The sequence below is a fragment of the Diadema antillarum genome, unplaced genomic scaffold, assembly GCF_040938485.1.
Source record: "Diadema antillarum isolate AM-2024a unplaced genomic scaffold, OU_Dant_1.0 scf00000048, whole genome shotgun sequence".
Classification (NCBI taxonomy): domain Eukaryota; kingdom Metazoa; phylum Echinodermata; class Echinoidea; order Diadematoida; family Diadematidae; genus Diadema; species Diadema antillarum.
In genome coordinates, this window is record NW_027270937.1 from 1353566 (window position 1) to 1425654 (window position 72089).

The following is a 72089-nucleotide window of genomic DNA, read 5'->3' on the forward strand; positions in this document are numbered from 1 at the left end:
CCTGTCGCTGTACACAAGTGTTAAAGTCGACAGGGCTGTACGATGTGTGATACACATATCTACGAAACCCCATACACATATCTACTAAACCCCTCGAACACGGCCACACAACAACAAACTGTTGAAAATTTGTAGATAATTGTACATTCTTATCACAAAATTTATGAATCACTCACGTGAATGGAGATGCTTGTTTGGACTATGGATATTATGAGCATGGTATTTCAGTCCATAGAGAGCCCTCACGCAACATACACTGAGCAAAAAGTCCTATCTTAACCCGGAATGCTGTGATCATCGCTGGACCATCAAAATCAACCTTTCCCAGCTTTGAACGATGAAAATTGCGCTGCTAGAGTTTGTACGCCCGCGCAGTCGACAGCGCCCTCTTTGCCCAGTGCTGCACCGACATTTCGAATAATTTCTGCGATTTCTACGATTTCTGCGGTGTACAGGATTAAAAAGGTGTAATTTTTGGTAAGTTGTAAATTGTGTATGTCAATATTAATACAGTTGAACCTCCCTTATCCGGCCTCCCTTTATCCGGATCTCTCTATTATACGGACGCAATCTCGCCATGATTTAAAAAAAAAAATAATTACGGTAGGAAAGGGGGATTCCCAACTCCTTGAGAACTCCTACACAAACACACATGAATTACATATACTTGATACATTTCTTAATAATTATTTAAGTAAATCATCCCAAGAATTTATAAAAGAAAATGATTTCATTCTTGCAAACACGAACCTCTAATTGGGGTCTGTTACTGAGTGTGGAAACAATGAAAAGGTTGCAGTATACACATTACTACATGTGGTACTACACTGGGCTACATCAGTATAGTGAGGTGCGGCGTCGGGGGCCCGAATACCGTCACCCCGCTTAAAATTGTTTTAAGCGCACTAAACAAAAATTTATGCCCGGGACTGTGTTCAGTACGCTTGAAACTTGGCAGGGCTACCACAACCAGGCAAATTTTGGTGAAAACCGAACAGTTTTTCGCGAAAATCTGAAATTTTTATCGGAATAGGAAACTACGTGTAAAGTATCACCACTGTCCCCGCACGCATCTTTTACGTGTATGTCTATGGGAGCATCACGGTCACCCGCACACGTCTTTTACGTGCTTTGTCTATGGGAGCGCAGGTGACGAGTTGTGGGCCCCTTCCCTAGCGCGCAACTTTTTCGCATCGTTCGCGTTTGACGACGATAGCTGCAAATTTTCGATATCGATCAGTGAGCTTGTGATTCCATTGGAAATTTCAGCATTTTTCCTGTATGTGAGATGAATTTCAAAGAATTTCAGTGGCGAAATGTGATTCAAATATGCGCAAACATTAACTATGACGAGGTGCGGGTCACCCAAGTATACATGTAGCATTGAGTCTCCCATATCCGGCCAAATCCCTTATCCGGATGAGCCCCGGTCCCGACTTGTCCGGATACGAGAGGTTCAACTGTAGCTGAAAATGGTAGCTAAAGAGATAAAGTTTTCAGCTTATGTAGTCTTAGTAACAAATATGGTGCAGAAAATTCAAAATCGAGTCAGCGCCCCGGAATCCTGAGATTACGTAGTGTCCACACCGTACAGCCCTGTCGCGACTTACACTTGTATGTACAGCGACAGGGCTGTGTATAGTTGCGCTTCACAGAGCGTTGTATGGACTGAAATCGCAAAAAGGCAGTGACAGTGTATACAACTAAGTTACACGTGTGTGTCTTTACCATCCAGCCACACGAGTGTGGTTGTAGCCATGGCCCGAGTCGCTGGATACAGCCACACTTGTACTCGTGCATACTGTAGAGATATCCACACTGACCACAGTACACAGAGACGTGCTGTGGAACCTGCCGCACCATTGGCTACATGAACTCCACACAACCAGCTTGCTCGCAAAGCGATGAAAGTTTTAATTTCATACCTTCTGGTGTTATTTTCTCACAAATACTTTTTTTTTGCTCCATTCTCATTGTATTTGGGCAATACGATGGGTTTAAAATCAATAGCAAAGTCACAATTGTCGCTAAATTGGGGGACTTATCGGATTAACATTGCTAGTGTTTGTGGTAGGCCCTACATCGTGACTTGGGGTCCTAGCGATCGCTCAAGCAAGTGCCGCTCTGGAAATAGCCTAGTTTTCCTTAACTTCTAAATTGCTTAATTTTCTTAAAAGGGTTTTAAATTCATTCTTTTCATCTTATCTCATCGTTTTTTCCGTCTTGTTACAAACGTTCATCTGTTTTAATTATCAGTTTTCTGTCAAAGATCTTACTTCCATTCTGACTCTACAATCAATCAATCGTGCCCCAGCACAACCCCGCGTGCTCTGAGCGCGAGCACAAGGCTCGCAGCGCTGCTAGCTAGTGGCTGCGATCGCAAGTACTCGTTCACGTTCACATGTCTTGCTCGCTCGCATGCAGCGAGAAGGCGAAGCCTCGATACAGCTACAGCCCAACGATGCATCCTGATCAATCGTATCTAAAGTCCCAAATCAAATATAACTTTGCTATTGATTTTAAATTCATCTTATCGAATAAAGAAAATGAGAATAGAGTTTAAAAATGTTTTAAAAATAAAGTTGTTTAGATGGTGAAATAATATCAAATGAGGTACGTTATTTACTTCATCGCATTATGGTGGTACACTGCTTGTTGATGTGGCCACACATAGGACCTACGCGATTGCGATATCAAGCTTCTCCGCGTGTGTGGATATGGTACAGTACACACGAGTGTGGCTGTATCCCGCGACTCGGGGGCCATGGCTACAACCACATTCGTGTGGCTAGATGGTAAAGACACGCGCCTGTGGTTGTATGTTCACTACCTTGCAAAAAAGCGACACAAAAATTTAAAAAACGCTAGGAAATTCACATTTCACCTCAGATTTAGAAGGAGATGTCAATTTATCACAAGATTTTATCGCGTGAACTGTTCGAAATATTCAAGTTAGACATTTTACCATAAAATATGAAATTTGAGCCTCATTTGCCGATTTTTTCTATGTCGTCCGCTCGGTAAGATGCAGTGAGAGTGTACAGTGAATCGTGGGTATGAATTGTGATTCTGGTGCAAGGACAATATACGAAAGATGTCGATTATTCCATTACCAAAATTGTGTCTGGAATTAGCGATTTTACACTGCGCTACTTAAAGACAACTTTTTGGAGAGGAATGTATTTGAAGTGTATTTTCCAAAATTCGGAATGAATACTTCTCATAATTTTTCGTAATTTTTCGTAATTTTCAGGACTTTGTGAATACATTTGTAACTGGTGCTATTTTTGGCCAAAATTTCATCCTCTGAGTATGGAATATACACTGTAGGAGCCACGAAAAAAAAAAGCGTGCGGTAATACAATCCACTCTCCTATGTAGACCTTACTCTGCATGTGTTCAAAAGTTTTGATGAATTAAGCTCACAAGTCGACTGCAAGTTTTTAGTATCACGCCACAGTGATGTTCCCATCTCAATTACATGTATGTGTTTAGTTTTTCTTTGTATTTTGTCTGAATGTTTGGTGCTTTATACCCCGGTGTACCTTTTTCTGTTGTAGACAAATAATGTCACTGACACCTGGGGCAGTGGTGCACGGTCAAACAATACCCACCCAGGGCGCAGCAGCAGGTACAGCAGGGTTGCCCATGCCGGGAGTACAGAACCCCACCCCTGTGGCCGGGATGCCTGCAGTTCAGGGAGGAGGAGCAGGAGGGGCAGGAGGGGCAGGAGGAGGAGGAGGAGGAGGGGGTGGAGGAGGGATACAGCAGATGGTTGCCGTGCAGCAGGGCCCAGCAGGTGGGACAGCAGCTGGAGGAGGTGGAGGAGGAGCAGGAGGAAATGGTGCCAGCATCTCCCTGGGTCTCTTGCTGGAGCACCTAGTGCAGAAGACTTACCACGAGTTGACTGTTTTGGCTGAATTGTGAGTTGCGACTGGTAGCATTTTCTCAGAGGCTCTCTCACTGTAGTAATTGCATGCAAAACGGGCAAAGGGTAGTCATGTGAGATTGAGTTAGACGCAAGTCCCATTGCATACAGGGCTTTTTGGAAATATCCCATTTTCTTTACTTACACCTTTGAGTTACTTCACTTTGCTACCAGCATTGACAGTAAATGTCACAAGTCAGGAGGTAGAGAGATCCACTTAGTCTCTGAATAGCACAGTCAGTAGATGTCTAATTTTGCTAATTTCTTGTTAAAGGTCCGGTTTACAATGTACCTTTGGGAGAAGTGATTTAAGAAATGTTCAAGATATCACGTTTGATGCATATGTTGTAGGTCTGTTGTGTCACAAAACATCCAGCCATATAACATTTTTGCAATAAAGCCTAAAATATATAAAGGATATATCAGTGTTTTTCTCAATAAACTGTAACGGTAGGCTGTTTAGTCTGGAAACATTCTTATTATAACTATTGTTCACATTTTAGAACTATTTTAAAGCACTAATGCTGGGTTTTTGTTATAACTATTGTTCACATTTTGTGTATTTAACAACACTTAACATCGATTATGCGGATTCAAATTTTTACAGTGGTTGTTTCTATCGCTGACTCACATTTTAGAACTACTTTAAAGCACTAATGCTGGGGTTTTTTCATCTGCAAATGGTAAATTATGCCTTTAATGCAGGGAGATATGTTTGTGCAATGATTTAATTCTCAAGACTGTATAATCTAGTAAATTTCTTGCCCTTCTGACAAAAATGTTTGTGTAACTAAATCCATGTATTCTTTATCTTTCAGACTACCAAGGAGACTGGACATGGAGAAGTGAGTACTCTGTATATGATCTTGTATTTGTGACAGTAACTAGCATGAATCAATGATTGAGTCTGATACAGTCCCAGTTACAACTCACCAAATGCTGCCCTTTTTACTCCATATTTTTGTTAGTTTGGTATTGTAAAGTTTCTTTCTCATTTCCAGTGTGAAAGAGTCATTGGCATGATGCCATTTCCTGCCAATCATTTCTCTTGTTCCAGGAAAATTGAGATTGTCAAGTTTGCGCAGAGCACCAGACAGACCTTCATCAGACTTCTGGCCTTGGTAAAGTGGGCTGGGAGTGCAGCAAAAGTGGACAAATGTGCGGTATGTAAACACAAGTGTGCAGTGTTTGAACAGTACCACCCATAGTTGCTATAATAAAAGCATGTCAAGTAACTTATGGGTCCATACCATTTAACTGAAATCTTACTGGATATGGAAGTCATGTGAGAATATAGTGGCAAGCCAAGGGGAAGAGCTTCCTCGTTAAAAAGCTTACTATGATCACAAGAAACCATGGCACATCATTTTATCTGATACAATCAGGTACAAAGTACAAAAGTTCCAGAGTTGATGCAACATTAAGAGTAGACTTGTAATAATAGCTGTCAAGATTTACGAGCTTGAAACTTTTGAGAGACTAGAGAGATTTACAATGTGTACATCTGTAGACCAGCTAGTTCACTGCTTATATCTTGTAGAGAAAGGCTTGAGTTTTCATAGATGTTGAACTTGTTTTGATTTGATGTGAGATGCTGAAAGCATATTTGTGAAAATCAATATTTAGGTTCATCGAGTCTGATGTAGATATTGACTGTGGTAGAAGCCTTGCAATGTGATCTTATTTAGGATATCAATATACCTTTATGTTACTTCACATCTGATTCATTTTGCCCTGAACCAAGTCTGTGCGAATAGATTTTCACTCCATTTTGTGATCTCAAAAAGCTAGTTGTCTTTCATTGTTTGTGGTCGTTAGTTTTGTCCAGAAGAGATGGAGTCACATGATTTGTTTTTTTGTTTTTTTGTTTTTTTTTGTTTTTGCGTATGGTGTTGGCAATCTTCCGGGGATTTATAATTTATCATCCCTAGATCAGGCTCGTAGGGATCCGGTAAAAGGGTAAATATTGTTCCAGTGAATGTACTTGATATATTGTTCCAGTGAATGTACTTGATGATGTAATGCCAGTAGTGTTGTACTAGTTTGGATGTGTGTTCGTGGTTTGTTCTGTAGGCAATCTCATCCTTCCTGGACCAGCAGTCGCTCCTTTTTGTGGACACAGCGGACATGTTGGCCAGGATGGCACGAGAGAACCTCCTTCATGCACGGTAAGTTGAACTCTTACTCTTTCTGTCTCTTCGTAATCGTATGATCCATGATTTTGTGCCAAGCAGGATGGTACTGTATACATCATACATTTCACAGGTTTTTTTTTTTGAGAGTCGAGTGCTGTTTGCAAGTTTGAGAACATGTAGAAACAGTAACCTTGATCCTGACATGAATTTGACATGCAAAAGTACATGTGGTACTGTATGCAGTACACAGAACATAACAAGGTGTACGATACTACTGTACTCTAGTATCGCTCAGGCCCGTAACTAGGATTTTTATGGGGGTGGGGTGGGGGTTCGTTCGAATCCCCTGAACCCCCCCTAGTTACGGGCCTGTCGCGAATTTAACCACTCACAAAATTGTTGGGAAGTCCTGATATGCGAAAAGTTGGACTAGCCGTATATATGGCTTTTACCGTTACGCAGCGATTCCATTTATCTTCTTCATCTTTTGTCGTTGTCTACCCCAAACAGCAATCTGGATTCATTTTTTTTCCCCCTTGTATTAAAGTTCGAGAATAGCACCTGACCCAGGGAAATTTGGGGGAAATAAAAACCCTACGAAATATGAGGCATATACAGCACTGTCAAAGTGGAAATTTTGCGATGTGGAAATGTTTGTGCATTTCACGTAGCCAGAAGCTAGCCCAAAAATAAAAGCACATGAATATTTTTACATGCTATACGTTCCAGTAATCAATGTCCTGATTCCAAGGAATTAAAAACACACGCAACTCATCTTGCTCAGACAGGCGCAAAAAATTACTCATGCAAAAATATCCACTTTTACAGTAACGGACAGTGGCTGACTTGAGAATATTTTGCAAGTCAATTATGTGTAAGTGTCCACAGTATGTGTATGTCCTATACATTGAGACTCTGCTTAATAAACAAAGCATCTATTCTAACACGAATTCCCTGATCTTTGGTCTGCTGATCCGTAGGCTGCCCAACTTTTGTCTGCCTCATGCTGTGGATGTGCTGACGATGCGGCAGTACAAGCGCATGCCGGCTTGTATCAAGGAGCGCATCGTCCCGCCGGACCCGATCACCACGTCAGAGAAGGCCACCGTCCTCCACCGCCTTGACCAGATCATCCAGCATCGGCTGGTCACCAGCGAGCTCCCACCCCAGCTGGCCAACTTGACCATTGGTGAGTCTGCTCGTCAGTACGGCTGTTCCCTGGCTTACTCGAGCCATGCTAGGCTTTGTATCAAAAGTGTCCGTTAGTTAAAGGTTGGCAGTAGAAAGAGAAGAAATACCCTGAAACGCCAGCTTTGCATGTTAGCAGAGATTCAACTCTTTGACAGTCATAATTATTACCATTATAATCATAATGATATGTGCTATTGAGCTTCATTCTACAATGTAAATGTAGACAGACAAAAAAATCAAACAATCTGAGTGGAGAATCGACCGACTGTTTTGTAACTATGACCTGTTTAACCTTGATTTCACAACTGAGCTGGCAGCTGAACATCACACAACATTGATATGAAATAATGGCATATGGCACACCCCGTTGTAATATATATTCATTGGAGAAGCATACCTTTAGTTTGTTGCGTTTGTTGTTGTTGCAATTTTTCATTTCTTAAATGTCAAAATGTTGATCCCATTAGTGTATACATGTATATATGAAGGGAAAAAAAAACCTAACAAAACCTCATACATAACAAAACCACTGTGTAGAAGACATTGAAAGTGGTAGAAAAGAAAGCGAATGCAGAATTACCTTGACAAATGTTGAGTGTATACTCTCTGCTTTGTAGGATTAAAGGGTTTACTACCAAGGCTTGATGACTATCATTCAGTTGTGTTGTTTTCTACTTGATACTTTTCAACCAATATTCACTTGTGGAGTCATTGTATCAATGCGAGAAGATGTGATTTATAGTCATATTTAGTTATGATTTTGTAAACTGATACTGACAACTGAATGTGAATTCAAATGATGGAAATTCAATTATGTTTTGCGTTCACAGAGGACGGACGAGTCAAGTTCCGAGTACCACAGGAATTTGAGGTAAGATGACCTGCATTGCCAGTCATATTTCCATTAAAGGAGAGGCGCTCACCTCATGCATTGACTATTAATTGTTGCATGTTGTTACTTTTATTGTTGTTAGTTTAGCGACGATGATGTAGGGCACTGCAGTTGTTTTTCTTAAAGAGTTCAAGGTGAGGTTCTGTTCAAAAAGTCACTATTTGTGCAGGAGCGTGAGAAATTTTAGATACTACCTCATCAAATGTGATGTTACCTCATCAAATGTGAAGTTGTTCTGGTATGCACAGGCGTATTGTTTGGCAGTGGGATGTTGCATTTTGTGACTTGTCCTTTCTTTAAAGGAAGTATAGATTATGTATGACACAATAAAGTCTCTTCTCATTGGAATGTGGTAAATAAGTTGCTGACTGTAAATGTTACAACCATGATTATCAGTACAAGTGTATTAACATTTCTTACCCTGACCAGGTGACGTTAACCCTGATGGAAGATAATCGCACCATTCCATGGAGGCTTCTCAACATTGAAATCTTGGTCCAAGATCCCGAGACTGGAGGTGAGTGTGAACAAGGGGTGGATGGATTTGTAGACCCTCCTTGCAGGAGAGTGCATATGTGATGATGATGAAGAAGAAGAAGAAGAAGAAGAAGAAGAAGAAGAAGAAGAAGAAGAAGAAGAAGAAGAAGAAGAAGAAGAAGAAGAAGAAGAAGAAGAAGAAGAAGAAGAAGAAGAAGAAGAAGAAAAAGAAGAAGAAGAAAAAGAAGAAGAAAGAAGAAGAAAGAAGAAGAAAGAAGAAGAAGAAGAAGAAGAAAGAAGAAGAAGAAGAAGAAAGAAGAAGAAGAAGAAAGAAGAAGAAGAAGAAGAAGAAAGAAGGAGAAGAAGAAGAAGAAAGAAGAAGAAGAAGAAGATGCAGATACTTGTCCATGCTAGATATTGCAGGGATATAAAGTTCATTTCACAGGGTTTGCAAAATACTTGGTATTTTTTGCAATAATTTTGGACTGCAAAAAGATTTCATGTTGAAAATTTTTTGACTTCTGTCTTTCACACCTGGCATGGATTTTAAGACCCTATCTGCAAAAATGGGGTGGGGGTACCGTTGCGGAGATATCACATATTGGTGACCAATCATGCCACACACACACACACACACACACACACTCACAAAAGAGAATGGCCAAGGTCGGGTGGGGGGGAGGTGTAAATGTATCAGTGGGCTGTATGGCATTGTACGTAAATGTGTAAGATACTGTTTTGCTAAAAAAAAGAAAAATGCTTTTTTGAACTCAGTTGCATGTGTCTAACTTCAGTTCATTTCTCTGTTGTTTTCCAAATTGACAGATGGCAAGAGTCTTGTTCACCCACTTCAGGTAATGATCTTTATCTTATTCACATTTTCTACCATTTATATTTTTTTGCTGTCCTACAATAAAATACTTTATTTCTAAATCACCCTGGAGCTGCACCAGTGTAAAATACTACATGTATCTGCAGATGCACTATAATCATTATAGCGCATGTGGTTGTGAGAAAGTAAGTGAGAAGTAACTTAATTACAGCAGGAGAAATGGTGTGAATTGTTGGGATACTCTTGTTAGCATGTCTGTTGAAGGTGAATTCTGGACTAGTTAAAAGTTAGTAAACCTGAAAAGAAATATTAAATTTGCAAGCACAACCATGGACATTTGATCAAAATTGAATAAAAATTAAGGAAGTTATGAAATTATGACGTGTCACTAATTTCATGGATAGTTCCTGAGCAGTCAGTATGAGTATGCAATTAGTGAGTTGATGATGTCATTGATGATGTTAATGTTGAAGATATCAAATGTATATATTGCTTGTAGTTTCCTTTTCTCTCAGTGAATGATGCTGTTCACACGTAAGGAAGAGAAAGCAAGGTCGTTACACATAATTTTTTTTTCCAGGGAATTTAAAGTAGCTTTGCAAAGCAGGGGGCTACTGAAGGCAAGTGGCTGCTGTTGATATGGTTGATTGTATGAGATATGAGAGAATGAGGGGTTGGGGCGTAAGGATAGTGCTCATTTTTTTCCACTTCTTACTCTTATTGTGCAGGTGAACTACATCCACCAGCTTGTTCAGTCCAGGCTCTTCGGAGACAACAAACCTCTTGTGGACATGTACAATGTGCTCCGTATCCTTTTCAAGATTGATCATGCTTTTGTCGTTGTTATTTACTTACCAACATCCGTTTCGACATTTTAAACACATCTGCTACAGTGTAGGACATTCTGTGGTAGCCTCGGTCATATTGACACCTCTGCAGTATTATCAGGGATGTGCAGGTTCAGAGTTTGATCTGATGTCAGATTTTCATACTCTGCCCAAAAACCCACTTTCCAGACATTTTGGTAATTCAAATGCATTGAAATGCTCACAGTTTAGTGCACTTCAGACTCTCCTTCGTAAGTTTCAGATTAATTAAGGTGTTTTTGTTTTTTTCCTGCAAGTCTTGTCACACACCTGTGCTACGATGGCTGTGTCATATAATGCCATTGTATAAGAGCGTGCATGATTCTTAGTTGCAGTACTCAAAAGGGAATACTTCTGTATGGAGATGTGATGTAGAATGGAGGTGTAGTCTTAGTACAAGTTACATTCTGATATTAATTTTAGTAGAATCCATTTGAATTCAAGATATACATCATGTTAAAGCTTAAATTATGCTCTTTTAGAATCAGCTCTTAACTAAAAATTCATATCTGAAGACTTTTTTATTGGTTCTGTGATGCAGTGTCACATATTGTAATCAAATCTTTTACCTTAACTAAACACTCTCAGATACATTTTGTCAGTCTTTGCAGCTGGAAGTGTTGTATTCACAGGTGAGAAAAGGAAAGAACTTTCGAAGAGCAGACAAAACTGATGTGAGCTGCATGTGCTATCTTGTCTGTTTACAATATTGTAACATCTATTTTGACTTAAGAGCCAACATATGATGGAGAAGTGTTGGATCTAAGCATGGACCATCCATGGATCCAAGCATGTTGCATGGAAATTGATGCAGCCATTGTTTAGATGGAACATATTTTATGTTTCTACATTTTAAGAGAGAAAAAAATAATGTCCTGTTTAACAAAAAACTTTTTAATTTTCATGAGGTCACTCAAAGCAGTACTCTTGAAAGTCTCTGCATTATAGATTTCAAAAGGTTTTCAGTATTTTTATGCCTTCGCCACGTAGTGGTGCCGGAGGCATTATGTTTTCGGGTTGTCCGTCCGTCCGTCCGTCCGTCGTAGCGTCCGTCCGTCCTTCCCTCCGTCCGTCCGTCCGTCTTTCCGTCCGTCCGTAATGAATTTTGTGGACAAGGTAACTATCAAAACCTGTTGAGGTATCCCAATGAAACTTGGCATGTATGTGTATTAGGGGGTGAAGTTGTGCCTATCAACTTTTGGGTACACGTGCTGAAGGTCAAAGGTCAAAAGGTCAAGGTCAAATACATAAAATTTCACTATTTCCACCATATCTATGCAATGCCTGAAGATATTTTCTTGAAACTTAGTGTATACATGTATTACCCAATTTAGATTCTCTTGTGAAAGTTTGGGTCATGAGGTCAAAGGTCAAAGGTCAAAAGGTCGAGTAAAAGTATTAAAACATTTTTTTTTTCTATGTAAATTGGAAAATTGTTCAAGGTATCTTCATGGAACATATAGTATATACATGTACTGACTGGCAGTGATTATCTAGAGAATGTAGGGTTCATGGGGTCAAAGGTCAAGTGCAACACTTCAAAATTTTACTATTTCCCTCATGTTCATGCAATGCCAGCAGGATTATTATTTTTTTTTTACACTTGGTGTGTGCATGTGTAACCTAATAGAAATTCTCTGGAGAGTTTCTTTTTCTTTTTCTTTTTCTTTTTTGCCTCAAAGGTCAAAAGGTCAAAGATCAAGTGAAAGTGCTGAACTAACTTTTTCCTCCATATCTCGGAAGTGGCTCAATTTATCGTGAAACTTACTGCATATTTATGCATGTTCTACCTGAAAGTGATTATCTTATGAATTTTAGGGTCAAAGGCCAGATGAACATGGTAACAATTTACTATTCAGTACAGAAATTGCACTTTTTCTCCATACCGGTACCATGAAAATTACTCAATGCATAAATGTACGAATGGGTCAAAGTGAAGTTAAAGTCCTTAAATCCCCAAATGCATGCTCTCCTTTTCATCCAATTAAACCAAGGTCAAGGAAGGTCAACATTCAACACATTTGTGACAAACCTGTCATTTCAATATTTTGCCAGTTTTGTGAAAATGTAATCACACATTGTCCACATGTACTATCTAGACCTATTAGGAGAATCATGCATTATGGCGGAGGCATACCAGTCGCCATAGCGACATTTCTAGTTCATTATTGGCTCTGAAACTGTCTTTGCATAACTTTTTTTTTTTTTATTTTAAAGATTGCATCACTAGATCCATATAAATCTAATCTGCAAACTGTATTTACTTAAGTCTAACTGTGCACATCATCATGGAAATCACTTTCTATTGGTGTTGTTGACAAAAGTTTTCTTGTGATTTGTCACAGGTCCAGCGTCTGATCACGGAGAGATGGGGGGAGCATGTGATGATTGACAAATACACGGCTGGAGAAAGACTCGTCATCTCATATTGGAGGTAAAACTTTCAAGAGTTGGGTGATAGGGGGCAGATGCTTAAAAAGGATGTAAGTAGCAGTGGTAGTGGTCGTGGTAGCGGTAGTGAAAGTGGTAGTGGTCGTGGTAGCGGTAGTGAAAGTGGTATTGGTAGCAGTAGTGGTGGTTGTAGTAGTGGTAGTGGAAGTGGTAATTGTAGCTGTAGTGGTAATTGTAGCTCTAGTGTTAGAGGTAGCGGTAGTGGTGGTAGTAGTGGTAGCAGTAGTGGTGGTGTTAGTGGTAGTGGTGATGATGTTGGTAGTGATGCTTGTTTTGGTGTGGGTAGTAGTGTTGTTGGTTGCGGCAATAGTGGTAGTGTTGGTGGTAGTGATGGTGGCATTAGTGGTGTTGGTGATAGTGCTGATGAATGTGATAGTGGTGTTGGCGAAATATCCCAGAGGAAGATACAATTGTACCCTCTAATGTTGCTTCTGTCTGATATGTCAAAGACTCCACAAAAAAGTCTCATAGGGCAACTCCCTGGTGGGTCTGAAAATATCTGTTTTGAGTCAGCCTTTTCAAATGACAAGGTAACATTTTTTCCTGAAGGAACTATCCTGCCATGTAAAACTGAAGTTGAGAAGCATGAAATGAGGATTTAACTAAAGGTTCATGCTAGAAGTGTGGGTTACTGTCATGATGGGTATAATGATGGCATCCTGTAGAAGTAAAGTTTTTTGCCATTGGTCTATTCAAGCTCTGGCCAATTAATTGTGCATTTTTAGCAGAAGACATTGATAAAGGTGATGACAATAACGATAGATTATGTTAGATGTATCAACAGATTTACTCTGCTTTATGAATTTACCCTCTTCATTGACTTCTTTACCCCATGGGAACAAAAAAAAATCTTTTAAAACCATCACATTCTGTTCTTGATTATAATCATTTGCTAGTGGCTTTGTAACCTGCCTATCCTTCCTTCAAACTCTCCTCCCCCTCCAAGATCCCAGAGTTTACATACGTCCAAGCAGCCAGAGTTTTACAAACTCTCGGTGACGATAGATGACGATGATGTGGCCAAGCCGCTCCAGGTCTTGCACGACCCCCCTCTGGAAATGGTGGACGCCAAGCAAGTCAACCAGGCCATCAGGGTAAGATGAGACTTTCACGTTCTGGCCTATCCATTTGTCTGCTTACACAGTCTTCCCAGCCCACAAGTACCTCATCCATTGTCACCATGTGTATTAAAAAAAAAAGAAAGACAGGAAAAAAAAAAAAAAGAGTTCAGTTGCATTATGCCCTGATTGATTAGGAACTTAGTCCCACCTATGCATATCTGTGTCTGCAGTTCGGGGAATTTTTGAGTAGCTTCAAGAGGCGAAATATTCAGCCAAGTATTTGGGTAATTGCACTCATGTGAATGCCCTCAAAGGCTGCAAATATGATTTCATTTGGGTGACCTCAAACTGTTTTAGGTGTTTAATCAACTGCTGTGTTGGTTTTTGCAAGCAGATGGCAAAAACTCCTTTAGCCCCAAATGTGCTGTTCATTATATGACAAGCTGTTCTGCTTGCTTTTTTTCAGCCAGGTACATTAAAGTGGTAAAATTATCAAATTGTATGAACAAGGTACATTCAGCTGTGAATCTATCAAACTGAATGCTCCCAAATATCACCGTATATTCTTTCCTTCCTTCCTTCTGTTCACAGTGTGATCATCTGGCTGTGGAAAGGCTCCTTGTTGAGACTGTCTTGGTTCGTTCAAGAATGAAACTCATGGTGAGTGTCCTGGCAAGGGTGCTAAAGACTCGAGCAATATTCCTGATGAAAGACTGGTCACTAATGGCCGTCTAAGGGACTTTTTTTTTTTACCTCCAGTACTTGTGGTAAAAGAGATGCAAGTACAAGATATTTAGTGACAAGTGTTGCCAAATTAGGATAGATATGGATGTAATGTAGTGTAGACTGTTTAAGAATTTGAATGGGAATCATTTGATTTAACAGTATGTGGAATATGTAGAGAAGTTTCAAGTGTCTCAGCTGCTAGTATTAAAAGAGTAAACTCTGCCCTGCAGTCAAGTTGACTTTAATGAGAAGAATGAGGTCAAACAAACAGAATGGTGAAGTTTTGATGGAACTCAGACTAAAGATTAATACAAAGAAATAGTGATGTTGATCCCAATCCATTTGCATATCAGACAAGGGGGAAACATAACTCTTCCTTGGTTTGTATAATTATGCTCTCATGAAAATATGATTAAATCATTTGTTTTGTCGATAATGCAGTAATTACCATAGAATTCCCTTTCCCTTTACGTCATCATTTGCCAAATCCTGTTAGCTTTGGAACTATTTGATGTGAGGGATGAAAGGTCTTTATTGAATTTATGTCAGAAAAAGATATGTGTAGGGATTTGTGTGTAATTAAATGAAAAACTCTGAGGGTGTGACATCATCATGATTTTGTTCATCACGATTTTGTTCTGTTTTTCAAAGCTCATTCATTAATGGAGTGGATTTTCACTTGAATAGTTTGGAGTTAAAGGATATGAAACACCAAACTCATTTCATTTTCTGTTTGTCTGTTTTGTGCAGGAGCTTCAAGGACAACTCGAAAAAGATCTGCCTGGGTACAAATGTAAGTGTGTGCTTTCAGAAAGAAAAATAGTGTGCCTCGGAAAATTTTGATCCCCTGTGCAAGCTTAAAATCCATTTGCTTAGGTGGTAGTTTGGGCAGAAACACAGAACAGTTCTGTCTGAAGTGTGCAAATGTATGAAATGTTCCAAGGCACAGGGATTGAGTATGCTAGATAAATATGCAAAGTTCCTAGAGCACCTTGCAAATTGTCTATTCATTTTGGGGGACATGCAAGTGCATTGCTGCTCAGGTAAAGGCATTGTAATGAGTCAAACATTAGGCAACTTTAATCAATGCCCTGTGACTTTAAAGGGACTGTACAGTACTGGTTGAGGTGGGGATTCATGTTTTGAACATTCCTAAGTGAGACAATGAGAAACCTCTCATGAAATATGAAAGAGCATGTAATTTTAAGAAGGGTTCAATGTTTATTTGATGAAAATTGGTTTTCAAATGCCTGAGATATCCAAAAAAGTGATAATAATAAAAGGCAACAGGCCACGCCTTTTATTAGGATCTCTTTCTTTCACCTTGCTTTTGGATATTTCAGCCATTTCAAAACCGATTTTCATCAAATAAACTTTTTGATACCCTTTAGAATTGCATGCTCTTTGACATCTCATAGAGTGGTTTCTGAATATCTCGCAAAACGTTAAAAGCTAAATCCTCACCTCAACCAGAACTGTACACACCCTTTAAGAATTGATTTCCAGTTTGAGAAAGTGTTCAGTACAGTCTATACAACAAGAAATCTACCGTAATCAGTCCACCGAAGCAAGGATGAATGTTATGCTTAGTGATATGACAAACTAAAGCTAAAAGCTTCTTAGTTTGATTGTGTAAGATAAATTTGCGAAACTCCATATGTATGTTAAATCTTCTTTTTTTTTCTCTGTTGTTTAATTCAGGCCAAGTGTCTGGAACTCCTCCACTGCTCAAGATTCCCATAGTCAAGCCATGCAGTGATGATGAACAGCTGATTGTCTCTGTCGACATGCAGACGGGATTCTACAACCCAAGCACAGCTCACTGTGGTAAGAGTCTTGCCCTAGCTGGCTACTATAACAGTACTTGTCTTATGTAGTTTCGCACTTCAATAGGCATCGTCATACACTGTATATTGCATCCATGTCAAATTTTAGGGTCAATATTTTTGATGGAAGAAAAACGTGGGGGCATGGCGGCATAGTGGATAAGACTCTTGACTATCAATCAGCAGTTCCAGGTTCGAATCCTGTCAAGTGCTTACCTTCTTCGACAAGATTTTTTTTACCCACCATGTCCCTCTCGACCCAAATGTATAAATAGGTACCTAGCAACGCTAGGTTGTAATAATAATGGCAGGGCCCTCTTGTAGAGCAGTGGCAAGATTCAAGAGGCTACCCTGAATAAGAAGAACGTATTATCATTATTATTCTTTTGTCTTCAGAGGAAAGTTATGCATGAAAGGGGTTTGTGATCATTGTAGAAAAATAGCAATTACTGCAGTTTTTCAAAGCGACAGCTGAAACACATCAGATCAGTTTAAACTCTCTTGATGATGCTGTAGTGACTCAAGACTGCAAATATTGTACCTTCAAATGATTGTGAATCCCTTTGTGAAATGAGCCCAGAGTAAGTTACTCTTAGATGCTATTGATGAATACTTTTCATTCCTTGAACACAGTATATATGATTTATTTTGAAAGTTACAAGTGGCTTGTGTGAAATGACAAATACTTTGTTCTCAAAGGGATTTGACTTCTGTGGAAAATAGATCCAACTTTGATACCAACAAAATGATACAACTACCAAAACTGTACAGTTTTGAACCACAGATGGTTTCTCAATTGAAGGAGAGGAACTTTCCGGCCAGTGGCGATACTTGTTAGCATTGACGTGAGGTATTTTTTGCAACTGTTGTCAAGCAAATCGTGATGTTGAATCTCTCATCTTTGTCAACAGAACCCTCTCTCATGGAAGAGATAGAGCAGAGCCTGAATCAGGACCAGAGCAAGTTGGAGCCACTCGTCACTAAGCTCAGGTGTGGAGGGGATGGGGTCCTTTTCAATGCAAATCGTCGGTTGAGAATGAGAAGGGCATTAAAGGTGCATAGTCCCCGTAGTGTAGAGGGCGCTGTTGATGATATTGCTGATCATCGTTACCATTGATATGAAGATTACCGAAGTTGAGCTGTCATCAAGAGTAAAGTGCGTAGGTGTTACTAAGTAACGTTGCCTTCGTTGTCTTCTCTGCACATCGCGCAATCTGTAGTAATGCCAGGGTGCGTGCATATGTGCTGCTTATTATGACATCACAAAAGAAGTTTGCTAAAGCTGTCATCCCCCTCAGCCGAATCATGAGCCGAACTGTGATCTGACCACTGACTACGGTGAATCAGACTTCTTCGGACTCGGGGAAGTGGGCCACAGCGTAAGCGCTAAAGAGGAGCCGATAGCGTAGGACTCTATAGGAAACTTTCGCCGTTTGCCCGCGTACGCATTTGACTAAAACACCGGGACCATGTGCCTTTAATTTGTCTCGAACACTATGGCTCTAGTGGCAACTTGATACCCTTAACATTCTCAGCTGACGAAATAGTTATTAATGGGTCTATATATGCACTCAGACTTTCCTTGCACTCAGTGCTTTATAAATATGTTCACTTTATGATAACATTACCATTGGTACTGTTTGTACCAACTTTTGTATGTGACTCTTCACCAGTCCTTTGTCCAAGTCCCCCTCCCCCCTGTTTTTTTTTTTTTTTTCTAGTGCTGAAGCATAGCTTAGTTTCTGTGAAATTCAAGTCTAGGTCTAGGTAAGAAGTAGGATTTAAAAAAAAAAAAATCTTTTGAAGATGTTATTCATGTCACAGTTTTACTGAGTTGGAAGGAAAGCAAGAAATGTACAATCAAGACTCTAAATTATTGAAAAATACTTTGCCACACTCTATGGTTTTTGTATTATTTTGTTGCTAGTCTTGATTGCTAAACGTGGCTCAGTGTCAAGCTTTGAAATGAGTCGCAGTGAATTAACATGCGCCCATCACTGCCACCACCGTGTAGGATCATGCTGTTCCTTGGCCACTGCCGCTATTCGATCAGCACGCTCCCAGTGACGTTCATGAAAGAGCTCCCTCTGTTGCCCATGTCGCCGGACCACCCGATAAAGCGACTGCAGCCCAACTGTGTGTACCTGCGACTGACGCAGCACCCTCAGTACTACATGGTGAGTGTAACATGACCAAGTGATGACATGGGAATGTGAATGGACTTCTTTTTTAATTTTCCCTGAATTATGTGATTACAGTGATTACAGTGGGCATCTCACTGGCTTGGAGACTAGCTAGGGACATTGTGACTCGAGTCTCGCTGGACATGGAGTGGTAGCTGAGATATCTCTGTGACGTCTTCTGGAATCTAGCCTGGACCCCGTTTCATAAAACTTGTAGTCAATAACAAGTTACGATACTTGTTACAAGCTAATGAAATCCTTGCATCTGATTGGCTGAGAGCAAATTTGTCATAGAAATGTGGCAGTTGTTACTGATAACAAGTTTTATGAATTGGGACCCTGGTCTCCGGGGAGTAGTGAGAGAATCCAACATGTACATTTTTTTTTTTTTTTTTGACTCATTCCAAACTCCAGCTGGTTATGTCTCTGTGATGTCTCCTTAGTCATGACTAAGTCGTGGAGACTAATTTTGTCTGCAAACTTGTGTACACTTTTGGCACTCCTGTGCATGCTAATAAGAAAACAAAGAGTGCAAACATGACTCGTGTCTGTGCTTCTGATTGGCTACATTCTTGAACTCATTTTTACAAAGGTGGTTAGCTTTGCTATGGGCAAGGTACAAGGGGGTTTCCAGTGTCGCTACCATCTCCTTCACTGCACCCCTGTGCCCTTCAGCGAGGGCCAGTCCACGCCCCAGGGGGGCTCCACCCCTTCCAGCCAGAAGGAGAGCCCCGAGACGGCTGAGCGGTACCTCAGTCCCGACACCTTCATCGACCTGGACCACTCGGCCATCCTGCGGGGACCGGACACGAGGATTGAAAGTAGGTCCTCTCCGTGCTTGACATACATACCCTTCTCAATACCAACACTCTAGATGAATGAAGCTCTGTAATCGATTCTTGCATAGGTACCAATTGATGCTGAGTGACCGAAAAGGTTGTGCAACATTCTGCAATCTGTTGTAGTTGTTGAAGGTAGTGGTGTAGGTCAATGTGCGATGTGGCTATGCAGGGATATTGAATAATGATTAGATACACACTTTTTGTTTTACTCGATATTGGTGTACATGTGTATTTTAAAGAGGCGCTGCAGTCTTTCATTTTGTACCTTCATAAAGAGCCATTTCACCTGCCAAAGGTCAATATTTGCCTTTCATTATTTCAGGATAGGGTACCTTTTCCTTTTAAGGCTATTAACATGTTGTCAATATGCTGTGCCCCAAGATACAGTGTAACTTCTTTCATATGTTTTGAAATATTATCTCATATTTGTGTGTGTGTGTGTGTGTGTGTGTGTGTGTGTGTGTATGTGTGGCTGTTAATGCTCCAGTGTAACAAGGAAGCTAATCATATTTTTGCTCGAAGCTGCTTGTTGTCAGCAAAACAGAGGTCATTTATTATTTTTACGTATGTTTTAACTTGTTTTCATCCCCAGACCTTGATGTAGATGATGAAAAGAAGCGGAAGGTATGTATGGCTATGGTAATTTAATGGAAAATATGAACTGCACAGATTGCAGGGGACAAAATTGAAATTGGCAGAAAGTTGATGCTATGTATTAAGTCAAAGAGCATCAGAGTGTTCATGCAGGCAACAAATTGACCTAAAAGTCAGTCCATGGAGCGGTGTTCCTGCCTGATGCTTGTCATCCAATGTCCACTTCTGTTTGTCCATCAAAACTTCCAAAATTATTTTTTTTTGTTCTTGCAGTTATGTGATTGTAGAGTTTTTTTGGTTTGTATAATGTTTTGCAGCTTGAAATTGGTTAAAGATTTGCACCCAGTGTATGCTGGAAATTTAGAATTGAAAAATGTTCATAATCCTTTTTGCTTGACACCTTATTTGCATTCCACCTTTGTAGTGTTATTTGCCATTATACAAAACACTGTGGGTTTTTTTTTTTAATGTCTTGAGTAATGCTGAGTTTGTAACTATTACATGATATCTTGGTCTGAGTTGGTTTTGTGCAGTGGTTCTGGCTGCAAAATTTTTATGTGTGTGGTCAGTAATATTCAGTATTGAATTTCCAGAATATATAGGACTGCAACTTGTACTATTTGCCTTTTTTTAATCACATGTAATTATGCTGCTATTTGGAACAGGGCATTATCAGTTATAATCGTACCCCCTACAGAAGAGATAATTTGACATTTCTACAGATGTGAAAGATATATTTAAACTTTAGAGGGGGTAAAATTCCCCCAGATGTTACACCAAGTAGTTATTATTAAAGCACTTTGAAGAGAAGTTATGCTTCAGGTTTTATGGCTTGAAAACAGGTTAATGGAGATCATCGATTCATTGATGATCATTGCGGGAGGGCCCCCTCTACATTGCTGGATGTGTCACATAATTTGGCTGCGTCATACCAACAACAGCACAGTTGCCCTGGTCATTGATTGTTAGTCGATCTTATCCAAAATCATGTGATGTGCTACAAACGATCTCATGAAAGTGTGTGGGTGCATGCAAGCGTAATGGTTGCTTCTTTTCTTTCATTGGACAGCTGCATTCGTCATTCCCGGGAATAAAGAAAAAGAAGAAGCCGTCGACCCACTGCGAGTTCTTCAACTACACCCTATCTCACGTGGTTTCTCTCTGCAACATTCGAATACCTTTTGTCAAACTCTGCGAAGAGGTCAGTCAGTCCCTGTGTTTTGCACATGTCACGGTATTGATTGAGTCATTAAAACATCGCTGTAGCAGCCCATGTTATATTTCATTTTATCTTCGGCATGTGTGGGATCAAATGAAATGTTTTCTCATTTCACATAATACCGGCTGGATTTCATAAACCTCTACGCTGATAGAACTGAATGCACCAGACTTGCAATTTTCACACTTGACAGTTTAGGCTTGAATTTGAAAAAAAAAAAAAAGAATTGGCTCACACACAAAAGAAATATAAATGGATAAGTACTTGTTATATCACATCACAGTGAAGCTGAGATCATGTAATACAATTTTGTTTCTTTTTTTTTCTAAGAGTATTTATGCAAGGGAATGATGACAAAGAAAGTAATAGCTTTTGCACACAGATTTTACTACTATGCATTGCTCATAGTTCATGTCCGCAAAGTTGATGGGCCAGTCTAGGGCTTCAGTGTTTGATGAAAACACTGACTTACTTTTCAAACTGATTATTTCGTGTGAACTCTATGTCTTAAAGGTCCTGTTTACCTTTGGGAGCAGTGATTTGAAAAATGTTCAAGATATAACTTTTGATGCATATGTGTAGGTCAGTTGTATCACAAAACATCCTACCATATAGAATTTTTGCGATAAAGCCTAAACTATAAAGAGATATCACTATTTTTCTCATTAAAGCATAACTGTAGATGGTCTAGTCTGGAAACATTTTTATTATAACTATTGTTCATATTTTGTATATTTGACAGTACTTGACATCGATTATACTGGTTCAAATTTTTACATTGGTTGTTTCTATCCCTCACTCACATTTTAGAACTATTTTGAAGCACTAATGCTGGGTTTTTGTTTCATCTGCAAATGGTAAATTATGCCTTTAAGAAGTGCTGTGGCCGTATGTATGTACACTTATATGTCCAAGTCTGCCGGCTCCCGTACGTCCCTCAATCTGCCGGTCGGTCTCTTCTGTCTTGCAGCTGTCGCAGAACGGCCTAGCCCACCAGGGGGTGCAGGTGGAGGGGGAGGGGGTGGGGCTGGTGGTCAGGCTCTGCTCCCTGCCCCCCTGCAACAAGGTCTCGGCGGAGACCAGCCAGGCGCTACAGATGGCCCTGCTGGACTGCTCCATCCGTCTCCACCGCAACCAGCATGGCATGTGGCAGGTGCAGGTTAGTGTCAGTCCCCATTGGTGAGGGGCAAGTGTGGCAGGAAACCTAGTGCCAGCTCTGGCTGGCTGGTAAAGATCAGCATTCACTTGCAATTTGTCAAATGGATATTGAGTAAAATTCAGGTGGAGATGCAGTGATGAAAGTTACTGTGAAAATAAAAAGAAGAAGAAAAAATTGTGATCCTGCATCACAAAATCAGCAAAAAGTCGCCAGACATGGATTTTTAGTTAAGGTGGATTCTCAAAGAGCAGACTTTAATCTTTAAACTGATGTATAACTCAATTCAAATATACACTAAACCTATGTGAAAGAAGGCACACACTCGGGGAAAAGTGTGTACTGAGAAAAGAGGCTCCAAAGTATGGGGTGTATTCAAGCACTTAATCTTACCAAACTGTGCTAGCTGTGCAATGAATGGGACAAAAAACAGGATGTAAACCACCTTAGCAACAACAATGAAGGGATTATCAAACTAAGCTGAAACTGAGTATGCTCTATTAACTCATTCTGTCCTTGACTAATATCCACTTTCAAAGCAGTAGCACCATCCTTTAAAAGGTTCATAGAATTGAAAGTGAAGAGTGTGTAAAGGATTTTTAAGGAATGAAAAGGGGCCTCTAAAACATGCGTAGTTACAATATGTACACTATTCTACAAATAAGTGTTCTAGAAACACTGCTAAAAACACAACTTCCCAAATGTTTTATGATCCCTAACTTGAAGAAAGTATGAAAAACTGCAGATTGACTTGTTACCTCCGCCAAGGGAGGAGGTTATGATTTCGTTACCATTGGTTTCTTTGTTAGTTAGTTTGTCCATGTGCAAAATAACTCATAAGGTAGTTAACGGATTTGGATGAAACCTGCATTAAAGGTTTAGAATGATACAAGTAACAGATGATTAAATTTTGGTAGTGATCCGAGAATTTTGGGGGAATTTATGAAGGATTTTTGATATTTTGGCAGGTAGGGTCAATGAACTTGGGAGTTCAGGCTGCGCATACATGTATTTGAGGTTTGCATGCGCACACTAAAGTCTGTGCTCTAGTTTCTGCTAGGGCGAGGTGCGCCGTGCAGCTGAGGGTTTATGACGTAACAAAGGCTTCTATATTGGGAAATCGGGCGACTTTCAGCACGCAATGCTACAATGTATAAGTACGTATGGGTGGAAATCACTGATATCCCTATGGAAGAACAAGATCAGTGGTGGAAATGAGCTGCATGCCTGGCGGAGGTCTGCGCTCTCAGAGTGCTTCTCTAGTTTGATCTGTTTCACCAACTTTGAATCCTCATGTAAGATCAGGGCGTGAGACTTTTGTTGGTTTGTGATGCACGGTCACAATTGTACATACATTTATTGTTATGCTTAGGTTGCGTACAATCATGCAACAATGTTTAGTGGATAGTAGTTTCAGTTTCCTTGATTGCATTGAATATGATATGCATGCTGCCATTTATGTTGAATGAGCTGAATGTACTTCAGAAAGACAAAGCAATTATTAGATTACAGTTCTTCATGGACTGCACATATGATGCGTGGAACACTTGTGGAATCATGCGATTTAAAGAGCACTTCTTTGAGCTATTCAGCAATGATAAGTGATGGTGCTTTTCTACCCAATGTTAACCCATTGAAGACGAATCCTGGGTATACTTGGGCAAGGGTCTATGGGAAATGCGTGCTGTAGCAAAATTAACCCGTCATTAACGGGTCAAATGTCACGTTTGTCATGCATCACTATGTTACATGTGGGGTCGGGCAGCAGGGCAGAACCATTATAGATCTATATCTGATGGTACTTGTGATCCCAGAATACAGGTTTAGCCATTTCCAAGAGTTGTAGGCTGTGTGTTCTTGAAATAAAGTAGTGTCAACAAATTTGGCTGATATTTCTGATTCAAGGCGACTGGTTGACACTTCATTGGTTAGACTAGATCAGTTGGTAACATGAATGCTCTTTTCTCTCTCCTAATATTCCCCTCAGCTTGTGTTTGCAAACTGTCCTGTACACAGCTGTGCTGCAAAGGAACAAGGTGAGACTTACATGTAGTTATTGGAAAAATCAACTGATGTGCAATGTCTGAAAGGGTGCTAGTTTTACTTGTAATCCATGGTAAATGCGTTATATATTATGTGTGTTTTATCTTTGGGAATATAAAAAAGAAGTATGTTTTAGTGCACTGTTTATTGATATTTTTTCCTTATTTAAAGAAAAGAAGAATGTATTGATAACAATGAATTCCCATTGGACTTGCATGCATGTACAATTGTGTAGAGAGTGATGTATCATTTTAAAGTGATGTTTACCTCACATTTGGTATGTGATATGGTGAAATGACTGACAGAATCCTGAATATTGCATCAGAATTTAATAATAAGCATAGGGAACCCTTTCATTCATGACTGTGCAGCTTTTTTGGAGTGATTATGAGTGATGTAAGCAGGAATTGAGACATGCCCACTTGCCATTCTCCCTTGGTGACAGTGCTTTCTCTCAGACAAAGTAAATATGATAGTAAGCTTGTCGAGCTTGGAGACGCACACACATCTCTGAAAAGAGTGTTGTGCCTTTATGAAAAGATGATTATGAGAGTAACCCTCAGGACATAAGGACGAGATTTACAAAATGTTGATAGTATCTCTGCAGTGAAGATAGGTGTTCCCTCGTCCCTATGTTACTCCTGTCTCTGTGTTTACTAGTACTTCATCATTTTAAAGGTGCATAGTCCCAGTAGTGTAGAGGGCGCTGTTGATGATACTGCCGCTCACCGTTAGCATTGATACGAAGATTACCGAAGTTGAGCTGTCATCAAGAGTAAAGTGCGTAGGTGTTGCTAAGTAACGTTGCCTTCGTTGTCTTCTCTTCGCATCGCGCAGTCTGTAGTAATGCCAGGGTGCGTGCATATGTGCTTGTTATTATGACGTCACAAAAGAAGTTTGCTAAAGCTGTCATCCCCCTCATGATCAGCCGAATCATGAGCCGAACTGTGATCCGACCACTGACTACAGTGAATTGGACTTCTTCGGACCCGGGGGGAAGTGGGCCACAGCGTAAGCGCTAAAGAGGAGCCGATAGCGTAGGTCTCTATAGGAAAATTGCGCCGTGCGCCCGTGTACGCATTTGTTTGTTTGTTTGTTTGTTTGGGTTTATTTCTGCATTTTCTTTCTCCGAATACAATTGCAAATGAAAACAAAATGATACAGATACATACAAATCAATACAAAAAAAAATCATTTGCGTAACAACATTCAGTCTGAAGTGGCATAATTATGAATCAAAATAACATATTAAGGCTTACTGTATCTAATAACAAAGGAGAAATCAATACAGGGGACCGTCATCATAAGCAGAGCTTGACGTGGATGAGGCCCTATCTGAATATGTGATACCAATGTAATACAACACCAATTATATATGTACTCATAAAACTCTTAATCTTAATACACAAAACACATTTTGCTACAGAAAAAAAAAACAGAAAAGAAAAATAGTGACTTGGCGCTTTAGAACAAGAAAAAAAAAAACAGCACGCAGCACCATTGACTGCTGCATGGTATAGTAGACAATAAAAGTGTAGGTGTGTGCGAGTGACAGTGCGTCGTGTGTGCAGGTGACAGTGCAAGAGAGAATAAAGGCTGTAGCATGCCTATTTTGGGGGTAAGGTATACGCTTTAATGAATGTATGCAATATCATTATCAAAGAAAGGAAAGGAACGGGAGGGAATGAAAAAAACACTTTGCATGGATCAGGGCTTACTGAGACTTCAGAAAAAAGAAGAAGAAAAAGTAAATTGATCAAAAACTACTAACTGGAAACATATTTCAATAATAAATACTTTTTTAAATGAGCTTTAAAGGAAAACAGTGAAGTACACTGCTTTAATTGATCAGGTAGGTTATTCCAGACATCGGGACCGTAATGTCTAATTGATTTCTGAGCTAAAACAGTTTTGGGGTTTACAAACACCGGGACCATGACTAAAACACCGGGACCATGCACCTTTAAAGGACAAGTTCACCTTCATAGACATGTGGGTTGAGTGAATGCAGCAATATTAGTAGAACACATCAGTGAGAGTTTGAGGAAAATCCAACAATCCGTTCAAAAGTTATGAATTTTTAAAGTTTCTGCTCAGTCATGGCTGGATAAGAAGACTACTATAGCTTGTGATGTCACATGAGTACAACGGTATAAAGAAAGTATAAAGAAAATTCACCTTATTTTCACTTTTCTCGCATAACAAAAGAACACTCAACTTCTCTCTTTCAGAAGGCAAGGGGAATAATATTATCCTTAACATACATCAGTAACAAGTCCAAGAAATGTGCACTTTATTCAAAAAGTAAAATTTTGTGAAATTCTCTTTTTATTTTCATTATATCGTTGTACGCATGTGACATCACACACTATAGTAGTCTTCTCATCCAGCAGTAATTGCGCAGATACTTAAAAAATTCATAACTTTTGAAGGGATTGTCGGATTTTCCTCAAACTTTCACTGATGTGTTCTACTAATATTGTTTCATTCACTCAATCCACATGTACATGAAGGTGAACTTGTCCTTTAATAAGGATTGCCGTGGATCTATTTCTGTGTGATTATGGTTCCCCTCTGCAGGCTCCACCCGGCTGGTGTACCTCTTCTACAAGGTGCTGGGTGCCCACTCTGTAGTGAAGCTGTTCCTCAGGGACTGGGACTCCATCGGTCGTCTCTACCAGCTAACCCTTGACCTTCCCATCTGGCTCCCTTACCTGACCCTCTCCCCTGCATCGCGCTCGGGTCTCATCATGGGTGAGCAGCCCCTTTGGGGGTCCATTTAACTGTCAAACCCTTTTTAAAGGGATGGTATAGTTTTGGTTGTGATGGTGGGAGAATTAAAATGTTCCAGTGTTAACTTTTTGTGAAAAAATGAGAAACCTCTGATATGAAATATGAAAGAGCATACAATTCTAAGAGCAATTCAAAGTTTATTTCATGGTGATTATTGTTTTGGTTTTTTTTTATGGTTGAGATATCCAAAAACAAAGAAATTGTAATAAAAGGTGGGACCTACTTTTAAATAGGACCACTTTGTTTTACTTTGTTTTTGGATACCTTGGCAATTTCAAAACCGATTTTCATCAAATAAACTTTGAATTCTTCTTTGAATCGTATGCTCTTTACTATTTCGAAGTGGTTTCTAATTATCTTGCAAAAAGTTAACATTTGAATTCCCCATCTCAACCAAAACTATACTATCCCTTTAAGGGAAAAGAAAAACTAGCCCCACCCCAATAACAGAATGGTTCTGTTATCTATTGTTTGACTTTTAATTTTTGTCAATTAGTTGGTTAGTTAGTGTGATGGATATTAAAAGAGATAGGTAGATAGATAAGTAGGTGGATGGATGGATGAATAGATGGATAGATGTAGATGACATTGATTGATAGAAAAATAGATACATTTACAATTGTAGATGATAGAGATAGATTGAAGTATATGTTGTGCATTCTACATTCATGGACAGTAACAATTCATCAAAGTGATTGAACAAGGAGTTGCATGTAAGAAAATCAGACCATAAAATAATTTGTCACCCTTTTTTTTTTCAGTCATCTGTAGCATAGTAATTGATGCATGTACAAGTACAACATTATCGCAGTGCTGACATTTTATGCACTTGAGGGACCAGCTTCACAGTCTGGGCCTCAGAGTCTGACCCTCAAACTTCGTAGCCCAAATTTTTAATTGCCACAAGGGCTTGCTAGATAATCAGTTGATAAATCTGTTGTAAGTCATTGTTATAGATAATTTATGAATAAGAAAGAAGATATTTGATTGGTATAGTAATGCCTTGTAAACCTTGGAAATGATAGTCTTGATAGGCCGATAGTCTTGATAGGCCGATTTCTTCTGTGCCTGCACTTGGATACAAACTTGGTGTTCTGTCATTGGATGCTGGATTACTAGTATTATGTCAGTCTATGGGGAAACACAGTGTTGTACATGTAAATACAGTGCTCATTGGATGCACACTGATGTTTGGGGGCTTTCATATCAGGCCTACGTAGAGTTGCACAGTGCTGTGTACCAACTACAGTGAGCTTATCCTACCCCACGCTGTGCCTACATCAGCCTCTGTAACAATACACCGTGGGACACAAAGGGTTATGCAAGGTGAAAATATATCTTTGTATTGTGTAGGCACTGTATTTTTACAAGTGTTATACTGTAAGGGTCAATACTAATATCTGCCCTCCCCTTGCAGATCCTCCCTTCACCACACTAGTGGACGTCCAGTCGTTCACCTACCAGAGGATCACCATAGCCTATGGCAAAGACCGGTCCAGCACAGTATGTATACACTCTTGTTTCCTCACAGAATGTAGTGGATAGTAGAATGGCACAGCACTGAATACCTTTCTCACCAACTGTCGCTATTGGGGGGGGGGGGGGGGGGGGATTTAAGTACAATGCATTGAGGATGTTTTTTTATTGTATGCACACACATGAACACAAGCACACCCAGACATGACTCCCATGGACTTATCTGAACTTTCTGACAACTTTCTGGTCTTAGCAATAGTGAAGGAAAGGATTAGCGGTCCAATCCATTGTTGGGAGTCAGACATTGTTTTGTGTGTGTATGGTACTCTCACAAAGCATAGTTCTTCTAATGCAATTCCATTCTATACTCAAATTAACTACAGTATAAGGTCGCATATGCACATGCATTGAAAAAAAAAAAAGTATATGGGTCATAACAACACGTACATATTAGCAGAGATGATCTCATCACCTCGTAAGTATGACAGTGTGACCTGCCCACATGTTTTTACTAATCTGCATGTGCGGTTGCAGTGGATATCCATGTTTTTGTGAAAACGTGGGTTGCTTTTGAGTTCCACAACTTTTTTACTTCAAGTCCGAGTTAAATGAAACTTTAATCGTGTGTATGTGTGCTCACTCAATTTGTGAAGGTGGACTTTGAAGTAAAGTGACTTTGCTCTTCAAGTAAGGTTTATCTCTAGTTACCAAAGAGCTAATGGATGGAAAAAGAAAGTAGATTCATTTTATTATTGTTACAAGGTGTCATTGTGACATACCCTGGTTCTCACTGACATTAAGGCTGAATGTTGGAAAGTTATGTTTTGTAACATTTCAGGTTTGAGAATGTGCAATATACCCCTGTTAGCACCAAGTGAAAACATTACCTTGGACAAGAAGAGGGAACCACACATGATTGCCTTCATTATTAAGATACCAAACACAGGACAATAATCTTGATGCAACACCTGTCCGTGTCCCTTTGCGTCTTCTTTCCCAGGTAACGGTGACGTGGGACCCAGAGGCCGCAAAGTTCAGCCTGGTCTTCGGCGCCGTCGGTTCCACCTCCACCGCCAACTGTCACACCATGGTGCAGTCCTACCTTGAAGATGAACTCAACGAGGAGCAAAGCCTTCCCAAACTCATCAAGGTCAGTTGACCTTAGATCCTCTTTTTAAAAACTTAAAAAAAAAAAAAAATCAAGTTTGAATCGGTGAGACAAGATGAGAGCTCTCAAAATGAGGTGTTGCTATAAGATGCTGGTGTAATACTTCTCTGTGCTCTATTCTCTCATCTACTAGTTGTATATTTGATTCTTTCTTTATTTTTCTTATAAATTTTGTTACATATTTCCCCTTTGGTCTGCACCATCATGTGATGTGTCTGTGTTTAACTCATTTTTTTTTTTCACTTAATCTTCTTCTTTAAAAAAAAAAAAAATAAATAAAATCTATGTTATTCCTGTTACTCAATCTATAAACCTTATCCATCATTTTGTTGTCTGTCTGTCTGTGTGTGCCCTTTTGAATCTACCCAGAATCTGTGTGACAGCCAGGGGCCCCTCCACGCCATCTGCAAGCTGCCGCTCATCCCCTCCCTGGGTCTCCTGGCCCCCACCAACCAGGTGGCCGGCCCTATCCACAAGTTTGCCCTTCTGCCCCAGTCCAGCACCCACTACCATGTCATCTTCCACAACACCTACTGTCTGGACGTTCTCTGCAAGAGCAAGAACACAGTGGCCGTCCGTGGTGAGTCGTTGTCCCCCGGAGAGAGGGGTAATTTCTTTTGTGTCTGGTTTTCGATCTCTTCTCCATGTCACATTTCGGCCCTGTCCTATCAAAGAGCAGCTAATGATCGTAACTTCAGTGTATACAAGGCAACTTGAGTATGGTTTGCCTAGCATCATTACCTCCGCCAAGGGAGGAGGTTATTATGTTTTCTTTGGCGTTTGTTTGTTTGTCCGTGTGCAAAATAACTCAGAAAGTTGTGAATGGATTTGGATGAAACTTACAGGAAAGGTTGAGAATGACACAAGTAACAGATGATTAAATTTTGGTAGTGATCTGGCAATTTTTGTTGATTTTATGAAGATTTGTGATATTTCGGCAGGTTGGGTCAATGAACTTGGGAGTTCAAGCTGCGTATTTTTGAGGTTTTCATACACGAAGAAGTGCGTGCTGTAGTTTCTGCTAAGGCTTCTAATTGGGAAATCGGACGATTTTTCAGCATGCATAGTATGGGTGGAAATACTGATCTCTATTTGTGACTGTGCATCACAAAACGAACAAAAAGTCGCACACACTGATTTTGTGTGAGGACTGAAAATAGGTGAAATGTATCAACCGAGCCGATCTTGACTTTTTCATATTTTCTGAAAGAGCAAGCCTTCTTCTACATTATGCTAAAATTTAGGATCATAAAACGGGCAAGAAAGTGTGTTTTTCAGCAGTTTATCTCGAACAGTTTTTTGGCAGAATAGTGTGATTAAGTGTGTCTTTAGGGTCCCCTTTTCATTCCTTAAATACCTTGTACACTCTCTTCACTTTCAACTCCTATAACTTTTGAAAGGATGAGGCTACTGCTTTGAAAGTTGGCATTAATTAAGGACAGAATGTGTTAATAAGGCGTGCTTAATTTCAGTGTAGTCTGGTAATCCCTTATCAGACTACACTGATTGTTATTATTCCAGTGGTTTACATCCTGTTTCTTGTCCCATTCATCACACAGCCAGCACGGCTTGGTAAAGATTAAGCGCTTGAATGGACACTGTACTTCAGAGCCTCTTTTCTCAGTTCACACTTTTCCTGAGTGTGTGCTTTCTTTCCAATATTTAGATAGGTTAGGAGAGTCCATTTGGTTTGAGTTATACACCATTTTAAAGCTTAAAGCCTGCTCTTTCACAATATGCTCTTAACTATGATTTCATGTCTGGCGACTTTTTGTTTGTTTTGTGATGCAGGGTCACATACATTGTATGGAAGAACGAGGTCATTGGTAGAAATTAGCTGCTTGGCGAAGGTCTGCGCTCTCAGAGTGCTTCTCTAGTTTATATTGAATTGTCTATGATTTTGTCTGACCATGCATCACTATTGATTCAACAGGCCCTCTTACACAGTTACAATCGTAATTAGTAGTAAAGAAAACATAAAAGAAAAGAAAAAAGGATTGTGTAAATATGTAATTGTCTTATTAGTTGTAGTGAGGTGAATATAAGATTTCACTCAAATTGTAGTGGTGTTGGATATCCCACATTATTGTCAAGCAGGTTTTTGTTGTTGCAATGTTCATGTCATTTATTACCCAGAGTGCTTTTATTTCATTTCATGATTGTTATTATTATTATTTTTTTTTTTCACACAGATGGGTCATTCAGCTTGTTTGATGTGCGGAAGATTGTGGACAGTCTTTACCCTGTGCAGAATTTGAAGGTGAATACTAAGAATTTTGATTTTCTAAATTCATGTCAGCATCATATTTGTTATAATTATTTTTCTGTTGTGTTTTTTTGTCCGCATTTGATTTGTCTCTTTATGTCTATTTTGTTTTCTTTGTTGTCTTTAGTGATATGAATGATGTTTAATGGAACCTCAAGTACACTAGATAATTATACATACTTAAACCCATGATATCAGTTTCTGGAACTATTGCACTAATAGGAGCTTACAGCATTGATTCTGTGACAACATTCATAGTCTGATTTTCAGTGTTAATTTTTGATCAGTGATAGTGTAATTGTCTGACAGTCATCTCGATTCTAACCTCCGCTGTTTCTCCCAAGGCTTTTCTGGAGCTGTTCATCGATGAGACAGTGTCCTATCATCATCAGCACCGCAATAGCCGCACCCTGCACGCCAATGAGGATGACGGCAACCCCCTCTCCCCCATCAACATGGACCCAGGCCCCACCCCACCTGACCCCTACCTTCCCAGTCAGGTGCCGTCGGCTTACCCACCTGGGGCCTCGCCGATGTCCCGGGCGGGGCTGGGTCAGGGTGGCACGGGAGGCTTTGCCTACCCCATGACTCCGCCCACAGCGCCCGGTGGACCGGGCAGCAGCAACCCGGCCACACCCGCCTCACCACACACGTCTGTTCTTTCCTCACAGGTAGGTTGCATCTTTGCCATGTGTGTTACTGTAAATGAAAGTGTATCAGGATTATAGTAAGAGATTGTTGTGGTCAAATGGAGAAGTGGAAAATTAGGGGATGTATCATTCTGATGAGGTGATAGTATTAAGCTACATTTGATGAATCTCCTCTAAGGTATTTTGACAGGTATTTGGCTGTGATATAGCTTCTGCATGCTCAAATCAAAGATTGTTAATACTGAAACTTGCTTCTCCGCATACATTGATTCTTGATACTTAAGCTTTAATGCTACATGTAATATGTGCAATAAAATGTGGTGGAAATATATGCCAAAGTGTGAGAAAGGGAAAGCTTGTGCCTTTGTTTGCAACTTTGTGTTACAACTTTTGTTTTCCTTGTGTGTGTGTGTGTGTGTTCATTTGTTCACTACTACATGTGCAGTACACAATGTCTCCTGGTGCGTACCCACTTGCCTCGCCTCCGTCCATCCCCGGACCTTCCCCATCGGCTGTCATGAAGGGGACCCCCTCACCAGGTATGCTGGCCTATTTCACTACTTGCCCTTTACGGATGTAATTTACCAGACCTCTTCTGGAAAGATATTGGCATTGTGTTTGTAAAAGTCAACATAAGTCTGTCGTCACCTAACGGTACCCCTGCACAAAAGTATTTTGCATTCTGTAAGACATTTGATGATATTATTTAAGCAAATGAGTGATTTTTTTTTTTTATTATCCTTTAATAGAAGATAATCATATCACAGCACTCCCTTTGAGAGACATAAGTTTAAGTTACAGAGCTGTTAGTGTGCACACAATATTTGTGATTTTAAAAAAAATGCTGTCACCTTGTTCAGTTTAGCTGCAGTATCTTTCAGTCTGTTTGTATGTCTGGACTATTTACATTGTATCTACAGTAAAGCATGATAAATTTAATCTTTGCTCTTATCAAAACTTAGTTAATGGGTTAAATATGATGGACCAGTTGAAGCAAAGATGATAGAAACTCTGAAAGTGGTCAGAAGGAACATCAAACATTGATTGTACAATCATTCTTTTTTATGGAAGACCTCTCAAGAAAAGGAAGCATGTTTTAGGAACGAAGGCAATTCGTTTTGCAGAGATGATGTACCATAGTTACAGAGGCTTTCTGTTTGAATGCTGCTCTCTCTATGAATGAGATTGCCGTATGCTCAATCTGTATTACTGTGAATACCAAGATAAAATTCATCGAGGGTACAATTGGCAAAAAGAAAACGTCAGGAAGCATGTTTGTTGATTAAACTTAATACACAATTATAACATGACAGGAGGCAAGACTTCAGATGATGTCTGCAGATTGTCAGTCAAGGATCACTGTCTCCACTTGCTCTACTATGCCTTTTTCCCCTCACTTTTCTGCCCATCCCCCTCCCTCTCAGGTCTGGCGGAAGGAGGTTCGCCCTTCACCGCCTCCATGGGTCTTGCCATGCCCTCGCCGGGCTCCCGCCAGTGGCCCGGCAGTCCCTCCATGCCGGGCCCCTCCCCCGTGCAGCGCTTTGGGATGGCCCAGTCGCCTGGCAGCATGGGTGCCACCACCCTCTCTCCGGGGAGTAGCGGCATGACGGGCCAGCAGGGACAAGTTGGTAAGATGATCAAGTTTGGCAGATCATCATGTGCAGGAGATGTATATGTGGTAGTTTTTCTGTGTGTCGTACCTTAATCGCCAGCTACTTTTTAATGATGATGTATTACAGATGAAGGTAAATTTGTGGTCGTTTCAAGAAATTCATTTGGTGTAAAGAAAAATTGCATATAATGAATTGTGATAAGTGATGATGCTCTTAATAGTAACTATGACGATAAAGATGTTAATTATGTTATCAAATATGTAAATAACGATGATGATGATAATCGTAATGGTCTTATATTCAATAAGACTGGCCTCTTCAGTGCTAGCACTGCAATTCTAAATGGACCCGCCATCATTGCTGCTTCTGCAGCTTAATATCTAATCGTCACACAACGGTCAAGAGGTGACTTACATTATGTGCTAGTCTCACCTCACTCCACCGTAATTGTGTTATCCTTTCTACTTCTTTTCTTTTCTTTCCTTCTGTGTGGTAGTGCCACGCCCAGCCCGCATCATGCCCCATCGCAACCTGGCCACCTGCCTCCCCACCATCCTCTCCCACGATGCCCTCAACCGGATGTTCACCCCGGCCGCCATCCCGGGCACGCCCACCTCGGTGAGCACCTACCTCTGCGCTCCCATCGAGCGGTTCCTGGGCTCCACGTACCTCCAGCGCCACCTCAAGCGCGTGCTGACATCTGAACAGGTGATGACCATTTGCCTGCACAAGGAGCCAATGCAGAGCTAAAAATCAAAAGCTCTGCTTTGCTTTGCCCAACCATTACCATATGTGCCATATACTTTGCTAATGGGAACTTGTGAAAGAATTTTGCGAGGGGTTGAACTCACAAGTAAGAAGCACATTGACATAGTGAGAAAGAAGTATTGTATTTTTTCAGGAGAAAAGGCACAAACTTCCAACCTTGGAAACCATATCCAGTGTATCTTTGTCTTGGGAGGCTAAATCTTTGTGAGTTACTAATTTTGTGAATACACACCATCAAGTATATTGCATGTACAGTATTCAGTTAATATTCATCTGTGGGTAACAATTATCATTGTAGTGGGGACATTGGCCATTGTTTTTTCCTGTACATATCCTGTGTTTCTTTCCCAGCCAATATTCAGATATGCCATCCATAGCTGGCTCTTTCATTACTATTAGCAGCAACATAGGTCATACATTGACTCATAAATGTCAGCTCACACAAAGAATTTCGTAGGACATAACAAAAGGAACAACAGAGAAAACTCCAGATTTTTTTATGCCGCCACGGACCTAATTTTTAGGCCGAGGTTTTCTTTTTGTACAGACCAACATAGTTTGGTTACCAGTCTTTAGTAAAGTGATAAGTTGTGTCTTCTGTGATCAGTAAATCTTTATACAGAACATGGGGTCCATTTCATGAAGTCATCACATAAAAATCCTTACATAAAATCTCAGAGTAGTCGAAGTCAATCATATGTAGCTATACAGAGAAATAAAACCCACTTCATGAAGTCTCTCATAAGTGTGTCTTATGAGCAAAAAGTCTGTCATAAGACTTTCTTGAAACATGCTTACATTTATGGTTTTCAGGTGTGTTTAGATCACCTTGACTGAATACTTCTTGTGGTATACATGACATTGTTTACCCCCTTTCTTTATTTTTTTCCCTTTTTTCAGAATCAAACCATACCCCCTTCAGATCAAGGATTCCGGTCTAAAGTAAGTACCAGCTTTCTAAGTTGCTATACCCTCCTATTACTCTCCGTCAGTTTTTCATCTGGATGCTAAAGAAAGAGTCTCACGCCAAGAATAGAAAAATCATCAAGGAATGAACAAACAAACAAACAAACAAACAAAACCAATCCCTTGCTTTCATGTTGCTGTGTGCATATAAAATGATGCAGTTTTGTCTGTTTTTGTGTTGTTAGCTTCTGTTATGGCTCTGTTAGACATCAGACCATTATTCAAGTCATATACATCTTTGATCTTTGTATTAGTAACGAGCTTTTACTGAAGGGTGATATATTATGACATTGTGAACAAAATCAAGATTGCAGTTACATGTATGATTTGAATGATATAACATGCTCTTGTCCTGAGAAAACAAATGGAATGATTGACCTTTCATGATGGGGATTTCTTAAAGGACTGTTGAAGACTATTTTCTGTGCCAAATAAAGCTTCTTATAATCAGTGAAATGTCTCAAAGATTTCAACAGTCATACTCCCATTGCTATTTAGTGATTGCAAAACTCAGAGCTTTCTTCTCCTTGCACTTATTTGTAGAAGAAATAAAAATATCTTGATTGGTACCATCTCTCTGTGTCCCAGTGTCATAATGAATGCAATCTTGGCAACTTCAGCCCACTACCAACATAGAGGAACATGCACAAGTCTGTGGGGAGATTTTAGAATCTCGATCAGAAAGCTTGAAGTAAAACAACATGTGACATTCTTCGCAAAGAAGTTCTCTACTCTCTTTATTTGCATGCCCTTTTCTCAAGTCCTTACATGTAGCTTATCTGATTCAGAATAGATTGAGCAGAGAAGAAAGTTTAGGGACAAGGTATTATTCTGCCTAGTCTTTCACACAAGGTTGTGTACATGTGGGGATTGTAACATATCTTACACCCGCCTGTTCTCTTTCGGATTTTTTGTACAGCTGGCGATGCTTCCGCAGAGCGACCAGGGGGTGCAGTTCAAGAACAGCTCCCTTGAATTTCGTGTCTGGCTCAACCCAGCGCACATGCAACAGTTGCATCTACAGGTCAAACAGAGCCAAGGTAAAATAAAAAAAGGCATATCACCCTACACAAGATCGCTTGTGTGGGACTACCATCTTTGGCCAGTGTATCATGTGGCTGGAATGTTGTAACAGTTCACATGTACAAACAAGTAGACACAATAGGAAACACAGTCTTTATTATGTATACACCTAGAATAACAAAATATTGGTAACATATTGTGTTTGCATGAAGAAACATCTATTTTGCCTTAAGCACAGATGAGAGATGATTAAAATTATATCCTGTCTACTACAGGGGGTCTTTAATGACAGTTTCCTTGACAGAGTATGGCTGATTATTTGTATTAACCCGTGCTAGTTTCCTCGAGTAATTAGATTTTTGTTTTATTTGATACAAATCAGAAGTATTAAAAAAACCATTCATACATCACTGTAAGTTTGCCTTATGAAAGCATCTTAAAGGGATCGTATAGTTTTGGTTGAGACCTAATTTTAGGTTTCTAACATTTTTTGGTGAGATAATGAGAAACCTCTTATGAAATATGAAAGAGCATGTAAATCCATGAGGAATTCAACGTTTATTTGATAAACATTGGTTTTGAAATGGCTGAGATATCCAAAATAGAGCGATTCTAATAAAGTGTGGGACCCACACTTTTTTACGATCGCTTTGTTTTTGGATGTTTCAGTCATTCCAAACCTGATTTTCATCAAATAAACTTTGCATTCCTCTTTGAATGGTATGCTCTGTACTATTTCATAAGTGTTTTCTCGATATCTCGCAAAAAGTTAAAAGCCCAATTCTCATCTCCACCAGTACTGTACTATCCCTTTAATAGTTCATGATGATTAGCTACTAGGACACTCTTATCCAAACAGTATGAAATATATGTATATTTTTAAAGCAAATATGTCACTGTAATATCATCGGCCGAGAATGAGAAGGGTATTAAGTTGCCATTAAACCTGTAGTGTTCGAGGCAATTTAACGTCCTTCTCATTCTCAGCCGACGATATATGCATGCCCTTGAACATTACCCTATTGCCCTATAATGAAGTTCAATTATATGGAAATCCATTCATGAGCTTGAACAAGGGAATTTTTTAATGAAATTGTTTATTCACTTTGTTTGTATTACAGATGCTAAGGAGAGATGGAATCCAGAGGAGCTGCAGGTCATTGAGCGTTACTTTGAGAACAAGGTGAGAGCTTTTAACGTGATCTCGTCCTTTTTAGCTGATAAGTTGACTTCATTGCATGGGTCTGGCCCTATTGGCTGCCAGAAGTGGGTGCAGGAATCATTCCAGTTAAAGGCAACCAAAGCCCAAATATACATGTGGATTAAGTGAAAACAGCAATATTAGTAGAACACATCAGTGAAAGTTTGGAGAAATTCAGGCAATCCATTCAAAAGTTATGATTTTTTTTTTTTTTAAAGTTTTAGTGCCATTACTGCTTGATGAGAAAGACTACTTCACTTTATGATGTCAACGTTTTGATAATTGTTGATTACATGTTTGAATAGAGAAATATGTGATAGATTTTGTTTTCATTAATTTTGTACACGCATAGAGACTTGACTATCTTATGGTATTATGCGTTCTAGGAACTGACTATTATTATTATTATTATTATTATTATTATTATTATTATTATTATTATTATTATTATTGTTATTGTGGACAGCAATATAAAGAAATCATGAAGAAAATGCAACATATTTTCACTTTTCTAGCATGATGAAAGAGCACTTGACTTGCCTCTTTCACAAAGCAGGAGGAATAATATTGCCCTTCACATATGTCCATAACAAGCTGATGGAATATACACTTTTCATGAAAAATTAGATTTTGTGGAATTCTCCTTTATTTTCTGTACATTGTTGTCCAAAATGACGTCATGAAGTGTAGCAGTCTCTTTATCCAGCAATGATGGCACTGAAATTTTAAAAATTCATAACTCTGGAATCGATTGTTCGATTTTCCTCAAACTTTCAATAATGTGTTCTATTAATATTGTTGCTTTCACTTAATCCACATTGATATTTTGGCTTTGGTTTCCTTGAACCCTCTCAATGCCATTGACAGCCTTCGTCTGTCTCGAGTGGCAGTGGGCAGTTTGGGGCGACGGTCCTGTCAGGGGTAAACACGGCTATTTAAGGGATAAAAACTTGACCATGAAGAGAATCATCTTGACTTTCTGCTTGTTATTGTTGATGTTGGGTTTCTTCTTTTTTTTATTTGAGGAAAAGGGGGTTTACTCCTTCCATATGACTGGTGCCTGCCACTCCTTCCATATGTCCTACCTCTGTCATGCTGAACTGGTTGCAGCATAGAAATAATGGAGAAGTTATGAGGGCTTTTATCCTCATCTTCTTTTCATTATAAATCATTTATACATGAAGTGATGGGAAGGAATGTAAGAAGATAAGAGGGTCCAGAAGACATCATGAATTACACAATTTTTCCTTACTCTTCTTCCATTGCCCTCCATTCCCCATGTCTTTACTATCACATTTGCTTGACTGGTGCCTGCCACCCCTTACCCCTAAACCCTTCTCACACAGGTGGTGTGTCCGCCGTTCAAGCCCAAGGCCCTCACCTCCTTTGTGCGCATGCTGAGCGCCACGGCCGGTGTCTTCAAGGACCTCATCCAGCTGATGCACCTGGAGACCCAGCCAGACCCGTCCCTCAGGTGGTCCCTCCAGCTCTGCCTAACGGTGCCCCAGGGGTTCCAGACCTTCGCCGCTGCTGGCATCCCCGCCGTCGTCATCAAGTCTAAGATGCTACTCTTTGTAAGCTCCCTCTCACCTCCCACTCCGCACCCTTCCCCTCCCCCATCCCCCCATCCCCCCCCCCCCCCCCCCCCCATACCAACCATGCATAAAAAATAGTGAACCTTCTCTTTGGTGGTTCCATATGTCAAAAATTTTAACGAGTTGTAGCAGCACTGGATGGGAGAAGAACCTCTCAGTTTTCATGAGCAGTTTGTGTAGATAGTTAGTAGTCTCAGAATTCGTAGTGATGTCTCTGAGATTGTTTTGCATTCCCTCTGGCCATGTAATACTGAACTTCATTCGCTTTTTAATATTTGGCATTCGTTCAAGAACAGTTGGTGCATATTCCAATCACACTGAAATGAAAATTTTGTGAAGTGATGTAGTTCATGGTATCATAGTGAAGTCAATTATTTTTTTGTGTCTACATTCACAAGATTTAAAATGTGTAATGTGAAGAGTCATCCATTGAAAGTAACTGCAGCCAGTATCTCCTGAGAATTGTATCAGCATCTGCCATTACGAAGAATAAGCTCATCTTTCTTGCTCCAAAATATGGACAATATATGTCAGGCATCAGTAGATGGCGGTGTCATAACAGTTTGATTGAACCATTAGAAAACCCCACCCCCTCAAAAAAAAAAAATGAATAAATAGAAAAATAAAAACAATAAAGAAATAAATGAATTAATAGAAGTTGGAAATCTGTTTGTAATTTGTTGAGATATAAAGATACATGTTAATAAGATGCCCATGACCCTCATCCCACCACACACCCAGGTCCAGCTGAGCCGGCAGGCGGAGGTCGCTGGGCTGGTCGGCCAGGAGCACCAGTCCGTCATCGTACCCATCCTGTATGACATCCAGGCCAACTCCACCCAGCACATCTCCGACATTCGGGCCAACATGCCCACCAGCCAGAACGACACGATCATCGCTGGCATGCTGCGCCGATGGGCAGAGTTCCCCAATAACAGTGAGTTTTATGCTTTGTGTATTTGTTTGTTTGTAGTTTTTTTTTTGTGTGTGTATGTGTGCCGTTGTTTTTTGTTGAATGGAATGTAGACTTTCATGTGTATTCACAAGTGAATATAACAGTTTGTTGTCTTTGACACTTTTATAAAAAGTGAATCAGAAATTGTCAGACTTGCCTGATGCAGCTGTATGAAGATTTGATTTGATTTGATTTGATTTGATGTTCAAATGTATTTAAAAAACAAAAAGATGTTCAAATGGATAAAAAACAATTTAAGCATTCATTTTTTTTTTTTTTTTGTTGGTCATTATGCTATCGGTAGATATAGGCAGAATGACAGGCCATGTCTTGGCATGTTATAATTATGTAGTGCAAGTAAAGTGTGAAAGCTTAAGATCACAATTCGTAATGATTACTTCCTTTCTAATTTCATGCTTCTATGCAAAAGACATGCATTTACCCACCACAAATGTGTTCACACACACAAAATGTACCACCTACCAATTAATGCATCTATAAGCAACAAGTTATGTATTTGCACACAGGCAACACGCTATTAAATGTGCATTATTGTGAGATTATGTTTGTGTGCATGATATTGACTGCATGAGAAATGAGACTGAAATTTGATAGCGGTACTTTCGAAATTTCACTGTCTCCCCCCTTTAGATGAGTGCACCCTCTTCCCCTCGATTCGAGAGTTGATGTCCAACCTCATCCTGCCAGTTTGATGATCGGAGGCTGAAGTGACAGCCGGCCAGCCGAAGTGACCGGAGAAAGTCTTGTTTCCTCAGCCTTTCCACGCAGAAGAACTAGTAGAATAGACATAGAATTCTTGTCAGAAGATGAAATTTCCCTCTCCCGTCCTATAATTTTGCCTTTCTGCAGAGGAAAATTTGTAGTACATAAAGTCAAATCTGCAAAGGGGGACCACTCAAGGGAAATGAAGGAGGTGGCCTTTGTAGGCAGATGACCACAGTGGACAGGTTGGAGGCCAAAGTGATTGTTGCATTAATATCTACATCACATATCTCACATGCTATCTACCCTGCACTCATTGATATGAAGGCCTCATGTTGCTAGGCCTCATTGTTGTTATCGCGAGAAAATTAATGGATGTAAGCAAAGTGCATTGTTTTACAATGTAGGTTTCACTCTCGGTCAACAATGTGGTTGTCCCTTAATAAATGGTCTTTCTATGAGGTGTAAAAACTCTGATGCGAGTACGGGGCCCAGCCTGTAGTCTGTGAGCTCTGCACGCAATGATTTGTGGCCCACGAAGGATGTAAAACAAGTAACCGCAATACACAAATGGTTGTGAAGACAGGTGTAAGTGGACTGTAGGTATGGATTTATAATCCTTTTTAAAACAAGTGCGCATTGCTTCTGCCCTTGCTGCACAGAGCTCCTTGTATTCACACATAGAGCATCCGTTGTTATTCCTTACATGCATCACAAATATGACTTGTGCACGGTAAAATGTTTGCATTTTTCATCAAGGTTGCTAGGAATATCGCATGTGGTGGTCTCAGAATGCCATTGTGAATGCATAGAGTGAATCAGTGAACATAGCATAATCACAATAGAACAGTAAATATTCTGCTCTTTTTTTGCAGCCCCCCCCCCCAATTCAGACTCAAAATAATGTTTACCTGATAGTAGCTGTAGGAAAGGTTGTCAGTGCTCCTGTCTGCATTCATTTCAAGCTGCTTTCCAGTGGAAAGTAGGGTCTGAACAAGGAGTCTTTGCTCTATATATTTTGAATCGTCATAATAGATTGCCCAAGCATAATGACTTGATACTGGTGATATGGAGTGACCTAAGTTTTGATTCATCCAGGAAATGAGTTAGTTACACATATTTTATTAAGTTTTGTCAAGGGCTCTTCAGAACATGAAGACAGAAAGTAGAACATTCTCAAGGGGCTTTGTAACACAGTCTAAACATTGTGGTGTATGTCCTTTGCGTACCAGGGGATGAATTGCACAGACATGAATATTCGAGGAAAGAAAAATCCTTCACAAATGTGCGTGCCAACATTTGACATCTCGTGTCATGCGGTCAGGCAGGAGTCCAAGATATTCTCATGATCAGACATACGGGTATTTAGCGGCAGCTGGAGTGAAAAAAAAAACCGATGATGATCAGTGCAGGATTGGCGTACTTATGAGATGACATTGTCTCCTTTTTCTTTCATAATTGGCTTTGAAATTCCATGAAATTATCAGATATGGTACATCTTAACATTTCTGATTGCCACAAGAAATGTTTAATTGAAAAATTTTGGTAAAGAATGGTAGAGCGAGGATTCTGGTCGCCAACCCTGTGTGCCGTCTGTATCACCTCATAGATTCATACACTGCTTGCTCAATTGCTTGCATGCATGCACTGCGTTCACACCGATTCACTCTCCAGCTACAGCTCTGCACGCGCATGTACTGCACAGGGGAGCTGTTTGTTTTCATTCCAGCTGTACCGGAAGCGCCGTATACCTGACCATGAGATTTCTTGCCTCTTAGGGCATCGCTTCAGAGGATGAGGTGTATCCATCCTTAAAAAGAACCCGGATGATTTGAAAGACTTTCAGGAGTTTGGGAAGCCCTCCCTCATGGGAGAGGAGATATGGGAAACAGCCTTTCATGGCCAAACATTGCGCTAGTGAAAGTACATGCGTAAAAAGAGTACAAGAACTTTGTAAACACTCAGAAATAACATTGATCCTTTGAAGTGAAAATGATTAGATTGTACTTGATTGGCATACCAAGTTTTGCAATAAGTTTAGCATTCCTCTGTAGTGTAAACATGTGCACAATAGGATGCGAGTCAGTGCACTTCAATGGACTCCTAAGCTTAGAAATTTTTCTCTCAAAGAAACATTATTCTAGTTTGGAGTATGTCATTGATTATAAGAGTAGGTTGGCACCATCCAATTTAGGTGAATTGCATCCATTTTAAAGCTGCGAATTTACTCTGCAAATCTGACCAAGACTACGTAGGAAATTTGACGTGGTAACTGGTTGATGGTGTTGAAGTGCTGAGTGGCATAAATTCAAACCAAGCATTCCACTACATGCAAATTTGCTTTAGGATGATACCTATGGGGTTAAGATTTTATTTCTCACATTTCCATGACCCACTATTGATGTACTTTTTATGTTGGAATGTTTATTCATGTGATTTAACAGATTCCCAGAAATAGATTTTCTGTGCTCAAACAACCACTTGTGTCGGGCTCTCCAAATCTGTAAAATAAAAGCTTTTCTACGAAATAGATTCCCTGAGCTCAGACAACCACTTGTGTCATGACTATCCAAATCTCTGAAATAAAGCTTTCCTTTGAAGTAGATTCCCAGTGCTAAAACAGCCACTTGTGTTGTGGCTCTCCAGATCTCTGAAATGGAGCTTTTCTACGATTTGATATCTTGTTTGAAGGAAGGAATTGGAAATGTGCATGTATCAATCCAGTGGTTTTAATCAACTCAAGGAACAAAGGGCGTGTCATGAAATAAAGCTGGAATTGGTATCATGATACCGCGGTGATTAAGACGGAAATTTGGATGATGAGTTTTTAAAGTGCTAAACGCAGAACTGTTCTTTTTGCTTTGACATTTAAAATACACCGTACAGTCAGCAAAGACTTGAATCGCTCAAAACAAGGAAGCAAGGAAATTCATACTTGTAGCTGATGTCAATAGATTCAATTGTGAGAATTGAACTGGGATTGAATTTGTTAGATAAAGCAATTGCCAATTTTTTTTTGAGAACTGAGTTGCAAGCTGTCCCAAGCTGATTGATATGACTGTATTGTCAGCTGCTAGCTATGAACTTGGAAGACTAATGATTGCATGTATTACGGGCATACATGCAGCGAGTAGAATTAAGAATCCGTACATAAGTTGCGATTACTTACGGCAACTCAATCCTGTAGATATTGTGTGCCTCAGGCAGTGGGGAGTAACCACATGCATGATAAACTTTTGTGAAAGGGAACGGATCAATCGTGTAGACTAGAAAATTGATGAATTTATATGTCTCGTTGTGATGGAAAGATAGTAAGATATGTAATGCACTTTATTTGAAGAAAAAAAGAAGAAGAAAGTCATGGAGTTGGACAAATGGTGTCTGTTATTTAAAGTTATAAGATTTGACTGTATGATTCATTTCTACCACTGGAATGTGGTAATTGATCTTGAATAAAAATACAGGTATATGTGCAGAAAGCTTGGCTAGTTACAGAATCATTCCCTTGTAGTGGAGCGGCATAGCTTGAATTAGAGGAATTAGAGAAATTAGAGGAATTGTGCATTTTGTGATAAAAGCACCAAATTTCGCACATATGTTGACAACTACATTTGAAATAAATTCAGATATTGGGCCATCGTAAATAGCGCCCTCAACGGCCATGGCAGCCATTTTTCAAAATGGCCGCCATAAATGCCATTTTTTGTAAAAATTTACAAATTTCAGAAGGGAAAATCAATAAGATTTTGCAAACGAGTGGGAAATAACATTCAAAATAAATTTAGTTATTGGGCTACGGAAAATTACGCCCTCAACGGCCATGGCACCCATTTTTCAAAATGGCCGCCATAAATGCCATTTTTCGCAAAAAAATTGAAAATTTCAGAAAGGAAAATCAGTAAGATTTTACAAATGTGTGGAAAATAACATTCAAAATAAATTCAGAAATTGGCCCATCGTAAATAGCGCCCTCGACGGCTAAAACAGCCATTTCTTTTCAAAATGGCCGACATAAATGCCATTTTGCTTGAAAATTTACAAACTTCAGAAGGGAAAATCAATAAGATTTTGCCAACGTGTCGGATATGGCATTCAAAATAAATTCAGATATTGAGTCATGGCAAATTGCGCCCTCAACGGCCATGGCAGCCATTTTGAAAAAATGGTCGCCATAAATGCAATATTTCGCAAAAAAAATACAGATTTCAGAAGGGAAAATCAACAAGATTGTGCAAACGAGTGGGAAATAAAATTCAAAATAAATCTAGATGTTGGGCCATCGCAAATTGCACCCTCAACGCCAATGGTGGCCATGTTTAAAATTGGTTGCCATAAATACCACCTTTTTTCTCTGAATTTACTTATTCCAGATGGAAAAGTCAAAAAGCTCTTGCACTCAATTTAAAAATTTTGTTTGAAATATATCTTGCGCTTATGTATTACATTGTAAATAGCGCCCTCAATGGCCATTGCAGCCATTTTTCAAAGTGGCCACCATGGATTCCACTATTTTTTATTATCTGATATCACAAAAGGAAAAGTCAATAAGATTTTGCACACAATTTGAAAATTATGTTTGAAATAAATATTTGTATTAGATTCTTATAATACTGCCCTCAACGGCCATGGCCGCCATATTCCAAAATGGCTGCCACTGTCATAATCATTTTGTTTTAAAAGAAAAATCAACAAATGTTTACATAAATTGAACAATCATGTTTAAAATCAAACAATATATCTAGATTGCATTAACTCTAGAAATTGTTCCTTCGCAAATTTTCAAGAAGAAAAAAATGCTTATAACGGTAATTGCAGCCATTTTCCAAAATGGCTGTCATAGATGTCATTTTTCTTTTATGAAGATGTCCTAATGCCGGAAGAAGACAATAAACATTTTTTTTTTTTTTGCGCAAGTTGACAATTACATACAAAGAAGTTTAGACATTGAGCCATCATAAGCTGTGTTCTCAATGGCTATTTCAGCTATTTGTCAAATTGGCTACAATACACTCTTCTTTATTTTTGTCTTGAAAATTTGCTTAACTTCAGAAGGAGAAGACAGTAGAATACTCACAGAGACATTATATAACCTGAAATATGGTGTTAGAGAAATCATTTGAGGAACAACTAAAATAAACAAGGCAAATGCTTAGCGATTATATCTCACCAATGATGAATGCATATTTTATGTGGCCAACATGAAAAATTTCCAAAAAAAAGAGAGTAATATGAATATCCAAGGATAATGGCGCCATGTATTAACTTTGACAGTAACACCATATCATTGAATATATGGGACTATATGACGTGTATCTATTCTAAAATGTAACTTCCTAGATATTCTTAAGACAGGTACGAAAAAATGGCCTTTCATTTTAGGAAAAAAGTTAATGTACTTCCTAAGCTTCAATAAAAATACATACCTTTGATATCCATACTGTTAGCCGTCACACGCGAAATACTGCAATTAGAACTAAACTGAAAAGAACCAACCCATCAATGAAACCTTTTTTATGCCTCCGCCACGAAGTGGTGCCGGAGGCATTATGTTTTCGGGTTGTCCGTCCGTCCGTCCGTCTGTCCTTCCATCCGTCCGTCCGTCCGTCCTTCCGTCCATCCGTCCTTCCGTCCGTCCGTCCGTCCGTCTTTCCGTCCGTCCGTAATGAATTTTGTGGACAAGGTAACTATCAAAAGCTGTTGAGGTATCCTAATGAAACTTGGCATGTATGTGTATTAGGGGGTGAAGTTGTGCCTATCAACTTTTGGGTGCACGTGCTCAAGGTCAAAGGTCAAAAGGTCAAGGTCAAATACATAAAATTTCACTATTTCCACCATATCTATGCAATGCCTGAAGATATTTTCTTGAAACTTAGTGTATACATGTATTACCCAATTTAGATTCTCTGGTGAAAGTTTGGGTCATGAGGTCAGAGGTCAAAGGTCAAAAGGTCGAGTAAAAGTATTAAAACTTCTTTTTTTTTTCTCTGTAAATTGGAAAATTGTTCAAGGTATCTTCATGGAACATAGTATATATACATGTACTGACTGGCAGTGATTATCTAGAGAATGTAGGGTTCATGGGGTCAAAGGTCAGGGGTCAAAGGTCAAGTGCAACACTTCAAAATTTTACTATTTCCCTCATGTTCATGCAATGCCAGCAGGATTAGTATTTTTTTTTTTTACACTTGGTGTATGCATGTGTAACCTAATACAAATTCTCTGGAGAGTTTTTTTTTTCTTTTTCTTTTTTTATTGCCTCAAAGGTCAACAGGTCAAAGATCAAGTGAAAGTGCTGAACTAACTCTTTCCTCCATATCTCGAAAGTGGCTCAATTTATTGTGAAACTTACTGCATATCTATGCATGTTCTACCTGAAAGTGATTATCTTATGAATTTTAGGGTCTAAGGCCAGATGAACATGGTAACAATTTACTATTCAGTACAGAAATTGCACTTTTTCTCCATACCGGTACCATGAAAATTACTCAATGCATAAATGTATGAATGGGTCAAAGTCAAGTTAAAGTCCTTAAATCCCCAAATACATGCTCTCCTATTCATCCAATTAAACCAAGTTCAAGGAAAGTGAACATTCAACACATTTCTGACAAACTTGTCATTTCAATATTTTGCCAGTTTTGTATAAATGTAATCACACATTGTCCACATGTACTATCTAGACCTATTAGGAGAATCATGCATTATGGCGGAGGCATACCAGTCGCCATAGCGACATTTCTAGTTTTTTTTTTTAAATTCAAATTTCTTTGAACACCAGATTGCATTAGATATAATGGCTGTTTAGCAGTACTCTATTGCTTTTTCCTTCTAGAATAAGCAAAGAAAAAAAAAGGAATGTGTGGACGCAATTTTGACAAAGAGCTGCCATAGCCGTTGGGGACGATGTTTAAATAGTGGCTAAATATCTTCATTTCAAATTCAAATTCAAATTCAAACTTGAATTTATTTGAATTTCTTTTGTCAATTTGCACAAGAAATTGTATTGTCTTCCTCTGGCATTATCATATTTTCAAGAAATAAATAGCATTCATAGTGACCATTTTGGAAAATGGCTGCCATGGTCGTTGATGGTGTCATTTGTAATAACTTCATATATTATTTTCTTTTGAATATGATTTTCAACATGTACAAATTTCATTGATTTTCTTTCTGAAATTAGAAAATCTTTCAAAAAAAGAAAAGAAAAATGCTGAGAAGCAGACATCCATGGCGGTCAGCATGGCCCTTGAGGGCGCCTGCTAAGAAGACCTTATATTTAAATTCATTTTTGAGCATAATTTTCAACTTGTTTGCAAAGTATTATTGACTTTTCCTTCTGACATCAGCATTTTTTTTTTTTTTTTTGCCAAAAACAGGGGGGGGGGGGGCATTCATGACAGCTGTTTTGAAACTTGGCTGCTATGGCTGTTCAGGGTGCACTTTTGGATGGCCCTATTATCAAATTCAGTTTGAATGTAATTTTTAATTTTCCACCTTTGTGGAAATTCTGATTGACGTCAGCAATACTTTACGAAAAAAGACATTCATGGTGGCCATTTTAAAAAATGGCTGGAATGGCCATTGAGGGGGTAATTTGCAATGGCCCAATAAGTTTACTTTTGAATGTGATTTCCCACCTGTTTACAAAATCTCATTGGCTTTCCCTTCTGATTTTAGTAAATCTTTTCGAAAATATAGCATTTATGGCGGCGGCCCCCCTTTTTTTTTGCCTGTCTGATGATTAAACCCCAGAAGTGGTGAATGAATTGTTTTGCGCCCCTTTATGGAATACCTCGATCCGCCCCTATACTCGTACTTATGGTGATCGTATCAGAGCAAATTACCCCGAGGACAATTACCCCCGGCTCAATACTGGGTAGTGATAAGGTTAGAGTAAAGATTAGGGTTAGGGTTAGGTTTAAGGGGTAGAGTTAGGATTAGGTTCAGGATCAGGCTTATAGGGTTAGGGGCACGGGAAGTGTCAAGGGTAATTGCCAAGGGGGTTATTGCCCTAGACATGTGGTGATATAATGAACAAAGGAGGAGGTGGCATCTGAATTGATGATGCATGGTAGTTGATTTGCTCAAGTTTTACTTCCGTATTGACTCATGTCATACAGAAATTATAGAATGCAAAGCAACGTTATGAAACCAAAGAAATCTCCTTAAATCATCACTTTAGACTTCGAACTATAGGTGTAAAGAAAAGCGGAAACCCATAAAAAGATGTGAAACATTCAACTCTGCCCTCTCCACTCTACGTTACCCAGAAAAAGAAAAAAAAAAGAGAGGAAATTCTGGAGAAATCGAGACATACTGGTTTATGGACTGCCTAGAGATGTACACACGCACTGGTGACAAAGAAAAAGAAAGTGTGTATTACTTGACTAGAATAATATGTTCTAGGGCAGTCAGGATTATAAGGGGACTTTTACGATCTTCAGAATGCAAATAACATCAAGAAATTAGGAAGTTCTTTGAAACAGGGTGTCAATAATGACAAATATTATCCCAACAGAATAAACTGACATTCATGCATATTTCGACTTTCTTTTTCGATTCCAGCTCTAGGAAGCGCCTTTCACCCACATTTGGTGTTTGTGTGTGTTGTGGTACATTTTTTTTTAAATGTGTATAAGTGTATGTGTCAGTGTGTGTGTGTGTGTGTGTGTGTGTGTGTGTGCGTGTGTGTGTGTGTGTGTGTGTGTGTGTGTGCGTGTGTGTGGTTTGTGTCCAATTTCGTCCATTTATAGATTAATTTAAATACATTTACTACATGTGTATATTATACCTGCATTAAACAATGTCATATTCCACAGGCATATAACATGATTTCACAATCTCACAATAGTGGAGCGGCACAGCCGAACAATTGTGCATTTTGTGATAAAAGCACCAAATTTCGTACACAGGTTGACGATCACCTTTAGATTAAATTTAGATATTGGGCCATCGTAAATAGCGCCCTCAACGTCCATGGCAGCCATTTTTCAAAATGGCTGCCATTTTTCAAAATGTCTCCTTATATTCTAGGCTTTATTGCAAAATTTTTATATGGTCGGAGGTTTTGTGATACAACTGGCCTCCACATTATGCATCAATGTGATATCTTGAACATTTTTTTTTATCACTGCTCCCAATGGTAAACAGTACCACTAAGTCCATCCCAGTCCATCTTGTCTGCTGTCCTGTCTACCACTCTCCCGTCTTTCATCTCCACACACACGCACACACACACACACACACACTGACACACATACACTTATACACATAAAAAAAAAAATGTACCACAACACACACAAACACCAAATGTGGGTGAAAGGCGCTTCCTAGAGCTGGAATCGAAAAAGAAAGTCGAAATATGCATGAATGTCAGTTTATTCTGTTGGGATAATATTTGTCATTATTGACACCCTGTTTCAAAGAACTTCCTAATTTCTTGATGTTATTTGCATTCTGAAGATCGTAAAAGTCCCCTTATAATCCTGACTGCCCTAGAACATATTATTCTAGTCAAGTAATACACACTTTCTTTTTCTTTGTCACCAGTGCGTGTGTACATCTCTAGGCAGTCCATAAACCAGTATGTCTCGATTTCTCCAGAATTTCCTCTCTTTTTTTCTTTTCTTTTTCTGGGTAACGTAGAGTGGAGAGGGCAGAGTTGAATGTTTCACATGTTTTTATGGGTTTCCGCTTTTCTTTACACCTATAGTTCGAAGTCTAAAGTGATGATTTAAGGAGATTTCTTTGGTTTCATAACGTTGCTTTGCATTCTATAATTTCTGTATGACATGAGTCAATACGGAAGTAAAACTTGAGCAAATCAACTACCATGCATCAATTCAGATGCCACCTCCTCCTTTGTTCATTATATCACCACATGTCTAGGGCAATAACCCCCTTGGCAATTACCCTTGACACTTCCCGTGCCCCTAACCCTATAAGCCTGATCCTGAACCTAATCCTAACTCTACCCCTTAAACCTAACCCTAACCCTAATCTTTACTCTAACCTTATCACTACCCAGTATTAAGCCAGGGGTAATTGTCCTCGGGGTAATTTGCTCTGATACGATCACCATAAGTACGAGTATAGGGGCGGATCGAGGTATTCCATAAAGGGGCGCAAAACAATTCATTCACCACTTCTGGGGTTTAATCATCAGACAGGCAAAAAAAAAAGGGGGGGCGGGGGGGGGGGGGTGGGGCTTCAACAGGTATTTTCGCGTGCCACTTCCGGCTTTCATCAGCTGAAAAGTGAAACACAGTCGGCTGACAAGGATGGTTTCTCCAAAGGAAAAGAACAGGCCCCCTTTCAATTTTTTAATCTTTATTTTTATTTTTTCTTGCTTTTGTTTTTTAGGAAAAGAAAAGTAAAGGGGGCTTGCACCCAGTGCGCCCCTCCTGGATCCGCCACTGCGGGTATGAAGATACAGTATATTAACCTTCATATTGATCATATTATCTGAATGGTTTGTCCAGTCATGCTATGTCTCTCCAGCAAGTCATGTTACCATCCATGATTCTTTTAAGTCTGGCTGGAAAACAGCGCCAGTTAGCCAACATTACTACTTGGGTCTTGAGCTAACTTGACCATCAACCCTGTCATTTCATCACAATATTATTACTGCTAATCCATTAATATCCTAACAACGTAGCTAAATCGCCACTGGATCATCAAAGCTGAGGTTATAACTGGACAATGACCATTGATCATGACCTTATACTTGTTACTACATTACACTTTGATGTTAATGCCAATAAATGTTGATTCATGTTCACTTACATTAGATTGCTTTTGGATATTTCTACCTGAAGTAATGGCTGGAAATGAAAAAAGAAAGAAGAGAAGTGCAAAGACATTGAAACTTTACCTTTGACCTCAAACTGTGACCTTCAAAGCAAAAAAGAAAAGAAAACAAGAAAACAAAAAACAAAAAAAGCAAAAACAAAAACAAAAAACCAAAACAAACAGGGATATTTCTTCCCTTTCAAATTCACTTAAACTTGGCGTTCCTATTTGATCGAGGTAATAGCCGGAAAGGACAATTTAGGGCAAAAGTACAGTGGCCTTTGACCTTGACTTTTCACCACTTTCATTTAATGTACTAGTAAATAATTGTTTAACTGAAGTTACTTACCCTTCATTCCAAATCGTATTGGTAGTGGGCATTTCGGGTCAGCTGAAAGTGCCACTTTGGGGTTGTAAAAGTTCAATGACCTTTGCCCAAGAGATTTTGCTTCGAATATAGTTTAATCTGACAATTTATCTGACATGTTGAAAACCCCCGATATGGATAGGCTTGCTTGAACAACGCCAATCTTTGCTCTTTTCAAAAATGCCAACAAGTCGGACATAGTGTGGAGTTTCTCTTCAGAATATCATTTTGTTTTCAAAAGTTTAATGTCTGAAAGAATCATAGATATGAAAATAAATACTTCTTTCAAGAGGATGTGATATGTCAGCAGATGAATTCTTTTATTTCTGATTCTCCCCAACTCCAACTAAAATCAACATAATACGAAATTCAAAATATTATGCACTGTGGCCCAGTGGATAAGACTCCTGAATTTCAATCGGAGGTACCTAGTTCGAAACCCGTAAAGGGCCACGTCCTTAAGCAAGATTTTTTTTTTGCCCCCTAAGTCCGTTTCGACAGAAGCGTTTAAAATGGATACACTCCAACGAAAGGGAAATGATAATGGCAGGGTCCGCTTTTAGACCAGTTGTAGCATTGAAGAAGCTACCTTGGCTGAAGAAGACTGGACTAACAATGCTCCACGGATACACTTTGCAGAACACGTTATCACAAACTGTACCGTAACATAACACGTCTAAGTAATCAATTTAAAAGCTAAGTTATGAATAGGCAAGGCGAGGAATGATTAAGAGGGGAATGATATGGTGATGAAAAAAAAAATCCTCATTTCCTGGTATATGTCTTCTATAGAAAACTGATTTCTGAACCAAGTATTAGGTGACGAGATATCATTGCACACGCCTGCGCCATCAACTCGAAAGAGTACACGTATTTCCTGTTATTGAGAGCTTAGATTAATGGAAACGTGAAAAACAACAACAACAAAGGAACATTCGCAGAGGTCTGAAAACAATTTCATAGCACATTTTGTCCTTTCACCATTCTGAACAGTGTCCGGAAAATTGCTCCTGCTTGGTTGTCATTTTAGTGCCATGCTTCCCTCGAGACAAGATGGCGGATGTAGCTGGGTACCTTGACAGTAATGAGACGTTGGTTAAATCCAATTCCCGACTCGCTCCTGTAGATATTTGTTTAGCAGTAGGGTATAGCGCTGTGTTCGTTGTTGGCGTTACAGGGAACGTCGTGCTGTTGCTGGCGAGCGCACTGTCTAGAAAACTCCAGACGAGAACCTCCTGCCTCATCGTCAATCTTAGCGTCAGTGATCTGTTGGTTTCCGCTGTTCAGCCTTTTCAGATCGTCCCGATATTGGACAGACCACTACCGGAGGTACTGTGCCAACTGACAGCCGCACTTGCTATCATATCCATTGGGAGTAGTGTCATTACCATAATGCTGATTGCTGTAAATCGCTGTGTGCTCATCATCAAACCTAAGCACACATACAACCGCGTCTTCTCTTCGAGATATCTGGTCGTCATGGTGACAATACCTTGGCTGTATCCCCTCGTAGTTTTTGTGGTTCCTCATCTTACTGGTCATGGTCGTCTGGGATACAGCGCCCTCACACGACTCTGCATCTGTGACTTCACTCACAAGAATGCAAATACTTTTGTCTACCTTGTGGTAGGCACGTCGTCAATTGCCTTCGGTGTGACGTTCTTCAGCTACTGGCTGATCTATAGGCACATGAAAAAGAGCGCCTTGAAGTCCAGGTCGTGCTCAATGCCGACCGAGAAAAGCTGTCGCAGGCACACCGAGCTTGTAATCACCAAGAATCTCCTGTGCGTGGTATGCTGCTTCGTCCTGTGCGTAACTCCCTTCATGTGTGTCTTTCTGGCTATCCCATTCCTGGAAGGACCCTCTCTGCACCGAGTTCTCAGCGTGATGCCCTACCTGTCTCTCCCACTCGTACTCGACAGTTGCTTTAACGCATTCATCTACGGCTGGAAGCATCCTCACTTCAGGATCGTCATAGCCTGCGTGCTCCGACGGCGCTGGCGCGATATCCCGGAGCCCTCCCGACTGCTGGCACGGATCCTCGCCTGCAACACTATTGATAGGCAGTGTGCGCCCCAAGATATCCGTGTTGCAAAGGGCTGTGAGGTACAGAGCGAAAATATGACCACTGAGACCAACAATGAAATTATGTGACTTTATCGTGTGTCTGCCGTACATCATTTAGATACTGTCAATAAAATTTGTACCGTTTTACCATCGTAAACTCACAAACTAATATCACCAGAAAAAATAGGCATAATGTCCGGGCCGTAAGTTAGCCATCGTGACTACATAAATTAAAATTAGTGCTTCCTTGTATGATCACCCTAACGTATCTTCGGGTGAAACTGGACAGACAGCAAATCGCCTTCACACAACACATTGTAGCACTGCGCGGCAAAGCATACATCAAGGAACAATCTCCTGCGTCGTCTTGATGGTTCTTCCTGGGGAGGTTATACCAGAACCCTTCGAGCAGGGGCCCTGGCCCTCTTTTACAGTGCCGCAGAATATATGCTGCTCCAGCATGGAGGAGGAGGAGCCACGTAAGCAAACTGGATGCTACCCTAAACGACACCATGAGAGTAATCACTGGATGTCTATGTCGAACCTCAGGGAAGTATTTGCCTGTCCTGTTGGGTATTGCTCCACCAGCTCTTCGTCGGGAACATTTATAAAATGTCCGAGCTAGTTAAGAAGTCACTACAGGACACATTTATCCTTCTGCATGCCCGCATAACAACAGCCCAAAACTTCGGCCGCCAACGCTTAGGCTCTCGTCGGCCTTTTGTCAACATGCAGTATATTATTGCTCGCAAACTCCGACTTGAATCTAATGGAGTCGTGGAAGCATGACTGGCAAGAGATGGCAAAGCCTGCGCAGCTCACAGTCCATCCCAGCACAGACACTCCACCAGAGTCAATCTCTCCCGCAAAGAGTGGGTACGGTAACCCTAAATAGCCTCCGGACTGGAGTCGGCAGTTTTGGCGCCAACATGCACCAATGGGGCCTTCGTCCGTCAGCAGCGTGCATGTGTAGTGCTCCAGAGCAAACTGCAGACCCCATTTTGCGAGACTGCACCAGGCTTGGACCTCCTGGGAAACCTTCCATCGACTTGACCAACCCAAGTCATGACACCGTTGGATGGTTACTGCAGCTTCGAGACGTAGTGTAGCAGCCGTAGTAGCAGCAAACCTCATACAAAAGAAGAAGAAGATTAGAATGACAGATCTATGGCATTAATGTCCAGAGTATGTTGCGAAAACTGCAACTTTCGTCGGCGCCGTTTCAGAGGCGATGCAATCTTGTCCAAGCTGACATCAATGCTTCAAGGTTTTGAATGTTCCGAGTGTGCTATACTCTATCACAATTACAGTCTTTGATGTAGATGTGTGACGTAGGGCCTATGCTCAACAAAATGAATTGTTAAGGAATTGTTAGTCTGGTGAAAAGGAAACAATATTACATCGTACCATATTTCTCAAAATCGGCTATTATATTCTTTGGACGTCATGGACGTAAATCCCGGATGGGGGATGGGGGATGCATCCTCCCACCTCCCCCTTGGAGGAGGAGGAGGGGGATGATCTGTACAAACACCCCCCCCCCCCGGAAATTTGAAAAAAAAATGGAAGAAGAATAAATGTTATTGTATTAATTTCGGCATAATGCATGACGTTCGCACGCTCGCCTAGTGAGAACTAAACAGAACTTAACAATATTCTATCTTGTAGGATTTGTATACATACTTTCTCAAGCGCTCGCTCACTTCGCTCTCTCGCAAATAGTAATATCGGCTTAAAGTATGGTTCAGATGTTGATGCCATAAAACATCATACATGTGGTATGAAGCGCGCCCTCGGGACCATCTACAAATTACGTACGAAAAAATAAAATTCCTCCAGAATTTACCCCCCCCCCCATGTCCCCACTCCTCACGCAATGACATACACCTCCCCTCCCTTCCAAAGGGATGACTCAGCCACGAAACATCTATGTTGTATAGGTATGCAGATGGGCAAACACAGGGATGATCAAGGGCGTCGATCCTGCGGGCAAAAGGGTAGTTGCCCCCCTCCCCCCACCAATGAAAATGTTGGGGCAAACATTAATCGCCCCCATCTCAATAATTCCCAAGCTGAGGGAATATAATATCGTACTTTTTTTGTACAAAATTATCCAAATATTCATCCAGAAGTATGCACCAGATCGTTTAATTGCAATTTTGAAAATTCAAACATTCCCCGCTCGGTCCCCTTTCATACACCCATAGACTTTGTACACTTTTGAGATTGACAAATTTCCGAATATTTCATCAAAAGTGTGTACCAGATCTTAAACTTAAAAAAAAAATGCCAAAGTTCCCTCATATGAAAGGTGATATCCCCTCCCAATAAAGCCTTCCAAAAATTGAAAATTCTCCAAATAATACACTAAAAATGTGTACGATGTGTCTCATGTCAATTCTAAGAATGCATAAGCTCCCTCGTGTTTGATGGGGATACAGATACTATGAATTGTTTAACCTTTGAGGATCGGCAATTTTTCAAGTATAACACCAAAAGTGTGCACTATGACAATCAAAGAAATACAAAAACTCCCTCGTGTGGAAGGAACTAGGATAGTATATCCCCCTTCCCACATCCTTCCCGGCCCGCACGTTACCCTGAATTTAGTCTTCATTTTTGTGCTATTTGATTATAGACGCAAAAATCGAATAATATCCACTAACAGTGTACACCTGCCATCATAATTATCTCAGAATTTTAGATCTGAAAATGCGAAATCTCCCTCGTGTGAGAGGGGTCCTTTCGCTTCTCATAAAGAAATAAAAGATAACATTATATAAAACAAATCTGTGCTCAACCGTTTAGCATGAAGATTGTCATACATCTACATATTGAATAGATTCCCCGAGTGCGCGCGCTGTGCTCAAAGAACCACTACTGGTGTGGCTCTCTAAATCTCTGAAATAAAGCATCAGGGGCGGATCCAGGAATTCCGTAAAGGGGAGAAGCCTTTACAAAATTAAAGGGGCGCACGCCGCTCCCCCCATTTTCTTTTTATTTCTTTTGTTTTAAGGATCCGCCAATTGGCGACTGGATCCGTCATTCGCGGAGCATGACTATAATTTAATATCACATGTTTGACAGAAAGTCACGTGGCCGTTTGCTGTGAAGAAAGTGGAAACATGCATGCTTTAAACGAGTGGTTTAAGTCAGCTCCTTACAGAAAAACTGAAGTGCCATGAAATGAAGCTACAATGTGAATCACCATACAATGTGTTGGTCACGGGGAAACTTGGATGACGAGTTTCATAGTCTAAACTGGATACTTTCTCTTTGCTTTGGCATTTAAAACACAGTGGATAAACACTTGAATCGTTCGAAACAAGGAAGCAAGAAATGTGTGAAGAGGATTGATATTCTATCAATTGATTCAATTGTGACAAATGAATTACGACTGAATTTGTTGGATAAGGCAATCACCAACTTCTAATTAGAACAGAGTTGAAAACTGTCCCAAGCTGGTTGACGCGACTGTATCGTCAGTTGCTAGCTATGAACTTGCGAGACTAACGATTACATGTGATACGGGCATGCAACGAGTAGAATTAAGAATCCGTACATAAGTTGCGATTACTTATGGCAACTCAATCCTGTAGATATTGTGTGCCTCAGGCAGTTGGGAATAACCACATGCATAACAAACTTTTGTGAAAAGAATGCATTTATCATGTAGGCTAGAAAATGGATATGATATGCCACATAAGCGTCGTAATGGAAAGATAGTAAAATATTAAATGCCCTTAATCTTTAGAAAGGAAAAAAAAATAGAAGCAAAGTAATGAAGTTCAGCAAATGTTGTCTGTTGTAAAGTTAAAAGTTATGAATAGTTGATCCATTTCTACCTCTTGAAATGTGGTAATTGATCTTGAATAAAATTACAGAAACATGTGGAGAGAACTTGATTGGTTGAATACAGTGTAGAATCATTTCTTTGTGAGAATGTGAAATCGTTTAAATACACATGTGTGAAATAACAGTCGTACAATGTCGTACACGTATCGTGAATATTTGAATTGATATTAGATTAAACCAAAGTGGACACATACCACATGCACACACACACACACACAAACATAAGAATATACACAACGTACACAAACACAAAATGCAGTGGATGATAGTCGAGATATGATTGAATGTCAATTTGTTTAATATAAATATAACACAACATGACTAATGCATGTCATAAAGTTGGGAAAAAGATGAATGAGTGGAAAGGAAAGGGTAACAATCAATCATGAGGAAAGATAAAAATCGTCTTCTATACATGGTTAATCAAAGCTACATTGTATATACCTTCTACAGAAACAGATCTCTTGAACTCAAGTAAGCATACGTCTGAAACAATATCATTGCTTAACGGGTTAGCGCCTGCTCCATTGATACTGGAAATGACATTTCATGTCATGAATATCTTAAATGGAAACTAGGAAAAGAATAGCACTTCTTAAAAGGGAACTCTCACAAGTCGCACATAAATCGCACTGAACGTTTTGTTCTTTATAGGCATATGTCATGAACAAAGTGCATTGAAAAATGCTCCAGTGTGGTTGAAATTTCAAGGGCTGCTTAACCCAACGAAACAAGATGGCAGATACAGCTGGCTACCAAGACAGGGATGAGGCTTTGGCCAAAAACACTTCCAGTCTCACCTCTGGAGATATATGTCTGGCCGTAGGATTCAGCGCTGTGGTCTTTGTTGGGGTTTCGGGAAATGTTGTGCTGTTGCTGGCGAGCGCACTGTCGAGGAAACTCCAAACGAAAACCTCCTACCTCATCGTCAATCTTAGTGTCAGTGATCTGTTGGTTTGCGCTGTTCAGCCGTTTCAGATCGTCTCGATGTTGGCCAGAAACAGCCGGGCAATACCCGAAGTGCTCTGCCAACTGACAGCTTCACTGGATATCATATCTACTGGCAGTAGCGTCGCTACCATAATGCTGATTGCTTTAAATCGCTGTGTGCTCATCATCAAACCACGGCACACATACAACCGCATCTTCTCGTCGAGAAATCTGGTCGTCATGGTGACAATGTCATGGTTGTATCCCACTGTAGTTTTAGTCCTTCCTTTGCTTATTGGACATGGTCGCCTTGGATACAACGTCCATACACAACTCTGCATCTGTGACTTCACTCACAAGAATGCAAATACTTTCGTATACCTCGTGATTTGCTCGTCGTCAGTTGCCTTCGGCGTGACGTTCTTCAGCTACTGGCTGATCTATAGGTACGTGAAAAGGAGCGCCCTCAAGTCCAGGTCACGCTCAATGCCGACCGAGAAAAGCTGTCGTCGGCATACCGAGCTGGTAATCACCAAGAATCTCCTGTGCGTGATATGCTGCTTCGTCCTGTGCGTAACTCCCTTTATGGGTGTTATGATATCGACGTTATTCTTTCAAGGACCCAGTCTTTACCGTGTCAGCAGCCTGATAGCATACGCCAGTCTCCCCTTCATAATCAACAGCTGCCTAACTCCGTTCATCTACGCTTGGAAGCATCCTCACTTCAGGGTGGTCATGACCTGTGTGCTGCGACGGCGCTGGCGCGATATTCCGATGCCCTCCCCACTGGTGGCACGGATCCTCGACTACAACACTGGTGATAGGCAGACACCGCAAGGTATCAGTGTTGAAAAGACCTGCGAGTCACAGAGCGAAGATCTTACCATAGACACGAATATCTGACGTCTTTGTGTCTGATTCTCGTCCTTTTCAATTATTCATTACTTATTATTACTTGTTATTATTTTTTATTACTTTTTGTACCGTTGTATCATTATGAGCTCATGAACTCATAATCATCATGTAAAATACGTCAGCTATTTTGATACAAAGATTAGGCCTAGTATAGGAATAAAAAAAATACTATATTAATATCTAGAGTGTACGGGCAAAACTGCATATAGGAATATGGCGTTATACACCTGTCGCTTTGGTTGTGTTTGAGGCGGTACAGTGTTGTCCAAGACTGCAACGGTGTAAATTCTCACTGCTTTTGAACTTACTTGGATCGTGCTACATGTATAGTTATCACGATGATACACAGTCTGTGAGATGTCTGCGTTACGTTATGTTCCATAAAAATGAAGTGCTGAGGAATTTCCAATCTTTGTGAAAGTAAAATTGCTTCATGCCAATAATGTGAAACTTGACTATTTGTCACGCTAATGAGATCATACGTTTGATTGCTCAGAATAAGTTTAACTTTCTGGTAGAAGTGAAGTTTATAATTTATAATTATGTACGGGTGTGTGTGTTTGTTTCTGATGTTAATCACGAATACGAGAAGTTAAGTCACATTATAACTTTTTGAATCTGTGACCTTGCTGAAGGCAAGCAGTACGAAACATCAGTAGTTGCTAGTCAAATCTATGGTGTATTACAAATGTTTATTTAGTCAATATTAGTGCCCTTTTCCTGGCCACAAGTAGGCCCAGACTGCACAGAAATGCATGTCGAGTGTTGTAATTTGCACGTGTGTCACGAATGTGTTCCGAAATATCGCCATACACATTTTGCGTTTCTTTGTCAAGACGGGCTATGAAAATCGGAGAATAGAGATGTTCTCGATATACCCGTGTAAACGTATATCAATGAAAGAAGTTGTGCTGCGCGTCATGTACGCTGCCCCGAAGACGACACAAGAGGGCAATACGAATATGAAATTGTCAATTTCGTGCGAAGTTGGTCCGAACTTGGTCAAAATCCTATCAACAGCCGAAGCAAGTACAGAAGGTCACAGACCTCCAGCACCACACATGAAGGCGATACATGAAGATGTGAATCTTTATATTCTATGATTAAATTTTACTCGAAGGACACACGAAGGAAACGCAGTAGCTACAAGGAAGATTTTGACACGGCTCATGAAGTTGCTGCTTGAGACTACGAATCTCCACCGGCGGTCGTAGGACGGCTTAAGATGTCCTCGCGAATGATCCAATGCTTTCTCGTCTAAGAATCTGACGTATAATAAGAAATCTGATCTGGCAACTGTTGGTGTTAAGGTGCAAAGTTACATAATGCAAACCAAGCATTCCATCCCTACTGCAAAGAAAACAGTGTCCCACAGCGTGAGAAACACAGTGTGAAATCTCTCCACACTGTTAAATTCGAGCGTTTTAACAGTGTGAACACAATGTGAGTCATCAATACACAGTGTGAAACAAAGCATTACTATTTGAACGCTGTGAAAAAACCATACCACAGTGCGAAATCATCTTCACACTGTTAGATTCGAGCGTTTTCATAAAGTCGACTATGTGAACACACCGTGGGACACTGTCTTCTTTCCAGTAGAAATTGCACGCACATTTGCTTTAGAATCTTTCGGATGACACTTGAAGGACTAAATTCTTTTTACAGGATCACTTGTACAATTTTGTGTTGGAATGTGTGTGTGTATATGCGTGATTTAACAGATCAAAAGAAATAGATTCCTCCTACTCAAACAGCCACTTGTGTCGTGGCTCCCCAAATCTGTAGATTAAAGCTTATCTATGAGTTACTGTCATATTTGAAAGAATTAATGTCCCTGCCGTTTGCTGTGGAGGAAGTGAAAATGTACATGTTTTTACACTACAATGTAATTATTTTAATCAACTCTTCAAGGAAATATAGATGTGCCATGAAATGTAGCCACAATTGGAATCACCACGCTGGGCAAGGGGCACACTTGGATGATAAGTTTTCTTTGACATTTAAAACACAGTGAGGAAACACTTGAATTGTTCGATAAGAGGAAGCAAAGAAATTCATACTTGTAGCTCATTCTTACTGAATAGATTCAAATTCCAAAAATGTACTATAGGACTGAGATATTGTATTAGATAAGGCAATCACTAACTTGTGATGAGAATAGAGTTGAAAACTGTCCCAAGGTGGTTGATATGAATGCATCGTCAGCTGCTATCTTTGAACTTGCAGGACCTATGACTACCATGTGTTAGGGGCATACATTAAGAATTGGTACATATGAGTTGCGATCACTTACGGCAACTCAATCCTGTAGACATTGTGTGCCTCAGACAGTGGGGAGTAACCACATGCATGATAAACTTTCTTGAAAAAGAATGAATCTTGTGTAGAGAAAAGAATTGATAAAATTATATACCACGTAAGCATCATGACGATAATATAGTAAAGTATAAATGCACTGTGTCCTTAGGGGAAAAAGAGGCAAAGTCATGGATTTATGAATACACAAATGCTGTCTGTCAGTTACAGTTGCATGATTTAACTTTAAGATTCATTTCTATCACTAAAAATGCGGCAATTGAACTTGAATAAAAGTACACGTACATGTGCAGAAAGCTTGGCTGGTTACAGAATCATTCCCTTGTGAGAATGTGAAATCACTTAAATATGCCTGTGGGATAATGACACGGTATAATGTTGTATAATGTACTCATCTTTGAATAAACCAAAGTAGACACAAACCACACGCTTCACACACGCACACACACACACACACACATGTACAGAAACAAAAAAAAAACACAAACTTTGGATAAAAGGCGATTCTTCTCAGAGCTGGGATCAAAAAAAAAAAGGAGGAAAGCTGAAATATGAATGAATGCCAATTTGTCCTGTTGGGATAAGAAATACCACAACCTGTTTCAACGAACTCTCTAATTTCTCAACATTGCTTGTATTCTAAAGATCATGACAGTCCCAATATAATCCTTACTGCCCTATTATTCTGGCTAACTGAGACACATTATTTACCACCAGTGCTTGTGTACATCTCCAGGCGGTACATCTAGTTTCCCTCGATGTCTTCAGAATTATCTCTTTTTTTTCTGGGTAGCATGGAGTGGAGCAGTTTATTTACCACTTCCGGGTTTAATCAGCTGACAAGCAATAAAAAAAGGGGGGCTCAACTGGTATTCGTCAGTCTCACTCGCAGCACTCAAAACGCAGGATCGATTTAGTCTTTTGTCAATCATTTTCGTTAAATTTTCATTCGTATTCGTCTCATATCTCTATCCGGTGTGATTTCCCAGTCAGTCATGTATTTTTTTTCTGTAACCGTTCACATTTTACATTCAAGAGTTAACATACACACAAGTGTCCCCCCCCACACACACACAGAACCACAGATACAGACACACACACAAGCAATCCGAGTACACACTGATTCAAACAGACGTACCGTCTCGCAAACGAAAACACTGACAAACGATTCTAGGCAAACATGATTTGAGACAAAATTTTAAGTGTAGAATTGTAGCTTGTTTAATGTCAAAGAATGGATAACATAATTACGTTTGCTTACGAGAGAAAGTAAAAATATGTCGGCTTAAAGTTGGTTCACCCTCAAAATAAAGAATCGACAACATCTGGCTAATTTGAATGAAAAATTCATGAAATCAAGTGAACAAAAACGAATTTGATCTTCACATTCTGCTATCCGTCAGCGGGAGGGATGAATATGAATTACAATTGACGATTCTGAATGCTATGTCGTCGAAAATTTTTGACGAAAAACGAATTACAATGACAATTGACGAAATTGAAGTTAGGATTTGCATTCCACGTGCTTCTCGGGACGGAATTGAATAATAAATCTTTGAAATTGAATGACAAAAGTGCGAAAATGGATAGGAAAACCTATATTGTGCACTGTGGCATAAAGGAAAAGACTCCTCGCTTTCAATCGGAGTGAACTAATTTGCATCCCGTTAATGTCCAGCGTTCTTGGGCAGGATGTTTTTAAACCCTCATTGTCCCTTTTGAAAAAAAAAAACTGTATTTAAAATGGAGGTTACCCTCCAACGCTAAGGTACTTATTATGGCAGCGCCCTATTGTATAGCCGTTGTCATACTGAAAAGGCTACCTTGTGTAAAGAAGACCAGACTACACGGACACACATCGCAAAACACGCTGTAACTATTAAACTTGTAACATGACGTCGATATAGAGCCTAAAAGCTAAGCTATGAATAGGCGATGCGATGAATGATTGAGAGGTTTATGGTATTTTGGTGACAAATTCTCATTGAACGGTAAATCATAGATATGCCTTGTATAGAAAACTGCTTTCTGGACACCGATATCTTGGTTAGCGCTTGCGCCATCAACTCGCGAGAGTGCTTTATGTTAATGAAAGCTTAAATAAATGGAAATGTAAAACAGCAACGGTAACAACAAGGTGACCAAGACAGTAATGAGACTTTGGGTAAATCTAATTCCATTCTCGCTCCTGCAGATATATTTTTAGCCGTAGGATATAGCACCGTGTTTGTTGTTGGGGTGACGGGGAATGTCGTGCTGCTGCTGGCGAGCGCACTGTCGAGGAAACTCCAGACGAAAACCTCCTGCCTCATCGTGAATCTTTGCGTCAGTGACCTGTTGGTATCCGCCGCTCAGCCTTTTCAGATCGTCCCGATATTGGACAGACCATTATCCGAGGTACTGTGCCAACTGACGGCCGCTCTTGATATCCTATCTGTTGCGAGTAGTGTCATTACCTTGATGCTTATTGCTATAAATCGCTGTGTGCTCATCATCAAACCTAGGCACACATACAACCGCGTCTTCTCGTCGAGAAATCTGGTCGTCATGGTGACAATGTCTTGGATGTTTCCAGCTGTAGGTTTAGTCATTCCTCAGCTTACTGGCCACCAGGTCTGGGATACCACGCACTCACCCGACTTTCCATCTGTGACTTCAATTACAAGAATGCAAACACCTTCGTGTACCTTGTAAATTTCGTATCGACATTTTCCTTCAGTGTGACGTTCTTCAGCTACTGTCTACTCTTTAGGCACGTGAAAAGGAGCGCTCTCAAGACCAGGCCACGCTCTATAATGCCTGCCGAGAAAAATTGTCGCAGGCATACCGAGTTGGTAATCACCAAGAATCTCCTGTGCGTGGTATGCTGTTTCGCCCTGTGCATATCTTCCTTCGCGGGTGTCTTTATCGTTATCCCATTCCTACAAGGATCCGCTCTGCACCGAGTTCTCAGCGTGATGCCATACGTGTCTCTCCCACTCGTATTCGACAGTTGCCTTAATCCGTTCATCTATGGTTGGAAGCATCCACACCTCAGGGTGGTTATGGCCTGTGTGCTGCGACGGCGCTGGCGCGATATCCCGGAGCCCTCCCGACTGCTAGCACGGATCCTCGCCTACAACACTGGTGACAGGCAGACACCGCAAGTTTTCAGTGTCGCAGAGAGCTGCGAGACACAAAGCAAAAATCTGACCATTGACACGAACAATATGTGACTTGTGTGTGTGTGTGTGCTTTGCATCATTTTAAACCGTATGCCATAACTTTTGTATCTTTTTATCATCGTAAGCTCACAAATTTATATCATCGGGTAAGTGAGCTATTTCGATACAAAGATAAGATGAAAAGATGAAAAAAAAAAAACCTGCGCGCAATATTAATATCTAGAGTATAGTGCAAAACTGTAGCAATGAGCCTCAACCTGTCGCTTTTGGTGCCGTTGAAGACCCCCCCCCCCCCCAATGTTTTACAGTCTATGTTCATAGCTTTTGACCTTTCTTGGCATGTGCTAATCATCACAATCAAATATAGTCTGTGATAAATGTACGTGACGTTCTGTTCCATGAAAATGAAGCGTTGAGGAATTTCCAGTGCTTTAAAAAGTGAAATTGTGCCGTGGCAAGTTCTATCAGAATTGGCAAATTGACTCGTTATGAGATTATACGATTGATTACGAGAAGTTTGTTCACATTTCCAGAATTCATATTATGACGTTTTGAATTTGTAACCGTGCTGTAGACAAGCAGTACGAAACCTCAGTAGTTGCAAAACAAAGTAATGATGTATCACGATTCTTTCTTTAATCCATATCCCTGGCCACAATTAGTACACAGAGATCACGAGTGTTGTTATTTCGTATATGCGTCACAATATCTAATGAGTTTCTTTTTTCGTAGACATTTCGCATTTCTGAGTCAAGACTAGCTAGGAATATCGGAGGGTAGAAATGATCTCGATGCGACCGCGTGTAAACGCGTAGCAATAAAAGAAGTTGCGCTGAGCTATACTGTCCCGAAGTTGACACAACGTTTCGTAGGAAGTTGGCCCCGAACTTTAATAGTTAAAAGCCAACAAACAGCCGAAACAATTACGATACCCACTGAGTGTCACACAATGACACGAGAACGACACACGAAGCTGTGAATCGTTATCAATTTACTCCTAAGAACATATGAGAGAAACACGAACTTGCTCCTGGAGCCTGAAAAACTACACCGGTGGCCATACTGTGGCTTTTAAAAGAGACCCTCACGAATGACCCTATCTTTAGACGATCTGAGCCGATTTGTTCATTTTAATCGTGTGTCCGATCTACATAATCCTTGTTCAATATCAGGAGAGTGTGACGCCTGTATTATATTGGTGCACACAGTTTTACCTGTCTTCTTGCAGTCATGTCTGTGTGTTTCATGTGCATAGTTCAAAGTTAATGCGTTTCCATGCATGCATCCTCTCCTTTGAGGAGCTGTTTTGTCAAAAGAAACACTACACTTTGTACTTGAGTTTGGAGGAAACTATTAACCACTTGGGTCGATTGGCTTAACATTATCTAATTTTGGCAAGTTACTTCCATTTTAAAGCTATGAATCTCTTCTCTCAGAGTCTTAACTACACTACGAAGTGGCAAATGCCTGATAGTGTTGATGTGCAAAGTCAAATACAGTAGATAAGCATTCCACTGCACGCAAATTTGCTATACAGGACGACAGTACTTTAAATTTGATATTACCGAGATCAATTACAGAAGTAGTTTTGTATATTAATACCCCACCGTGTGATGTGACAGATCAGCAGAAATACTTGTAGATTCCACTCTGCTCAAGCATCTACTTGTGCCGTGATTCTCCACTATAAAACAAAGCTGATCGATTTCATATCACGTTTGTTTTGAAAGAATGTTCCGGCCGTTTTCTCTGAAGAAGGTGGAACCGAGCATGCTCTTGATCAAGGAGTTTTTAAGCCAGTTCTTACAGGAAAAGGATGTGCCATGAAGTGAAACTATAATTAGGTGGAGAAACTTGGATGCAGGACAATGGTTTGGAAGTGCTAATCTCATTACTGTTCTTTTTTTTTTTTGCTTTGGCATTCAAAACACAACGGGCAAACACAAACATGAATCGTTCGAAACGAGGTGGCAATGAAATTGACATGTGTAGCTGATTCCTACTCTGTACATTGAAATTTGAGAATTGAACAAGAGCACTGGGTAAGTGCACACACACACACACACACACACACACACACACACACACACAAGCACACAAAATGTAGACAAAGAGGACAAAGGTTATTCTGATGACATCTGGATGTCATGAATATGTATTTTATGTAAATTGAGTGTAACATTTTCGGCCCATGTATAGAGCCAGAAAGTTTCGCGCGGCTTTTCGGAAAGACATGGCGCTTGAGGGGAGGATTAAAGTTCTGTTGCTTTTAGTGTAAGAAAGTCTGTTGTTGATCTGTTTGCTGTTACTGATGATATGTGTGACGTCTTGTTGAGTTCCCACCATCTTTCACTCCCCTCCATAGCACTGGAATAGAAACGAAAAGTCGAGACATGGATGAATGTTGACCACTGTTTTCTTGCGGTCAGATATATTTTTCTTGACACAACATGTTTCAAAGAACTTCCTCATTGCTCGATGCTTTTTTTAATCTTTAATGAAGGGACACTTGCAGTGGTCTGAAGACGGTTACTATTTCATAGCACATTTTGTTCTTTTGACATGTGAACATAGCGTCCGGAAAATTGCTCCTACGTGGTAGTCATTTTAGTGCTGTGCGAGACAATAATGGCCGATCTAGCTGGCGACCAAGACAGTAATGAGACTTTGGGTAAATCTAATTCCATTCTCGCTCCTGCAGATATTTTTTTAGCTGTAGGATATGGCACTGTGTTCGTTGTTGGGGTAACGGGGAATGTCGTGCTGTTGCTGGCGACCGCACTGTCGAGGAAACTCCGGTCGAAAACCTCCTGCCTCATCGTGAATCTTTGCGTCAGTGACCTATTGGTATCCGCCGCTCAGCCTTTTCAGATCGTCCCGATATTGGACAGACCATTATCCGAGGTACTGTGCCAACTGATAGCCGCTCTTGATATCCTATCTGTTGCGAGTAGTGTCATTACCTTGATGCTTATTGCTATAAATCGCTGTGTGCTCATCATCAAACCTAGGCATACATACGATCGCGTCTTCTCGTCGAGAAATCTGGTCGTCATGGTGACAATGTCTTGGTTGTTTCCCGCTGTAGGTTTAGTCCTTCCTCAGCTTACTGGCCACGGTCGTCTAGGATACCACGCACTCACACGACTTTGCATCTGTGACTTCAATCACGAGAATGCAAACACCTTCGTGTACCTTGTGAATTTCTTATCGACATTTTCCTTCAGTGTGACGTTCTTCAGCTACTATCTACTCTTTAGGCACGTGAAAAGGAGCGCTCTCAAGACCAGGTCACGCTCTATAATGCCTGCCGAGAAAAATTGTCGCAGGCATACCGAGTTGGTAATTACCAAGAATCTCCTGTGCGTGGTATGCTGCTTCGTCCTGTGCATATCTTCCTTCGCGGGTGTCTTTATCGTTATCCCATTCCTGCAAGGACCCGCTCTGCACCGAGTTCTCAGCGTGATGCCATACGTGTCTCTCCCACTCGTATTCGACAGTTGCCTTAATCCGTTCATCTATGGCTGGAAGCACCCACACCTCAGGGTCGTCATAGCCTGTGTGCTGCGACGGCGCTGGCACGATATCCCGGAACCCTCGCGACTGCTGGCACGGATCCTCGCCTACAACACTGGTGACAGGCAGACACCACAAGTTTCCAGTGTCGCAAAGAGCTGCGAGACACAAAGCAATAATCTGACCATTGACACGAACAATTTGTGACTTATGTGTGTGTGCTTTCCAACATTTTAAACCGTATGCCATAACTTTTGCATCTTTTTATCATCATAAGCCCACAAATTTATATCATCGGGTAAATATGTGAGCTATTTCGATACAAAGATAAGATGAAAAAATGAAAAAAAAAACTGCGCGCAATATTAATATTTAGAGTATAGTGCAAAACTGTAGCAATGAGCCTGAACCTGTCGCTTTTGGTGCCGTTGAAGAACCCCCCCCCCCCCCAATGTTTTACAGTCTATGTTCATAGCTTTTGAACCTTCTTGGCGTGTGCTAGTCATCACAATTAAATATAGACTGTGATAAATGTACGTGACGTTCTGTTCCATGAAAATGAAGCGTTAAGGAATTTCCAGTGCTTTAAAAAGTGAAATTGTGCCGTGGCAAGTTCTATCAGAATTGGCAAATTGACTCGTTATGAGATTATACGATTGATTACGAGAAGTTTGTTCACATTTCCAGAATTCATATTATGACGTTTTGAATTTGTAACCGTGCTGTAGACAAGCAGTACGAAACCTCAGTAGTTGCAAAACAAAGTAATGATGCATCACGATTCTTTCTTTAATCCATATCCCTGGCCACAATTAGTACACAGAGATCACGAGCGTTGTTATTTCGTATATGCGTCACAATATTCAATGCGTTTCTTTTTTCGAAGACATTTCGCATTTCTGAGTCAAGACTGGCTAGGAATATTGGAGGGTAGAAATGATCTCGATGCGACCGCGTGTAAACGCGTAGCAATAAAAGAAGTTGCGCTGAGCTATACTGTCCCGAAGTTGACACAACGTTTCGTAGGAAGTTGGCCCCGAACTTAGTTAAAAGCCAACCAACAGCCGAAACAATTACGATACCCACTGAGTGTCACACAATGGCACGAGAACAACACACGAAGATGTGAATCGTTATTAATTTACTCCTATGAACATATGAGAGAAACACGAACTTGCTCCTGGAGCCTGAAAAACTATACACCGGTGGCCATACTGTGGCTTTTAAAAGAGACCCTCACGAATGACTCTATCTTTAGACCATCAGAGCCGATTTGTTCATTTTAATCGTGTGTCCGATCTACATAATCCTTGTTCAATATCAGGAGAGTGTGACGCCTGTATTATATTGGTGCACACAGTTTTACCTGTCTTCTTGCAGTCATGTCTGTGTGTTTCATGTGCACAGTTCGTAGGGCGAAAGTTAATACGTTTCCATGCATGGATCCTTTCCTTTGAGGAACTGTTTTGTCAAAAGAAACACTACTTGAGTTTGGAGGAAACTATTAAACACTTGGGTCGGTTGGCTTAACATTATCTAATTTTGACAAGTTTCGGGGGTAGGCCTACTTCCATTTTAAAGTTATGAATCTCTTCTCTCAGAGTCTTACCTACACTACGAAGTGGTAAATGCCTGATAGTGTTGATGTGCACAGTCAAATACGCTAGATAAGCATTCCACTGCACGCAAATTTGCTATACAGGACGACAGTATACTTTAAATTTGATATTCCCGAGATCAATTACAGAAGTAGTTTTGTGTATTAATACCCCACCATGTGATGTTACAGATCTGCAGAAATACTTGTAGATTCCACTCTGCTCAAGCATCTACTTGTGCCGTGATTCGTCTCCACTATAAAACGAAGCTGATCGATTTCATATCACGTTTGTTTTGAAAGAATGTTCCGGCCGTTTTCTCTGAAGAAGGTGGAACCGAAAATGCTTTTGATCAAGGAGTTTTTAAGCCAGATGCAGGTTTGAAAGTGCTAATCTCATTACTGTTCTTTTTTTGCTTTGGCATTCAAAACACAGCGGGCAAACACAAACATGAATCGTTCGAAACGAGGTGGCAATGAAATTGATATGTGTAGCTGATTCCTACTCTGTAGATAAGCACACAAAGCGTAGACAAAGAGGACAAAGGTTATTCTGGTGAAATCTGGATGTCATGAATATGTATTTTATGTAAATTGAGTGTAACATGTTCAGCCCATGTATAGAGGCAGAAAGTTTCGTGCGGCCTTTCGGAAAGACATGGCGCTTGAGGAAGGAATAAAGTTCTGTTGCTGTTACTGTAAGAAAGTCTGTTGTTGATCTGTTTGCTGTCACTGCTGATATGTGTGACGTCTTGTTGAGTTCCCACCATCTTTCACTCCCCTCCATAGCACTGGAATAGAAACGAAAAGTCGAGACATGGATGAATGTTGACCACTGTTTTCTTGCGGTCAGATATATTGTTTCTTGACACGGCATGTTTCGAGGAACTTCCTCATTGCTCGATGTTCGTCGTTTTTTTTTTTCCTGCAGATCGTATAACAGTCGTAT

General features: G+C 40.1%; 4 protein-coding genes across 4 annotated transcripts; all 4 read left to right on the forward strand.

The window, feature by feature from the left end:
* The first annotated feature begins 3771 nt into the window (after nucleotides 1-3771).
* LOC139715405 (mediator of RNA polymerase II transcription subunit 14-like) lies at nucleotides 3772-42425 on the forward strand. Its single transcript, XM_071626979.1, has 37 exons — nucleotides 3772-3923; nucleotides 4747-4773; nucleotides 4986-5091; nucleotides 6002-6096; nucleotides 7044-7252; nucleotides 8085-8125; nucleotides 8576-8663; nucleotides 9449-9477; nucleotides 10184-10262; nucleotides 10910-10953; nucleotides 12667-12755; nucleotides 13719-13866; nucleotides 14425-14493; nucleotides 15310-15352; nucleotides 16261-16386; nucleotides 17297-17375; nucleotides 18400-18562; nucleotides 19161-19389; nucleotides 20003-20034; nucleotides 21074-21205; nucleotides 22194-22382; nucleotides 24367-24415; nucleotides 27003-27176; nucleotides 28633-28718; nucleotides 29692-29841; nucleotides 30229-30439; nucleotides 32052-32119; nucleotides 32470-32796; nucleotides 33221-33314; nucleotides 34200-34403; nucleotides 34885-35096; nucleotides 36057-36098; nucleotides 37042-37162; nucleotides 38267-38328; nucleotides 39693-39920; nucleotides 40683-40878; nucleotides 41548-42425. Exons 1-37 carry the CDS (start codon nucleotides 3772-3774, stop codon nucleotides 41607-41609), a joined length of 4455 nt encoding a protein of 1484 aa, XP_071483080.1. The 3' UTR covers nucleotides 41610-42425.
* An 11405-nt stretch (nucleotides 42426-53830) lies between these two features.
* Nucleotides 53831-54931, forward strand: LOC139715407 (neuropeptides B/W receptor type 2-like). Its single transcript, XM_071626980.1, has one exon. The coding sequence runs from the start codon at nucleotides 53831-53833 to the stop codon at nucleotides 54929-54931; it is 1101 nt and encodes a 366-aa protein (XP_071483081.1).
* A 4503-nt stretch (nucleotides 54932-59434) lies between these two features.
* On the forward strand, nucleotides 59435-60532 carry LOC139715408 (rhodopsin, GQ-coupled-like). The gene has a single exon (XM_071626981.1). It carries the CDS (start codon nucleotides 59435-59437, stop codon nucleotides 60530-60532), a length of 1098 nt encoding a protein of 365 aa, XP_071483082.1.
* An 8123-nt stretch (nucleotides 60533-68655) lies between these two features.
* On the forward strand, nucleotides 68656-69750 carry LOC139715409 (rhodopsin, GQ-coupled-like). The gene has a single exon (XM_071626982.1). The coding sequence runs from the start codon at nucleotides 68656-68658 to the stop codon at nucleotides 69748-69750; it is 1095 nt and encodes a 364-aa protein (XP_071483083.1).
* The last annotated feature ends 2339 nt before the right edge of the window (nucleotides 69751-72089 follow it).

What these genes read in the sequence shown, in the direction of transcription:
- LOC139715405 (XM_071626979.1), top strand. Translation starts at nt 3,772, where the DNA reads ATGGTTGCCGTGCAGCAGGGCCCAGCAGGTGGGACAGCAGCTGGAGGA. An exon ending in TGGAAGTGTTGTATTCACAG is followed by an intron (nt 10,954 to 12,666) that starts GTGAGAAAAGGA and finishes GATTTGTCACAG; the next exon opens with GTCCAGCGTCTGATCACGGA. An exon ending in GTTCAAGAATGAAACTCATG is followed by an intron (nt 14,494 to 15,309) that starts GTGAGTGTCCTG and finishes TGTTTTGTGCAG; the next exon opens with GAGCTTCAAGGACAACTCGA.
- LOC139715407 (XM_071626980.1), top strand. Translation starts at nt 53,831, where the DNA reads ATGGCGGATGTAGCTGGGTACCTTGACAGTAATGAGACGTTGGTTAAA.
- LOC139715409 (XM_071626982.1), top strand. Translation starts at nt 68,656, where the DNA reads ATGGCCGATCTAGCTGGCGACCAAGACAGTAATGAGACTTTGGGTAAA.
- LOC139715408 (XM_071626981.1), top strand. Translation starts at nt 59,435, where the DNA reads ATGGCAGATACAGCTGGCTACCAAGACAGGGATGAGGCTTTGGCCAAA.